The sequence below is a fragment of the Panthera leo genome, chromosome F2, assembly GCF_018350215.1.
Source record: "Panthera leo isolate Ple1 chromosome F2, P.leo_Ple1_pat1.1, whole genome shotgun sequence".
Lineage (NCBI taxonomy): Eukaryota > Metazoa > Chordata > Mammalia > Carnivora > Felidae > Panthera > Panthera leo.
The window spans coordinates 40,709,812-40,776,571 of record NC_056695.1 but is presented as its reverse complement, the minus strand read 5'-3'; the positions used below and the strand labels follow the sequence as shown (position 1 = coordinate 40,776,571).

At 43.7% G+C, this 66,760-nt stretch overlaps 2 long non-coding RNA genes across 2 annotated transcripts; one reads left to right on the top strand and one right to left on the bottom strand.

Annotated features, from left to right (window-relative positions):
* Nucleotides 1-16,130: 16,130 nt before the first annotated feature.
* On the bottom strand, nucleotides 16,131-18,810 carry LOC122211138. Its single transcript, XR_006198516.1, has 3 exons — nucleotides 18,524-18,810; nucleotides 18,047-18,147; nucleotides 16,131-16,608 (listed from the first exon to the last, which is right to left on the bottom strand). It is a non-coding gene; the product is annotated as an uncharacterized LOC122211138 (long non-coding RNA).
* A 5,778-nt stretch (nucleotides 18,811-24,588) lies between these two features.
* LOC122210793 lies at nucleotides 24,589-32,587 on the top strand. Its single transcript, XR_006198245.1, has 3 exons — nucleotides 24,589-24,813; nucleotides 25,510-25,743; nucleotides 30,197-32,587. It is a non-coding gene; the product is annotated as an uncharacterized LOC122210793 (long non-coding RNA).
* The last annotated feature ends 34,173 nt before the right edge of the window (nucleotides 32,588-66,760 follow it).

Genomic DNA, 66,760 nt, shown 5'->3' with positions numbered 1-66,760 from the left:
AGCAGGCTCCTGGGTCAGCGCAGAGCCCAACATGGGCTCCATCCTACGATCCTAGAATCATGACCTGGGGCAAAATCAAGAGTCAGCCCCTCGGCTGACTGAGCCACCCACACACCCCTTACTTTCTTTTACAAATTGTGTGTTCCTGGATACCTAGCCGCATACCATCAAAACCTTCCTCTGACCACCTGAACCCTTTCCTCCACCAGCCATCACTTCTCTCCAGGAGTCCGCTTAGACGTCAGGTCCTCCGGGAAATCTGTTGGATCCTCGTCTAGTTCTGAACCTCTAGGGCTCTATGCCCCTCCTCTGCGTTCCTGTATCTGCCCAGCAATCCTCCTTCACAGCACTCGTCATTCGTCTTATTTGCTTGAAGCCAGACACTGTCCTCGTCCTGACTTGTCTCTAAGCCCGGATCATAACACAATGCTTCATAAGTATATGTTGAGTCCACTTACAACTCCAAGAATCAAATTGAACTTGGCACCTCTCTCATGATGCACCTCACAAGCTAGGACTGAACAGAGTAGAGTCAGGTCAAGGCCAAAGTCATTCCACAAACATTTGTTGCGCGCCTGTTCTGAGACTGGGAATGAGTTAGGTACGGAAGAGCAAGCCGCACACGCAGCTAAGAATTCTCACCAACGGATGAGCCCTGATGGCCTTCTCCCTCCCGCAGGGAGTTCTTCCTCCTCCCAGGGCCTGGAGGTAACGCTTGTGAAAACCTAATGCCTGCATTGCACCCCCGCTCCCTCCTAGGTCTGTGTGGAGGACAGAAGGTGCACCGAGCAGCTGGCTTAAGAGAACACTCAGGTCTCTGCACTTCTCCCCACTGGTTCAGGTTTCGGCCTTGTCTCCTGAGAGGAGCATATGGGTCCCGTGTCCTGGCTCCATGCTTTAAAGCATGTCAGGGCCTTTCGTTCAGTTCCTCAATGATGGCATTAAATGCAAAGGAAAACCCCACCCAGCCATTCACAGATAAAGATGATGTCCTGACCCAGTTTAGATTTCTGTCTGGGGTGCCTGGGTGGCTCTGTCGGTTAAGTGTCTGACTTCGGCTCAGGTCACAATCTCACAGCTCGTGGGAGCCCCATGTGGGGCTCTGTGCCGACAGCTCGGAGCCTGGAGCCTGCTTCGGATTCTGTGTCTCCCTCTCTCTCTGCCCCTCCCCCACTTGCACACACACACACACACACACACACTCTCTCTCTCTCTCTCTCTCTTAAAAAGTAAATAAACATTAAAAAAAATTTAGACAGATATATGTCTAAGTTCTTGTTTGTTTGTTTGCTTTTTGGGTTTTTTTTTTTTTTGCCCCTTAGTATTCCTCAGGCACAGAAGAAAAATGTATCTCAGTTCTGGCAGGAGATCCAAATCTGTGTCCCGACGTATCTGGACTCCAAAAACAAAAAACAAAAAAAGGTCACATTATTTGTTTCCATTATTTGCATAACCTAAGAACTAGGCTTCCTTGGCCGGGAAAGAGCTCTGCAGAGAGGAAGGCCCCCTCAAAAGGGGACCAAGGATGGGACATTGATCCTTCATAGGGGCAGCTTGGCTTCCAGCCAGGCTTCACGTGTAGGCACGTCAGGGACAAAGATCCGTTGTGTCATGCTTTCACCAGCCAGGGCATGACACACGTACAAGGATGTAAACTGCAGCACAGTTGACTGTAATGAAAGACTGCACACAACTTCAATGTCCATTGTTATCAAGCCACTTAGATAAATGATGGTCTCCCCATACCATGGAGTGTCAGGCAGCCATTAAAAAGAATGTGCTAATGTGCAGTGATCTCTAAGGTATGTTGTCAGGAGAAAAGAGAAGAGACAGAACAGTGTTCGTAGCTTCAATCAGCGTAAAAAAAGAAGACCAATCTACTTATCTATCTACTCATGCATATACAGGAACGTGTATGGTCTTAAATACTTGCTGGCTTAAATGTTCTGGGCAAGGGAACTAGACATTCGAAGGTGAGGGGAAGACTTAACCTTCATGATATGTATTTCAAGGCACAAGCCTCCACCCACCTCCAGTATTCATGAAAGCTCCCGGAAGGTGGTCCTTCACCGTGGAACCCTTGATTGCATTGATACCCATAGGCAGGCAGCTCAGCAATGCTCCTCGTGCAGGCTTTGCCTTCTTCCCCGCCTCTGTCCTCGGTCCCCTCACCCCTATTCCCTGCCATTGCATTCTCTGATAAAGTGGTAGCCCATATGGCTTTGCCTCAGGCTCCGCCTTCTGCAGAACCCTGACGGAGACACCAAGAAATTCTTTTTCTTTTGTTTTGATAAAGTGCTGTTTGAGGAAGACAAATTGTTCTGAGACAATATATAGTCAGTGCAGGTAGGGTGCACTGAGGTTGACTTGCATGATGGATTTTTCAAAGGAGGCAAATTTAATACAGATTCAGTCGTAAGGGGATAATACAGATTTCGTCATAAATCTAGGGATATGACTTCACAGTAGCAAGTACTAGATATCATTGAAAATGGATTTTTTTTTTTTAAGGATCATTTTAAAAAAGCAATAGTGATGGGGTTAGTTTATAGATATCACAAATACACATTTAGAGGATGGGTGAAAAAAATAACTGTACTAAATATTTTTTTTAAGTTTATTTATGTATTTTGATTGAGAGAGAGAGAGAGAGAGCACATGTGCACAAGTTGGAGAGGGGCATAGAGAGGGAGAGAGAACCCCAAGCAGGCTCCACACTGTCAGCACAGAGCCCAATGCGGGGCTCAGACTCATGAACTGTGAGATCATGACTTGAACTGAAATCAAGAGTCAGATGCGTAATCAGCGGAGCCACCCAGGTGCCCCTCAACTGTACTAAATCTTATGGAAATGGATATTTGGAGCTTAGAGTAAACTTTCATTAATGGCATACTGTATGGATTAAAAAGCAATGTATCTCAAAGCAATATAGCTGGAAATCGGATCCATGTGCTTTGGAAAAGTCTTAGATGGCTCAACGGTGACTGTACTTGGGATAAAGACCTTGATGTCAGTGGGAACACGAAGAGTTTATGAAAGATTGTTTCCTGAATGTGAGATTGGGAATGTTTAAAAGCAGCGTTTCTGAATTACTAGAACTTTTATAATAAATGTGTCTGCATAATTAAATTAATAAATGTGTCTGCATAATTAAATTAATAAATGTAACAGACATCTGTGTATTGCATTTGCATTTCTAAAAGAGCGTATTCTCATTTTGGCCAAAATCTTTTTAACGATCTTCAACCTTTCAAAAATGGAGACTCACCTCTCTTCCAGTTTGCTGTCTATTCAGACACTTGTGGCTCGTAAGGGTTCGGCAGGAAGGAGGGAGTTAACAAACCCCAGACCCTTTGCCTTTCTCCTCCCTAATTAATAGCTCAGTTCTGCTTGCTCTTTGCTGCTCAGGTTCCACCAGGAGCTTGCTTGTTTTGCTTTGCTTTGTTTCCTCTAACAAGAGAGCCAGCCGTGGGTCTAGATCAGCGCCTGACTCTTCTTACCCTGATATGTCCTGGCTGGTTTTCTGCCATACAGCTGATAGGGTGGGCGGATCTAGTTTCTGTTGATGAAAATCATCTCAGTTTGCCCAAGAAAGAGTGCCTTTCAGGTTGCCCTGCAGGGGCCAAACACCTGCCAAACACAAGTCAGAGCCACACAGAGAAAGGGCGCAGGGAAGTATTTTCTTGTGAATGTTTTCTCCCTGTCATGGAGGCAATGGTGCTGAGTGGTGGCTAAAACCAGGTTGACGCTAATGTGGCTGCTTTGGGTAAATAGATCACTTGTCTTCGCTCTAATGAGGAAGGGATCTTAATAGGACAATAGGTCGATTCACAATTATTATTATCAGTATTAGCACTCCCACTCCTGGTCTTCTCCTACACCCTGGCTCCTCCACAGCTTGTCATCACAGACAGGACCTAGACATTGGTGCTACCGTGTTTTTAGGGGCCAGCAGGCAGAAATTTGCCATTTGGGTATCTCCTAACAACTGGAGAAGGAGAGCTGTTGATACGTGCGAGCACTGGGACCAAGCTCGCAAATGGTCTCTGGGTTCCTGATCACCCAACAGATGGGCCTAGGGCAAGGCTCTGAAGCCAGCACCAAAAGGGAATCAAAAAATGGCTTCTTATTAGCCAATCAAGCGACCAGTGACAGCAGAGTGATAAAGGGCTTGAGTGTGGGGAGTTAGACAGACCAGATAAGAATTTTAACTCCTCTATGTACTGGCCATGTAAACTTGGATATATTTATTAACCGTTTTCTTTCCATTCCTTTCATTCAAAATGGGATAATAATAAACCCTCTTCCTTTCCCCATAATGTTGGGAGGATTAAATAAGATAAATACGGAAAATTCTTGGCTTGTTGTCTGGCATCAAGTAGTCCAAAGATGTGTTATTATTAATGAGTATATTACAGCCATTCCCTTTAACTAGCATTTGATCATGTACTACCAATATGTCATTCAGTCCTTCTCTGACCTATCCTTGCTCTCAGTGCACTAAACACAGCATGACTATCCCTGACAAGTTCTTAGAAACTCCTCCCCGAATCACTGCCCATGAACAACAAGAAAAAGAAACACTAAGTCAGAGCTAAACATTGAATACTTCACATGGGCTTAGGGAATGAATTAATAGATTGAAATAGGCTGACAAGAGATTAGATAAGAAGCTCTTGAGAGAAAAACAAAGGATGTGGTAAAAATAGGCAGAGTTGTTTATTATTGTGGGTCGTTTTATAGTGATCTTGGTGGTAAGGAAATACTCAAGGAGGCAAGGAGAAAAGTAGGCCCAATTCTTGGACAAGTAGAACACTTGTCTTCATTACCCTCAGCAACACAGATATCATTCCGGAGACTGTAGCAATAAAGTATTCTAGAATCTGAGTGAGCCATTGCAAAATGAAATACTACCCAAACAGGATAGCAAAAGCGAGTACTGTGTTACTCCCTTGGACTCTATTCCCCAGCCACCAATTCCTCTCCCTAGAAGCAACCAGAGTGAACCGATTTCTTTTTTTCTTTTAATTTCATTTTTTATTTTTAAAATTTACATCCAAGTTAGTTAGCATATAGTGCAACAGTGATTTTAGGAGTAGATTCCTTAGTGCCCCTTACCCATTTAGCCCATCCCCCCCTCCCACAACCCCTCCAGTAACCCTCAGTTTGTTCTCCATATTTATGAGTCTCTTCTGTTTTGTCCCCCTCCCTGTTTTTATATTATTTTTGCTTCCCTTCCCTTATGTTCATCTGTTTTGTCTCTTAAAGTCCTCATATGAGTGAAGTCATATGATTTTTGTCTTTTACTGACTAATTTCACTTAGCATAATACCCTCCAGTTCCATGCACATAGTTGCAAATGGCAAGATTTCATTCTTTTTGATTGCCAAGCAATACTCTATTGTATATATGTACCATATCTTCTTTATCCATTCATCCGTCGATGGACATTTGGGCTCTTCCCATACTTTGGCTATTGTTGATAGTGCTGCTGTAAACATGGGGGTGAGAGTGAACCGATTTCTCATGGATCTTTTTGGTGACATTCTCTACATAATCAAGCAAAAGCTTTTACCTTTTTTTTTTTTTTAATCTTTATTTATTTTTGAGAGAGAGACAGAGTGCAGGTGGGGGAGGGGTGGAGAGAGAATGAGACACAGAATCCCAAGCAGGCTCCAGACTCTGAGCTGTCAACACAGAGCCCTATGCAGGGCTCGAACTCACTAACGGAACTCACGAACCGAACCATGAGATCATGACCTGAGCTGAAGTCGGATGCTTCACCAACTGAGCCACCCAGGTGCCCCTTACCTTTTTTAATTCAAATGGTAACAAAGCAGATGCATTGTTCTTCATTCTAGTATTCCATTTGACACTGTATTCTGATAATCACTGTAACGTGAATACACGAGAGCCTCCTCATTCCCTTCTCATTCCCGCAGTATTCCATCACATGCATATGCCGTAATTTACTTAAGAAATGCCCTGTTGGTGGATATTTAGGTTGTTCCTGGTCTTTTGTTGTTATAAAGAGTGCTGCAATAAATAACTTTAGACCCATAGCATTTCTCACCTGTAGAGACAGCATTTTACCAAGTGTATCAGGGCACCTGGGTGGCTCAGTTAAGTATCTGACTCTTGATTTCGGTTCAGGTCATGATCTCATGGTTTGTGGGTTCAAGCCCTGTGCTGGGCTCTGTGCTGACAATACAGAGCCTGCTTGGGATTCTCTCCCCTTCTCCTCCTCCCAACACCCCCCTCCCCCCCCCCCCACTGGTTTCAGCGCGTGCACACATGCGCTCTCTTTTTCTCTGTCTCGAAATAAATAAAATGTAAAAAGAAGTCTATCAGTATTTCTTCATCTTTTGCAAGCAGGAGTCACAGATACTGAGAGTCTTGTGGAAACGATGTTTCTATAAGTGATGTCCCTCTCAGATCCCTTTTACCAGGCCAGTTATAAGCCTCCAGCTACAGTGATTGTGGGCTGCTAACGGCGCATGGCTGCCCCTTTTTCCAGAGGTTTGGCATTCCTCTCACCCTCTGCAGCCCTGACTGACACAGGGGTACAAAACAAAGACCTACTCTATGATGCAGTTATCTGCCAGAGTGTCCCGCAAGGTCAGATGAAAGCTGGACATCAGCTGAGACTACATCTTCTCTTGGTTTTTTCCTGTGCTCTACCCTACTTTCCTTAATCCTTTTTCCCTGAGGTAATTCTCTCATGCTCTTGAATCCCTGTTTTAGGCTCTGCTTCAAAGGAACACTACTTAAGACAGCTTTTGTCCTCAGAAAAATGTACACACAGATAGCCAAGAAAACTTCACAGACAATTTCAGGGAGTTCAATTACTCTCTGAGTTCCAGATTGAAAAACTTTGGGTGGAATAGCACAGGGCTCTACCTCTAAAATCCTAAAACACCCCTGGTCTCACAAATAGAAATAGCCCCTCACATGTGGTATTACATCATATCCAACCATTTCTTCTGTACTTTAATTTATCTATTTCCTTTTTGGTAGAAGATGTCAACTTGATTAATTTCCTTTAGAGCTTCAAATATCTTAATCAATAGTTGGACTGTTCACAATCTGTGGGTAAGAAGTGGAAATTTTTACTCCAAAATAGGCTCCAGTTTGCAAATGCACATCCATGGAAAAGTGTTTTCACCTCTGGGAAATGGGGGAAATGAGAAATCTTTCCAAGTAGTTTGAATACCTGATATCCATTTGGGAGGAAATGTGGGGGCTATCTCCTCCATCTTTTTTTTTTTTAACCTTTATTCATTCTTGAGAGACAGAGAGAGACAGAGCATGAGCAGGGAAGGGGCAAAAAGAGGGAGACACAGAATCCAAAGCAGGCTCCAGGCTCCGAGCTGTCAGCATAGAGCCCGACGCGGGGCTCAAACTCAGGAGCCATGAGATCATGACCTAAGCCGAAGTCAGACGCTCAACCAACTAAGCCACCCAGGCGCCCCTATCTCCTCCATCTTTTGAACCTAGATCTCCAATTTTCTTAGAAGTTTATAGAGTTCTGGGGGACACGTTCTTCTGGAATTTACCAGTTTCTGTCACCCAGTTTTCGAAACCTCTAGGAAAACCTCTTCTTTAGTCATTGGTAAACTCAAATGCACAGATTCTTCCAGCTGGGCTTAGTGAATCAAATAGGTCATGAAGAATGACTTCAACAAAAATGGCGTCTAAATCCAGCAGTCCAAGTCTCCACAGACAATTATCAGAACCTCATTTTTTGGGCACTGCTACCTATGGGGAGAAGTGACAGATAGGGGGCTGAGTAATAATAATAACAACAATAACAGCAGCCACAGCATTCATAGCAGCTATTCTTCAATTCACCGAGCATTTGCTACTAGCACTATGCGAAGTGGGCATATTGTGCGAGCCAGCTTATATGCATCATCTGACTGAAATCTTCCCAACAACCCCATAAGATGTGGCTTACGTATGATGGGAATGAGGTACCAAAAGGTGTTCTTTTTCAACTTCAGCAATATTTATTTATATCAAATCAAGAATCTCCAAGAATTTCCTGATAAAAAGTAAACTGAAGCCCTATGATTGCCTACAGCAGGGGTGGGGTAGAATGGAAAAGAAATAAGAAGAGACGAAGTAGGGAGGACTGGCTGAAAATTAAAGTTGCCCACAAGTTTGCCACTAACCATGGAGAGGGCCTTGAGGTGGCTGGAGGTGGCTGACACAGGATCATCCTCATCTGTTGAATGGGATTTCTGAGGTGTGAATTAATCATAGCCTTCTTTCTTCTGCTCTCCAGATTCTGAATTCATTAAGAAGTAGGAGTTGTGTAGGGAGCAAGGTATCCACTTATTGATGGCTAAGGTGATTGGAGAGATGATTTGGACCCTTGGACAAATTAGTGGTTAAATCTGGGGTGGGGGGCATGGGAGAGCAGCATGGAGGACCAGGCCTGGCCTCACAGCTTGTGAGTTTATGAGCTTGAGAGATAGGAGCAGAGAAAGAGAGGCCTCTAACTCATTAACCTTCACCAAAATAGAACACGAACATCCAGGGACCAGTGGATGTCAAACTCTAGTCATCTCAGCAACCAGATGAATCACTCTGCCCACAGGAGGAGCATTGACAGGTTAGGAGAGGAAACCAGAAACATTATTCCAGAACTCTTTCCTCTGGGGGATAGAATGGATGTTCCCTCTCCTTTATAGAAATGTCAAGACAGGTTACTGAACCTCCTCTCTCAACCCTCCTGTTATCCCTATCCCCAGCATGAACCTCTGCCATAAAGCCCCATTTGCTAAATTTTAACTTGCTTTCCACTAAAGGATGCCACATATCATAGGAATATCAAGATCTAGACTTTAATAACAAATAGATAAAACAAGAACAGAAGCATAAAGAAACAAAATGCTTTAGGCAGATTCTTCACTACTGAAGAAAGAATAAACACACTTGGCATGATAGGACACTACGATGGATTTCTCCTGCTCACTTCACTTTTGCTCCCCCTTCTGGATTAAAAAAATTAAGCCCCTGAGGAGGAAGAGCATTTTCATAATGCTATGTCACATCTTGGGTCCTACGGGAAAAGGTCCAAATGTCAAATAAAAAAAAAAAAACCCAGGTAATGTCTGGAACACAATTGCTCTACTCATACTTGGTAAAAAAACTCTCCATTCCTTTTTGATATTTCCCCACGCAGAAATTGAGAGGCAATGAGCATTGTCTTTTACATGTTTGTAAAACAAAATGAAACAAGACAAAAAACACGTAAGACAAAGCATGGAAGTGGATTACCTCCCCAAACTAAAATTTGACCCTTTGGGAGAAAAGAATCTGGAATCTGAATGTTGCTGCTCAAATATGTATGTATGAAAATGGTATGTAAACATGTATAGAACATATAGCCCTTTATGGATGATAATGTTTTAAAGGAGAAAATCTAGATGACCTTGGGTATGGTGATGATTTTTTAGCTACAACACCGAAGGCACCATCCACGAAAGAAATAGCTGATAGGCTGAACTTCAGTGAGAAACACTGTTAAGAAAATGAAAAGATAAGCCATAGACTTGGAAAAAATATTTGCAAAAGACATAACTGATACAGGACTATTATTCAAAATATCCTAAGGACACTTAAAATTCAACAGTAAAAAAGTAACCAACATGATCTTAAAAATGGGCAAAAGATTTGAACACATATCTCACTACAGAAGTCTCTCAAAACAAAACAAAAAAAGCCAACAATAACAACAACAACATCTTTTAGGATGTCCAAAATCCAGGACACCGACAACACTAAATGCTAGCAAGGATGTGGAGCAACAGGAACGCTCATTCATCATCCATGGGAATGCAAAATGGTACAGCCACTTTGGAAGACGGTTTGATGGTTTCTTAAAAGAACTAAACATACTCTTACCATACAATCAAACAATCATCCTCCTTGGTATTTGCCCAAAGGAGCCAAACATTTATGTCTACACAAAAATCTGCACATAGATATTTCTAATAGCTTTATTCTTAATCTCCACAACTTGGAAGCAAATAAGATGTCCTTCAGTAAGTGAATAGTGTGTAAATAAAAGAAAACCAACCTGTGTGATTGGTGATGGGTGCATATTTGGCATTTTCTGCCTGGTCCTAAATTGGAAGCAGGGACAAAAATTAGGGAAACTGTCATTGTAAGTCCTAGCCACTTTGGGAAGATTGTTACAGAAGTTATGGTTTCACTCCGTAGATGGTCTTTGAAGATAGCTTCCCCAAGTCTATCATAGCAGGCTGGCTTCCTAGGTTATTTATTGTAGATATAGAGGTTGGCTTCTTGGGTAGGTTACAGTAGATTGTGGGCCAAAATTCTTTTTTTATATATGGTCTGGTCTGTTTTTATATATTTCCCATTTGTAGTCAGCTTCTCAATGGATTAACTGGTACATCTAAACAATGGGATGTTATTCAGCACTAAAAAGAAATGAACTGCCAAGCTATGAAAAGACATGGAGGAAACTCACGTGCATATTACTCAGTGAAAACAACCAGTCTGAGAAGGCCACATACTGTAAGATGTCAACTGGATGACATTCTGAAAAGGGCAAATCTATGGAGATAGTAAAAAATCATGGGGTGCCTGGGTAGCTCAGTTGGTTAAGCATCTGACTCTTGATTTCAGCTCAGGCCACAATCTCACGGTTCATGAGTTCGAGGCCTATGTCAAGTTCTGTGCTGACAGCACCAAGATTGCTTGTGATTCTCTCTCCCTCTCTCTGTCGCTCCCACCCCTTCTCCCAAATAAATAAATAAACATTAAAAAAATCAGTGGTTGCTGGGAGTTAGGGGTGTTAATTAAACAAGGAGCCATTAGACTAAGGTGGCTGTAATGCCACGATAGCCTAAGTAAGCAAAACAAAATCTAAGCCTGTAAATGCCTTAAGTTTATGAAATCAAAGCTTAAGGACAACCAATCACAAATAGCCAGCTATGGCTTTAAGCCATAGCCAATTAAATACTTTCCTTTCTTTGTTTTACACCTTCTCTGTGTAAGTCTGTCCCCTGGCTCCTGATTACTTTGCAATTTGCCAAGAGCGAACCCCAATGCCAACCATGGACTCTGGGTGATAACGATGTGTCCACGTAGGTTCATGGGTTGAAGGAAATGTACCACTCTGGCAAGGGATGATGGTAGTTGGGGAGGTTGTGCATGTGTGGGGGCAGGGGGTATATGGGAATTCTGCGGTTTCTGTTCAATTTTGATGCAAACTTAAAATTGATCTAGAGGGGTGCCTGGGTGGCTTAGTTGAGCATCTGACTCTTGATTTTGGCTCAGGTCATGATCTCACGGTTCGTGGGATCGAGCCCCCTGTCGGGCTGTGCGCTGAGCATGGATCCTGCTTGGGATTCTCTCTCTCCTTCTCTCTCTGCCCTTCCTCTGCTCACATTCACCCATGCGCATGCTCTCTCTATCTCTCAAAATAAAGAAATAAACCTTAAAAAGACTACTGTTGGATATAAAGTCTATTTGAAATGAATAAAATGTCTTAGAACTAGACAGTAGTGATAGTTGCACAATGCTGTGAAGGTACTAAATGCTACTGAATCACATTCTTTAAAATGGCTGATTTTATATTCTGTGAATTCCGCCTCACTTTTTTTTTTTCTTAAAAAGGACATATACTAGGGGCGCCTGGGTGGCTCAGTCGGTTAAGCGTCCGACTTCAGCTCAGGTCACGATCTCGCGGTCCTTGAGTTCGAGCCCCGCGTCGGGCTCTGGGCTGATGGCTCAGAGCCTGGAGCCTGCTTCAGATTCTGTGTCTCCCTCTCTCTCTCTGACCCTCCCCTGTTCATGCTCTGTCTCTCTCTGTCTCAAAATAAATAAAGGTTAAAAAAAAAAATTTTAAAAAAAGGACATATACTAAAAGCAAAACCTATAGTGAACATCCTACTTTTGCTGAAGCTGGTTCACTGCTGGGATTCAGACATGTCCAGGCCTGTCTGGAGACTCTGACCTGGCCTGCTTGAGGGACTGAGGCCCCACTTGGAAAAGGATCTTCTCCTACAGGCAAAGAAAGAAGGCAAACTTTGTCTGGTAAGTCAGGGGAAGGGTGATTCAAAGGTTACATCTGCTTGTGAACTCTACCTTTCGCCCATATAACCATGTGTCTCTTTGTTCTGGTGACCTACTGGGTGGGTGGCCTTTCTTTGGGCATCATGCACCGACTCTGCCTTGACAGTGGCATGTCCTATATACTACCTAATAGTGCTGGCAGTCCCAGGGGTTAAGGCCATTAACACATCCTGGTGGGGGGTGCCTCTCACCACTTATACCAGAATTGTGCTCTGGTTTTTCTCTACACCACCTCCAGCGGGCCCACAGCCTCTCCATGCCATACCATTTCTTCCAAACATGTTCATAAAACTTTCTGAAGTCTTTGGTAATAATGGAATTACATTATTAAGCAAAGAACATGGTTGGACCTGAGGCATCATTTTCCCTAAAGCCCTAGGTCAAATCTGCCCAAGACAGTTTCCTGACAGAGGCCTTCCTCTGGCTCTAGCCCATCACCGTGATGTTCCAGCCTGTTCTCTCAGAGCAGGGATCCATTGCCAATTTTCTCTCTCCCTAAAGTCTAGAAATGTCCCCACCTTTCCCCCTTCCCTTTCCTCCTGGACTGGCTGAAGAAAACCAAAAGTCAGTGATCACCAAATACAGGAGAAGCTAGAAGTAAAAACATAACATTCTTCCCAGAGAAGGAAATACTAAAAAACAATAACAACAATCAAACTCCAAAAAGAGCTCACCTTATTAGCAATTGGAGAAATACCAAACACCACCTCCATTTCATACCTATCAAGACTGGCAAACATAAGTGTCAAAATACCAGCTGTTGGCAAGTATATGGAAAAACAGGTGCTCTGTCATAGGCATGTTGGGAGAACTCAATGAAATCATGGGGGTAATCACCTGGCACAAAGCAAACAGTGTTGCTGGCCTCAATCTCCCTCTATTCCTTTTACTTTATAAGGCAGAGCAGATTAGCCTCTCTTTGAAGCAACAGGAACAGGAAGGTCTGGCCTTCATATATTCTCTTTGACAAAGCAAAATCTCCTTAGAATGGATCTGCCCCATCCCCTTGGGTAACCGGCATAAGATCAAGCCTGTAGCTCTTCCTGCCTCTGCTCTACCTTGTGGATCTTTGTGCTCCTATCCTGGGTCAGAGTCACCAAGGTGGGTGAAGGATTTCCAGCCCCTTCTGCAGAGCTGCTGGAGGCTTTCCTGGGCCTTGCCAGCTCCAGGGCTGGCATTCTTCATGCTAGGGGTCAGCAGTAGCACCTTTGGCCTTGGGCACAGCAGGGTCACCAATGAAAACTGGAAGATTTAGAGATTCTCCAACATAAACGGTGCTTCAGTGTCAATGTTGGAGACAGATGGCCACCCATACCTTGACACCGTGCCTGTGATGGCCTTTAGGTGTCTCCCAGGGTTGTGTCCCTGCAGGGAGCAGAATAGGAACAAGGACGTGCAGACCTCAGGCAGATGAGGTCTACACGTCTACAGGTCTACACAGAATTGGGGCCAATTCTGTAGAACTCACATAGAGCAGTGCTTCTCAAAAGGAGGTCTTCAAACCATCAGCATCAATATCAGTGGGAAATTTCTTTAAATGTGGAGGCTGAAGTCCTAACCTATGCCTCCTGAACCAGTATCTTTGAGGCAGGGACCCAAGAACCTGCATTTGAAGGAATTTCTCAGGTGACTGTGTTTCCCCACCCACGGAAACGCAGGAACTTCTCTGTGAAGACAGCTGTGTCTCTGACAACAGAAGGCTCTGTGGTCTCGGCTCAGCCTTCTCACTGATGATCAGGGAGCCCCATGCACCAATGTGGCTCAGGAACTGTTTTCAGGCACATTCAATCATCAAAACTCAAGCTTCTCGTGTCAAAATCCCTTTTAATGGGCTTTGCTTTGTAAAACGTCTTTGAGCAGTCCTTCAAGGCGGTGGGGGGGGGAGGGGGGGTGCGGGGTTCATATCCCTAAAGGGGCATCAACACCAATTTTCCTTAACTGTGATTTTGTGAAACATGAGATTTGGGATGTATCTTAACACAATTTAGTCCATTTTATCCTGGAAGTCACTCTTGTTGACTTGTCCCCTTCGCATATGTATCATATAGAGGAAGGGAGAGACCAGGGTCCTGTGCAGAGTTTCTGGCTCCTTCCCCCCACCCCAACCTCCTCCTTACATGGGGCTCTCACGGAGGTGGGCCCCAGGTCAGCTTGGCTTTTATAGTGGTACCTGGCTTTTCCCCACGGGTATTCTCTGTAGCTTCTTCTCTCATGTTCCTCCCTCAGCTTTTACCAAAGTGTCTCAAAAGGTACTAATGCAAAAGATAGACCCAAACCAGGATTTGACACATTGGCTGGAATCTCTTGTTACCCATGGTTTAGAAAGGTTGCCTGGTTACCAGGAAAGTCTGGCTTGAGCTCCGAGAAAATCAGTTTGACACTAAAAACTTAAAAATGCCAGGTGCACTTAAATGTTTAGACGGGCTTGGCAGATGAAACGTTCCAGAACTGGAAAACGATACAAGCAGGAAACCCACCCCAAACGCACAGACCTCTGCATTTACACTTTCCCTCAATTCTCCTCTTGCCTTCCCCCCAGCCCTTCACTTGTCTGTGGGTGGGCAACAAATCTGCCTCCTGCCAAACCTTCCTTCACCTGTCGTCAATGATGAAGCACGTCTCTTCAGTGCAAAAGAGGAAGGCGGAATCCAGATGGAGTCCCCTGTATTTCTATTTATAGAAAAGCATAGACAACGGTGTGTGGCAGTTTGTAAATACATACGGTGTGCCTCCCGCGCTAAACATGTTTTCCACCACAGATGGAAGTTTGAGCCAGTCTGCCTGGGGTGGGGCCGGAGAATTTGCATTTTTAACCAGTTTCCGGGTGGTGGTGCTGACTCTGCGGGACTAGGGACCGCACTTTGAGAACTACTGGTCAAAGCGATGATTCTCTCCACTGTGGCCGCACACTAGAAACGCCTGGCGTGCTTTGAAAAAATGCACAGGCCTACCTCAGAAGGACCAATGATTTCTAAGAGTCACATCAGCACTTTTTAATCAGTAGGTCTGTGGTTCTTAATCTTGGCTGCACATTTGATTACTTGGGGAGTTTAAAAAACCCTGGTGCCCAGGCTTCCCCCAACCTCAGACTTACCGCCAGGCATCAGTGGTTTTTCAAAACTCTGCAGGTGATTCCCACATGCACCCGAATTGCAGGACTTTTATCATGAAGCAGGCGCCTTAGCATTGGGAGGGGCTTGTGGGCCTCAGAGCAGACCCTAACAACCTCTGGAATGGTTTCTTTTTTTGTGTTTCTTCTCCTATTAAATGGGTTTTGAAATAGAGGCTCTAAATCCACTTGCGTTAATGCTGGAGGGGTGTGCTGGCATTTTAATATTCACAAAAGCAAAGAGGATCACCATACTCTTTCAAGGTCAGGGAAGCCACCACGTTGAAGGAGAAAAGTCCATGTGGTCTTGACCTGGCTATACCCTCCTTTGGAGGTGGGAGTGGAGGTTGACACTTTAATCAGAGTAGACTGTATGGCCTCCTCGGGAAGGAGACATTTGAGGGACGCTACATGTGAGGGTGCCTGTTGGTGGGAGATTAACCCAAGGTTTGAACCGGCCCCACCCCTGTGGCTACAAGCTGGGAGAGGGGGAACAGGATGCCCAGCACCAGCAGAAACGAAACTGGGAGGGTCTGGGGAGGCCCAGGTGGGTGCTCAGGACAACTGAGGCATGGGGATGGCCAGGGTGCTTCAGGACAAGTCAGAAGGGGACTCAACAGGGACTCAGAGAAGTTTGGAAAACACCATGTGGCTTAGGCCTAGTGCTGGATGTGCCTTTTTTGATGAGGGACCCAAAGGGCACACTTTACCTTCAAAGTAGGTGGTGTGGACTAAGCTACTTTCTGGAAGTATTCTTGACCACACACAGGCCCTTACACCCGAAAGGGACACTAAGATCATCACAAAGGATTCACAAAGGATCTTTGAGGGGTCCCATAGGAGACCAGATGGGAGGCAAGAACCATGGGAAAACCACGTAGCAGCTTGAGAGGACCTTTGACCTCTCTAGACATAAAATCACATTAGCAATGCACTTGCCATGCAGCCTCAAGACAATAAAAGACAATTTAATGCCCGCTCACTCCTGCCATGCGCTTTTGTAAGCACTTTACATTTGAACTCATTTATAGATACACTCATTCAATCCCAACCCCCACGCCCGTGATGTAGTTTTATCTCTCTCATTAACAAGCAAAGAAGCCTAGAGAGGCCAGGGAAATTGTCTTAGGTCAGAGTCCTAAGTGACTGAGCCAAGACTTGCATTCTGGCATCCGGGCTCCAAAGTCCACGCTCCGCCACGGTGCTGTTTCTGCTCCTGACAGCCCTGCCTCCCGTAGGCCTCCGGGTTGCTGCCGGTAAGCCTTCTAGAGTCCTCTTGGCCACCCAAGCAAGGTGCAAGGCTTCCCCATCCATGGTTCAACCAGAGTTCACTCCAGGGTGGCAAGACCCTCCTCTTCATCTCCAAGTATGTACTTCCCTCTTTGCTCCTACGAATGAGTGGAGAGTCTGCTTGTGATTCCGTATGATGGGGCGGGCAGAGGGAGCGGTGCCCATGCAGCACTAGCTCCTTTTGACCCCCTCCCAGAGAACTGGTACAAAACCTGTACCTTCCCTGTGCAGCCTGCCTTACAGGCCTCCTCCAGACCAAACTGGCAAGACCATGGTGGAGGGATTCTTTACTAAAAGGCCAGGTAGGTATCAGGGCAGAGACAGGATAAAGACGACCCTCTCTCCAGCTCAGATGTTCTTTACTTTGCCAAAGACGGTCCTTCCAGTTCCATCCCTCTGCAAAGAGAGAGACCCCCTGGGTGTCACCTCCCTCCCAACCTCACTTTCTCTCCAGAAGAGGACCGCTCCTTCCTTTACTCCTTCAAGTCCTTACTCTGGGCTTGCTGTCCCACTTAATTTACAAAAATAAATGAGGAGGATGAGGCTCTGATCTTGGGTTCTGGTAATTTGCCCTCAAATTGTCCATGGGCCCTCTAAGGTTCTCTGAGCTTTGCAGGTGGAGGCTGGGAGGTGAACTAGGACCCCTCCTCCAGATCAGCCTCCTATTAGAAAGAGCCATTCTGGGGGAGGGGAGTTGGGGAATAACCTTGCCAAGGAGAACACTAGTTAACCAGACAGCTTCAGATCAAAGGAGGTTATTGTTCCTCTTAGCAGACCCTATGCTTTGTAGAACAGCCTTTCCCCTCTAAGCTTGGCCATGGGCTTTGCTACTTGGGGTACACGAGACCCTACAATTACAATCCTCAGAAGTGTTTGTCTTTCCTGTTCCACTTGCAGCTGTTTACCTTGTATGTGAAGCCACACTCACTGTAAATGGTCCTTCATTTCAGGAGGAATGGTGCTGGACTCTGAACTTAAACCAAAGACCCTCCTTGGTTTGGTGCGAGCGGCACATGCCCTTCACACTGACATAAATTTACTGGAGCACCATGTAAATTTCAGTTTCAGAAACAGAGCCTGTGCTTAGGGGTAAACAAATATCGAAAACCAGATATTGAGTCTTTGCTCCTCATTTTATGTTTAAGAAAACTCACTCCAGGAACACCTGGGTAGCTCAGTTGGTTAAGCGTCCAACTCTTGATTTTGGCTCAAGTCATGATCTCATGGTCGTAAGATTGAGCCCTGGGTTAGACTGGGTTGACAAGGTGGAGCTTACTTGGGATTATCTCTCCCCCATCTCTGCTCCCCTCTTGCTCATGCTCACTGTCTCTCTTGTGTGCACTCTCTCTCTCTCCCTCTCTCTTTCTCTCAAAAGAAATAAATAAACTTATAAAAAGGAAAGGAAAGGAAAGGAGAGGAGAGAAGAGAAAAGAGAAAAGAAAAGGAAAAGAAAAGAAAAGAAAAGAAAAGAAAAGAAAAGAAAAGAAAACACAGTCCAAGAAGATGAGACTTCTCTGACAGGGTTTTTGAGCTCACCTTTACAGAAGAAGAATGAGCCTCATGTCTCCTGTGCAACAGTTTTTTCGGCTGTGATTCCTTCTGGAATAAAGTGCTGATCCCTCGCCTATTTCTTGTCCCTGTTGAGGACCTCACTCTGATCAGATTTCTTTCCTTTCTTATGGGATAGGTTAGGTGGGAAGTGTGGCATTAGTAAGATTTAACGTTACTGTTTCAAGGCTATATATAAAGGCACAGCCCCTGGAGTTTCAATCATTCCCCCTGCTGGGCTATTTCAAGGCCCGTGCCATGGATGTCTATACTCTACAAGGCAAAATTGGATCCTCTGGAATGTAGCTGTCGTTCTTTCTAGACTGCGGGGCAGTTTGTTTAAGATAGGGGGATGACAAATGGGCTGATGTGGAGTTGCTGGAGGCAAGACTGCGAGAGCAATTGCACAGCCTATACCTCTGCTGGCGCGGTGACATCATCCCTCCCTCCGTAAGCCCTGCTTACCACATTCCACAGAGAAATTTCCCTTCATTTGTTTTCTTTCTTCCTCTAGGTGATCCTATGCAGCTAATCCTTGCTCCAGGGAGCTGTGGAATTAGAGGGTGGGGTGGAGTGCGAGGCAGTAAAAGAAGAGAGGCTAAGAACTCAAACTGAGTCAAAGGCTACTCCAACCCTTAGTGACCTCATGATCCCAAGTCTCCATATTTGGATCTTTAAATGGGGTGAAAACAATGCCTCCTTCACATCATGATTATGACAGTTAAATAGGATAATGTTCTACAGTCCTGGGTCAACTTCTAGGTCCCATTATGTCGTCACTCCTCTTCAGCCAGTTTTCTGTCCCCAAACTCTCTACAGGCAGCCTCTGCCTTTGTCTAGGTCACCAATGGTCTTCATGTAGCATAATCCAGGGGACGCTCATCCAGGACCATCTTCCTTGGCCCGTGTGCCATGCTCAACACAGCTGTCTCTGTCTCCTCCTTGAAACGTTCTTCTCTCTCAGTGTCCCTGACATTCCTTCCCCTCCTTCCTCCTCCTTGGCTTCTCCTCAGCAGACTTGATCTGATCCTCCTGCTTCTCCCCTTTCCCCTCTCTCCAGGTGATTCCTTGTCTAGTCTTAAGGCTTTAAGTCCACCTGGAAGCCAATAATGCCCAAATAGTTATCACCAGCCTTGACCTCCTTGAGAAATCCCACACTTACATATCCAGCTTCCTACAGGACATCGCCACTTAGAGATGCCTAGTGGTCACTCCATATTCATATGGCCAAAACAAGACTCTTCAGTCGTGCTCTCCCTTCCCCTAAAAAGGCCTGCTTCCTAGGCATGCCTTTAGGAGTTATCTTAGATTGTTCTTTTTTTCTGCAACCCCTTCCTGCCATCATCATTTAATCCATGGCCTGTCCTGTCAACTGCATCTCAAAACTTACCCCAAATCCACCCCCTCTCTCCATCTCCCCTCCTACCACCTTAACCCAAACCCCTTTATCTTGTTTTGGAACTGCCATCATCACCTTACTCTTCTCCCTGCTCTTACTCGCATCCCCCCCTCCCCCCCGCCGCCATAATCACTCTCCTACCCTGGCAGGAGTGCCCCCTGACCTACCTCTATAACCTCACCTTGTACCTTCTCTTCCCATCCATTCTGCTGAGGCCACACTGACACTATTTCTCACACATGCTAAATTAATCCTCCCTTTAGAGCATTTGCTGTAGAGATTTCCTCTGTCTGAATGCCCTTTGACAGGATAGTCTCAGCCCCTCCCAAAAAAGCACTCAATATCTGAAGGCAAAGGGAACAGACATCTTAAAATTATTTGCCACTTTAGACCATCTACAGCCTGACTGTGTTTCTCCACCTGGGATGATTGGCAGCTGGATATAATCTCTGTCGAGAGAGAAACAGAGACTGAGGCAGACACCTTTCCTGTTGATAAGGTGATGTGATTCCAATCTGAGGAATTCTATGAGGTTATGTGGTTCATGATTCACGGTGACTCACATCCCACCCTGAGTTTGGTACAAATCCCTTCCTGGTACCAGTGGGAAACTTCTGTGAGTAATTAAATCAGTTGGACCCTGTTACTATATTACTGTCACATTACCTCTTGCTAAGATTTATTTCCCCTCCCTCAAAATGAAAAAAAAATCTAAATACAGTCTCCTAAACTCTTAAATTGACAATGGACAATACCTCTAGAGCAGACATCGTAAGGAAAAATATGAGGGTCATCAAGGCTGAATCCAATTCTCTTTTCTAAAATAGGACACAGAGGAAATGGGACAAAGGAATGATATGACAGGCCCAGTTGTTCTTCTGAAAGGGGTCAGTGCACACACCATTTTACCAGAGGTGATGGGTGAAGCCAGAGGGGCCTGTAAATGCCTTGATCACCATTAGACATCTTTGTCATTTGTCAGTGACCTTGGAAGCTCCCTTTTCTTGGGCCCGAGTGTACACGGTTGCACTTCAGGTTGGGCTGTTGGCAGCTGGGAGCATGCCCACCACATTGGGCATTTTCACAGAGCTGCACGTCTGCCCCGGGAAGTAAGAGACGCGGCATAGATCGCTCATCCGCTCCTCACAGACTCTGTGGCCACCACATTCCCCAGCCTGTAGGGAGCTCAGAGACCAAGAGAGAATAGGGAACACTTTGATAGAGGGCACATGTCCTCTTGATTAGCCAAGACATTCTGAGAAATTCCCCAGTGTTTGAGCCATGCCCTCCTGGCCACCCTATGTTATCTGTGGTCTACCTTATTGACCAAGGAGTCAACGGCTTTTGGTGCTTTTGGTGGTGAACAACACACTGCTCCCTGGCAGGATGTTCTGAGAATAAGCTAAAGTTCTAAAACAGCCACAGGAGTGAACCAGAATTTAGCACAACACTAGACTGTGGTCAGCAGTGGTACAAACCTGGATTTGCAACTACTATGCGAAACCCTCAAATGCGTGTTTTTACCTTTTATTCTGGATTTTTCTAAAGAACAGAAGCAATACGGAAGAAACAGACAAGAGTACAATGAGACTAATGCTCACAAGGTTTTCCATTTCAGCACCAGGCTGCCGATGACCTGTCACCTGATAGCAGCCGAGCTGGGCAATGGGGCTCAGAGAGGGCTCTGTTCAAGTCCAACTACCTCCCTCGTGTTGGTACCAGTCCTTGGCCTGCTCTTGCCTTTCTCGATGGGAAACTGACTGCCCCCCACTCCTGCCCCTGCCCCAGGAGAGCCCCTCTGCCAGCCCTGAACATTCCCTTCAGCCTCCTGAGGATGACCCTTGTCCATCAATCGTCAACAGCAACAGCTCCAGCTTATCTGTGCCTATTAGAGGTTTGGCACAACATGAACACGCTACCTACGTTCTCCTCTAGAGTCTAATGCTGAAACCAGCCCACTCAAATAGGGGTCACTGCCCCCACTCAACTGATGCAAAACAGGCAAGAAAGGTGAAGTAATTCTCCCAACTCATCCAAGGTGGGGGTCTTCCTGACCCCTAGCTCTTTGCTCTGTGCACTGCTCCACACTCCTTCCTTCTCCAGGTTTACTCCCTGCCTCTCCTCCCCACCCTCCTCTTCACGTCGTGCGGATTCAAACATCTTCTGTCCCAGAAAAAGCAAAGAGGAAGCCACAGCCTTAGCCTGATGGCTTCTTCTCTTCCTAGCCACTGTCTTATCACTCTCCTTCCCGTCATTTACTTATTTGTCTTTAATGAGATAGACTTTAATATATGCACTCATTTTGTGCTGACTTTGTGCTCTGGAGCATGAGGTTTTCAATTTCTCTGTGTTGTCAGTAGGAAATGATTCTCAGATTAATCCATGAAACAGAATCCTATGGAGGAACTTGTAAAAATACATATTCATGGGGCACCTGGGTGGCTCAGTCGGTTCAGCATATGATTCTTGGTTTCAGCTCAGGCCATGATTTCATGGTTTGTGAGTTTGAGCCCCACATCGGGCTCCGTGCTGACAGTGCAGAGCCTGCTTGGGAAACTCTCTCTCTGCCCCTCCTGTACTTGTGCGCTCTCTCTCTTTCAAAATAAATAAACTTAAAAAAATAAAAATACACATTCATATTTGTTACTCTAAACACAATTTTGTTTTTACCCTAACTCCTTCAAATCTTAAGAGCCATTTGTTAAGCTTTTCAGGCTTTGCTAATATCGTAAAGATGAGAGAGTCAGCAAGCTTCTGAAAATCTAGGTATGACTTAATAAAGGGAAATTCAGACTCTCAATCACAGGGCAAAAACACTTTGCAGATTCCAAATTTAAGCATTTTAAAGGCCCTGAAAATGTTAAATGTCATACTGTTATAGGCCAGGCAGAATTTGACAATCCTTTTCATTTTCATCATATGTGTGTAAGGTTAAGAGAAATTGTGAGCCATTTTTGGAAAATGAAGTAACACAGAGACATTGGGATACAAGAGTGACAAGAGAGTCCTTGAGAACTGAGAAGATGGAGTTACACCTCACCCCACCGTCTTCCAGCACTTCCTCAGGATCAGCGAGCTCTTTAGGTTCAGATGGGTAAGCAAGGATGATATCTGAGCTAAACCAGAGGCAGAAGGCCACAGAAGGCAAGGTCTGTGCTTCCTAATTCTGCCTCTGCTGTTAACCTCCTGCAGAACTCTGTGCATTATCTCATAGGAACATAAAAATAAAGGTTCAGCTGAGCTAACTACAAAGTGGTTTTAAATAATAAAAATAGTTACGAAGGAAAGCTAATACACATAGGGAGAGATTTGAAACATCATCTTAATGCTAAAAGAGACTTAGGTTGATCCTCTTGTTCAATCGAAGAAGAAACAGGCACAGAAAAGGTCCGGTGACTTGCCCAAGGTCACACAGTAAATTAGCGCTGGATTGCAGATTATAGCATAGGTCTCCTGATGCCATTCCAGGATACTTTGCTCCTTAGTACATGGCTTTCAACGTACATGGCACAGGTAAGTCAATGGTCAAGTCTAAAAATGGAAAATAAATGGATATGGTTGGAGAATAATTATGCTTATAAGCTCTTCTTATGAAAAGTGAAGACTGATTTTTTTTTCCTTTCCTTGATAAGGGTTGAACGGTCAGAAAATTAGTATAGATTTTAAGGCTTAAGTAATAGTACAAATAATAATAGACATTAAATAGTATGTTAATTAGTAATAATAGTAGTATTTAACAAAATGCGCTAAATATCACATGCCAGGCCCTGTGATTGCTACCTCGCTTTATCTTCATGACATCTCTATGCCTATGAGATTGGAACTACTGTATCATTTTAGCGAAGAGAAACCTGAATTTTATAAAGATTTTCCAATGAAATGGCGTATACTGTGGGTGATCAGACGCGCTTCATTTTGTAGCCTCACTTTTGTTGTTGTTGTTATTTTAATTTTTTTTTTTGAGAGAGAGAGAATGAGAGAGAGAGAGAGAGAGAATCTTAAGCTAAGCAGGTTCCATGCTCAGCACGGAGTCCGACATAGGGCTCAATCCCACAACCCAGGATCATGACCTGAGCCGAAAGCAAGAGTCAGATGCTCAACCAAGCCACCCAGGGGCCCCTATTTTGTAGCCTCACTTTAATGAACACTGATAGAAAGGAACTTAATCTGAGAAGCCAAAGGATTTAAAACCTGTCATAGCAGAGGGAGCCAAGGGACCCCTTTTTGAATGCTCCTTGCTAAGTTAAATACATATACAAACTCATTTAATCCTTCTCAGCAACCATAAAATCTAGTTACCAAGGCTTCATTGGGTCCATTTTACAGATGGGAAAACTGAGCAAAGAGAGATCAAGTAACCTGACAGGGGTGCAGCCAGGATTTGATCCTACCTCTGCTCACTTCTGAGTCCATGTTGTTGACCCTGCTCTACTTCCTCCTGATCCTCAGTTCTTCCATCTGTAAAGTGGGCATTAACTCTAATCACAAGGTTTGGGAGAGGATTCCACTGCATGGTGCTGGGTGAATGAAGGAGGCTTGTCAACTATTAGGTGCTATGAGAACACGATTATTTTGTGGAGATGAGAGGGAAAGAGAAACTTTGTTTGGAACAGTAGAATATAAATCTTGCATTTCCTTGGAACATTTGCTATTTTTTTTTTTTTTTTTTTTTTTGTAAATTCTGGGTGCTAAAGTTCTAGATGCCTCCTTGCAGTTTTCCTTCTGCATACATTATTAAAATATGCATGAAACCCCAAGATGCAAATTCAGCTTTCTTAGGAGAGCCATCACCAGCTAAAACACGTTGTCAGGTTGATGAAGAGGAGAGTTAAAAATCAAAATAGCAAGCCAGCTCCCAAAGGGTTGTTCGCGTTGACCTTGGGATTCTGAAAGAATGTAATTAAAGCAGGCCCCGTGCAAGGTTCCCACCAGATTTATGGACAGAAACTTGAATACCTCAGCAGGTCTGCCTGTTTAATTGCTCCATTGTCAGTGACCTCCACGGTGGAAAACGTGAGTCAGATGGCTGGGGGGGGGGGGGGGGGGGGGGGGGGGGGGTTGTGGGTGTGAGGGTGGGGGCGGGGGGCGGGGGTGGGGGCGCTGTGAGTGTCCACAGAAGCTGCCACCGCCCAGGAAGTGAGACGCCTCTCTTGCCCAGGGGCACTGGGACACCTTTGTGGCCATCGAAGTAACAGCTCTTCAATTGAGTTAAAAGGTCAGGCGTGAGGGAAGAAGACCTGGCCGCCCACAGATATCTTTTTCATGCACTGAATGTCCCTGTGCTCATCGCTTTAAATGGATATTTCCTGTCTCAGTTTTGACCACCGGTTCTTCCCCCACTAACATATAGACGCAGGTACGTGCTTAATCTCCAAACTAAAACAGTACCCAGACAGAACTCTGGGACATTTGTTGTTTAAAAAAACATCCATTTCTTAGAACGAGTACTGCTCAAAGCCAACAGTGACTTAATGTCTTAAAACTGCCCCAGTGAGAGGGTCCCAAGTTCAGCCTACGCGGCATTCACGTGGTGGCAAACGGAAAGCCTCCGACTCCAGCCCAGATTGTCCCAGTACAGGTGGTATGTTTTAATTCGGAGGCGTGACCCTCAGCTTGGTTAGTACCGAACCCTATTTTTTCTGTTTTTCTAATTTTCAAGATTTGTTCCAAATAATGCTTACATGGTAACCAATATAAATAAATAGACACCCGGCTGAAAGACTTCCCACAGGGAAAACGAAAATAAGGGCTGGCTTGTCCCTGTGAAATGGTTTCGTATATGTACCTAAATGAGGCCCCAGGGCTCATACTTACATAGGTACACAGGTCTCGCCCACAACTAAATCCACCTAACCCATCCAAGTGAGTTCACAGTAAGGCTAAGACCCTCACTGTAAAGAAGAGGGGCGTAGGGGAACACTCAGGCCAGCCCCCTCCCATCTCCCTGGACGCCAGCTTCCTTAGCTTTGACCAAGCCCCATGTATGCGGGTGGGTATCTTAAATCCTTCCGTAGATCTTTAGTTACAAGTGGTGATTGGTTTTCTCCTTCAGCCAATTGGCAGAGAGAGTCAGGGGGGCTCAAACGGGAGCATCGGAAAAAGAATCACACGTGGCGATGGATGAGCAGTAATTCCATTTCCAGGCATCCTCACGAAAGAATTGAATACAGGGGCTCAGACACGTGCTTGTACGCGAACGATCACAGCAGCACTCACCACAACAGATGAAAGGCGGAAACACCCCGATGCCCATCAATCAGTGAACAGATAAACACAATGTGATTATGTACGTATACATCCATATAATGGTACACTACACAGCCTTAAAGAGGGGTGAAGTTTGACACACGCTACATCATGGATGAACGTCAAAGACATTATGCTTAGTGAAAGAAGCCAGAGACAAAAGGTTGCACGATGTTTGATTCTCTTTATAGGAAATATCCAGAATGGGTAGCTCCATAGAGACAGAAAGCAGATTAGCGGTAGCTGGGGGCTGGGAAGAGGGTGTAACTGTTTAATGGGGACAGGATTTCCTTCAGAGGAGATGAAAACGTTTGAGAACCAGATAAAGGTTGATGGTTGCACAACATGTGAATTACTAAAAGCCACTGAACTGTACAGTATTAACTTTATGTTATGAAAATTTTACCTCTTTTATTAAGAAGAACAAAATGGCCAGGGAACAAGATACAGACCCCATCACAGAAGAAGACCCTTTGCTACTTACTCACTGTCCTTTCTCCAGCCCCTGGGTCTCTCTGCAAAGGGCCTCCCCTCACCAAAGATGTCCCTGAGTGGCAGGGGGTGTGAGAAATCTCCACCCCATAGGCTCATCCAGCCCATCGGCTGCCTTCCAGCAGCTGCCCTGCCCCCTCCCCCCCAGCCAGGCACTCATCCTTCACCGCTGAGGACGGCTTCTGCCCTCAGCTGCTCTTCTCAGGGAGGATTTGCCGTTGCCCATCAGATGGCAGGTGCCGAAGCCCCTGGGGATGCTGCCTTTACACCAGGGCCACATGCTATCTGGTTTGCCTCAGCACCTGCCGAGGGGCCCCAAGAGTTAAAGGGCATATGGGGATTTTAATGCGTCCGTCTTGTTGCCAGAAGTTTCTGACCTACATATCCAGGTGGTTTTCCTAAAACAAGAAAGCACTTTCAGAGTCAAGATAAGGAAAATTAGGTTGTTGTCTTTGCCTGGGTGTCCCAGAGAGCAGAGCCTGAGACAAATGCATGGGTGCAGTTAGTTTATTTGGTCCCAGGGAGGAGTGAAGAAGGGCAATGTGGACCGAGGAACAAGGACAGAAGGAGTGCCAACATAAGGGTGCATTATCAAGCTGGCTCCCGCTGTAGGTGACTGCTGCTTGATCTCACCTGCTGCACTTTCTGAGGACCCTCATGCAAAGCATCGTCTCAGAACTACTGGTCCTGATTACAAAAGGGGGAGGCGCTTGTCCATTGACTCCCCCACCCCGTTTTGATCAAGGGTGTTCCTGTAGTGCTCGCATTATTGAGTTGCCCATGCATGAGATGCCCAGAAGGTTCCTGAGGGTGTGTCACACGCTGGAATCAGCGAAGCCCCAGGCAGGAAAGAGAAGTGCGCTTGCTGCAGCCGTCTGCAGGGAACCGTGTCTGGAACCTGTCTGGGCAAACAGCAGCTGGAGCAGATGTGAGCCTAAGAGGACTCGCCTTGGCACAAGGCATAAGTGCCATCGGGGTATTATGAGTGTCGGACTGAAAGAAACACACATCTGAAATGCTCACTACAGCTTCTGCGAATGGCTGAAGTATTCTGGCATGTGTTTCTGCGGTCCCCATTCACAATCACCAACGAGTAAGCCATCCCCAAATCAGCTCTGGCTTGAACTTCACTCAACCTTCAGTTCTGGATGGAGCACCTTCTTGTGACCCACAGGACTCTAGGAGCCGGGGCACTAGCCGTGACTAAGACCACAACATCCTTGCTCTTCAGAGGTTTATATTCCAGTGGACTGAGACATACAATATAAAGTTTAGAATAAATAAATAAGAAAACTTTCAGATGGGGTAAGCACAGGAAATTGAAATGGGGTGATAGGATGGGGTTGAAGGACAACAGCTTATCTTGGTGCCTTTAAAGGTTAGGCAGGTGGGTGGTTTGGCTTCTGGTTCCTGTCTCCAATAGCTCTGTGACTCGGTCGCGTTTTCTTTAAAATCCATTTTGATTGCTTAGTCAGACACAATAGCACAATTTTAAGGTCTAATGTTTTAAACACAATTTCCTGATTCATAAGATTCTATGACACATACCAATATCAATGGTGTCTTCTTTGGAAACACGGGAGAGTCATTTTCTATTCACTGCTCTCCCTTGTATATCTCTCTCTCACACACACACACACACACACACAACACATGTGTCATATGTCCCAGTCTACTTCCTGCTTTTTCTCACATCCACTCTCCCTTCCAGTCTTCTCCACCCCTACAGCACATGCGGTCCAGGCTGCTCCACCTTTTGTCCAGGCTCTGTCAGTGACCTTCTGATGACTGTCCAAGCTTTGCTTTGCTTTGCGGCCTCATTTCCTGGTGTCTCGAAAACGTTTCCTCTTTGTAATTTTTACCCCCTGGTTCTGGTTATGCCCTTTAGAGACCCGGTGAATAAATGTAGGCATTCGACCACACAACTCTCCTCCCGATGATTAAATAGGACAACACTCCCTCTTTGTCTTCTCTCCGGCCTGCACTTCCCCCATTCCTTACCTTTCTCATTGCATCCTGGCAACCCATAGTTTGATTTATTGTTTTTAAGATGTGTTCAAAACTGAACATAGTATTTCAAGTGTGATCTGAACAAAGCACAGTCGTTCTATTTCTTCCTTTGAACTAAAACTGTTTGTAAAAATAGATTTTTAAGACTGCAGTGCTGAGTTTTGACAAATCAATATACCTGTGTAGTCAGCCTGATCGAGATCTAGAACATTCCCATCACTCCAGAAAGTTTTCTCATACCCTTTCTCAGCCCAAACCTGACACCAATAGCAACCCTTACTCTAATTTTTATTATCATAGATTTGTGTTGCTTATATCAGAATTTCATATACATAGCATCATGTAGAATGTACTCTTTTGTGATTGGCTGCTTTCAGTCAAAATAATGTTTCTGAGACTCATCCATGTTATATGTGACAGCAGTCCTTTCTTTTCTATTGCTGAGTAGTATTCCATTGAATGGATGCACCACAATTTGTTTATCTATTCTCTTACTGATGGACATTTGAACTGTTTTCAGTTTGGGGCTATAACAAATAAGCTTCCAGAAACAAGTAGTTTTATAGAGTTTTGTTTTCATTTGTCTGGGGTAAATGCCCAAGAGTGGAATTTCTGGATCATAATGCAAGTATCTAAATTTATAAGAAATTGACAAATAATTTTCCAAAATGGCTGTGCCAGCAATGTATGTATGAGTCTAGTTCTTTGCTCCACATTCTTGTCAACATTTAGTATTAGCAGTTTTGTTTTTTCCTTTTAGCCATTCTCATGGATGTGAAATCATTGTGATTTTAGTCTGAATTAATTTAATGAACTTGATCGTATTTCCTGTACTTATTAGTCTTTTCCAAATCTTCCTCTGTGAAGTGCCTGGTCAAGTCTTTTGCCTATTTTTTTATTGGGTTGTTTATCTTTATATTTTCCTTACTCAATTATAGGAATTATTTACTTATTTTTATTTTTTAATTTTTAAAAGTTTATTTATTTATTTTGAGGGAGAGAGTGAGAGGGAGAGAGCATGTGTGAATGAGGGAGGGGCAGAGAGAGAGAGGGAGAGAGAGAATCCCAGGGAGTTCCCTGCTGTCAGCCCTATGTGGGGCTCAAACTCACGAAACTGTGAAATCATGACCTGAGCTGAAACCAAGAGTCAGATGCTTAACCAACTGAGCCACCCAGACACCCCATGATTATTTTTTCTTAAGTCCAATATAATTTCTTTTATAATTTAGTGCTTTTTTTTTTTTTTTTTTTTGTCTTGAGAAATCTTTGCCTACCACATAGTGCAAAGATATTCTTTCAGGTTTCCTTCTAGAAGCCTTATATTTTCAGCTTTTATGTTCAGAGATATCTGTGATCGCTGTTGGATTAATTTTTGCATATAGTTTGAGGTAAGGGTTAAGGTTTGCTTTTTTCCATGCACTAATCTAGCTTTTGAGCACCAATTTGTCTTAGCAATTTTCTTTTTTCCTATTGAATTACCTTGCGTGTTGATCATTTCCTGTTAGACGAGGAGCTCCTCCAAACCCATGTCTCTCTCTCCACCACCATTTAAAAAATAAATTTTGTACCCTTTGATTTATTTCACATGGCCTTTAGCCTTTACTGAATGAACACTGCATGTCAGGTATGAGATGAAGAGCTAGATCCAGAGAATTTTTGTCCTGGGGGAATTTCCTTCTGTTAGGAGGAGTTAACCGAGAGGTGAATGACTTCCATTCCATTTTTGAGGAAGGTACGTGCAGGGAGGCAACCTATCATAGTCATTAGAAACCATCAGTTTTGGGTTTAGCACATATGACTTAAAATCCAGGCTCCAACGTATCTTAGCTGCTAAGGTAGACCATGAGCAGGCCACTCAACTTTTTGAGGGATCTGTTTCCTCAGAGTTGTTGAAGTATTACATGATGCAAAGTATAGAATGCTTATTCCATTTGTCTGGTACTCAGTTAAGTGCTAATTAATTGGGTGCTATTTTTATCCCATGGACTCAGGGAAGGCATCCTGGAGGAAGTGATTACTCAGCTGAGCCTTGAGGAATGTTGAAAGCTGTCCAGATGAAGAAATGCAGGAAAAGCATTGCAGGCTGAAGGTTTGGGAAGTGGAGGCATAAATCAGCATGGTATAAATGGGGATATCATCAAAGCTTAAATTGTGAAGAAGAGCCTGGCTAAAAACATGGGGAGAAGTCAGGTCATGGAGAGACTTATATGGCAGTATTTTTCAGTCAACACAAGTTGTGAGCGACTAGGGGAAGTGTCAGCTGCCTCCTGGTTCCCCCAAGCTCTAAGTCAATTCTCGAAAGTCGCATTCAGTCCCCACCTAAACACTTGAACAGGAAACTCACCCTGAGAACTGGAGGGGTGGGTGGTGGGGATGCATCATGGAGACTCCGACAGGCCAAACAGCATAATACTCTCCCTTTCAAAGCCTCAGGCATCCTGTCACATAGTACAAGAGACAGGTGTCTGAGAATTTCCGGATGAAGCCTGATATCCACATCCTAATTCCGTCCAACAGCATGGCCACCTTGAGAACAGAGCCTGAGCCCGTGCCCCAATGGCTAGGCTGGGCTTGTTGGCTCTCACTAGTACCCATCGCAAAGAGAGAGCCTGTCCCTCTCATCTGTCCTCTTATGGGCAGGGATTCTACCAGGAATGGATCCATCTCCCCAAACTCTGCTGTCTTCCAGCTACTTGTTTGCTTTGAGCTACCATTTTTAGGCACTTGCTACATATTAAGCCCATTGCTAAACTCTTGTCATGCATTCACTCCATTACTTTAAGCTTCTCAGCAACTCTCCAAATAGGTTTTATTGTTTCAATTTGCAGATGAAGAAAATGAAGCTTAAAAACATGAAATAACTTGCTGATAGTCACAGAAATCCTGAATGTCAGGTCCGAAATGGGAGCCATCATCTCAGCACCTGCACATTACTTCCTCCTGTTTCCCGAGTAGCCCCTGAGGGAGGGGTCCCCCTACCCGCTGCTCCAACAGCTTGATGGAACATCAGCCTGGGTCACCTCTGTGCCTTTTGGGCACAATTTAGGCTGCCCTTCCGGGACTGCCTTCTCAGCTGAGTCACTTTAGGGGGTGCTGGGTCTTGGCAGTGTGGCAGCTACACCTTGTCCTTGCTGACACGGTGGCAGTGCTCTCCTAGCCTACTGTCAACCTGAATTGAATGCTTTATTAGCCCCATTCGCAAATTCAATAACTTAGGTTGAGAGAGGACAAGAACACATAACACCAAATCACAGCGTCAAGACTCAAAAACCTCCCAAACCAGCCACATCCCACAGGCTGTATTGTCTTTCTCGATGGTCAGTCCCATGGCCAGGAAGCATTCTGTCAGAGGCATAAGGACTATCTGAGAGAAGAGCTGTACCAGCCCCTTCAAACTACCAGTTTACAATTCTGCTGGATGACTGGGAATGTAAGATAAACTGTAAAAAGAGAAAAAACAATGTAAAAAGGCCCTTCGTGCTAACAACATAAGTCATAGCCCGTCTACTTCTTACTCTCTTCTTATCAAGGAAAGATAGAACAGTGGAGGGATGAGTGGCCAAGGTGTGGATTCAGCCTCAAATGATCCAAAACAAAGATAAATGTCCGGAAAATGTGGAGCCCTGATTCATATTCTTACAGGCAAGAATTATCCTGCCAAGCCACCAGCTTTTCTCTTTACCTGATCAGGATGAAAGCCCATTTGCAAGGTGAGATCATCTTGGAAAAGAAATGGAGCCACGTGAAGCCTTGCAGATCCACAAGAGTCTGGTTCGCTGGGAGTGAACCAGATAGAATCTGACTATTGCTGCTGTGCCCAATTTGCTGAATTCATAAAGCAAAAAATCAAAATCTAGCCTTTCTTCCATGTCTAGCCATCTGTTTCTGTGAGTCTGCCCACATGCCCTGGACCTCTGGAGGGCAGAGTTCCAGGCCACTGTTCTGCTATTTTGACAGCTTTGCAGCTGTGACCCACGTACTGGAAAGAGTTGTGTGCAGTGCCTTGGTCTTGGAACTTTACACATTTTTGACGTGATTAGGTATTTACAACTGGAAGTGCAGCCAGAGTCCAGTGTTTCCAGGGATGATGCGTATAACCCAGAGGTTCTAATGTGGCTGCTCCTGGCTTTGGCTGGGATCACGTAAGTTCTTAGGAGTTTACCCACAGGTCATGAACATGAGATTATAAAACAGCCACACTGGGACCTTCATCCAGATGGATAAGTTGTATAAAACTTTCTCCACCACAGTTTTAGAAGGTGGTTTTGTAGAAGGCATTCATAAACATTTTGCAAAAGTCATTAGCAGTGACATGGTAGAACAGACACGTCCTTGGTATTTCCTACATTACACGTATTTGCATAACAGCAAAAAAAAGATGGAGGGGCACTTGGGTGGCTCAGTTCGTTGAGCGACTGAGGCTTAGGTCATGATCCCAGGGTCATGGGATTGAGCCCGGAGTCGGGCTCTGAGCTGAGTGTGGATCCTGCTTAAGATTCTCTTTCTCTCTCCTCTGCCCCTCTCCTTCACTTGCACACGTGCTCTCTCTCTCTCTCAAAAAAAAAAAAAAAAAAAAAAAGATGGAAATTACCCAAGGATAAAAATACAGTTGATTAAATAAAAAGCCTTTCAAACCATAAGAGACTTTTAAATACAGAGAACAAACGGAGGGTGGATGGGGGGAGGTAGCAAGAGGGGAAATGGGTGATGGGCAGTGAGGAGGGCACTTGTTGGGATGAGCACTGGGTGTTGTATGTAAGCGATGAACCATGGGAATTTACCCCAAAAACCAAGAGCACACTTTACACCGTTTATGTTAACCAATTTGCCAATAAATTATATTAAATAAATAAACAAAAAGCCTTTAACCTTTATTCATTGACTTCCCAATCATTTCTTCATCACCTGTTATGTGCCAGGAACTCTTGTTTGCTAAAGACAAAAATAATAATAATAATAATAAACACTCCCCCTCGTTTCAAGGGGGCTCATATTTGATGGGAGAAATAAACATATGTACAAATAATTATTCATGATTATGCAGAAGGTGATTTGGGAGCACAGAGGAAGAATGGATTAGCTGGGAGGCTAAGGGTGGGCATCACAATTGAGGAGGCGTTTGAACTGGGTCTGGAGAAAGGCACATAGGAGTTTTTCAGACAGAAGGGTTAAAGTGGGGTTCCAGACAGAGAAATTCTGGTCAGAGGAATTCCTTGAGGAGAGGAACGGTAAGTTTGGGAAAATGGTAAGTCATATGATATACTTTAGTACTGAATTTTGAGCAGTTGCTGTGAGAAAAACTAAAAACTCTCTGCAAATTACATACATACACTCCAATGCTAAAATGATCAGTCCGAAGTGAATCTAGATGAAACAGCACGGGTCATGGAAATAGGGTCCCAGATAGACTAGGAACAACTACAACAAAAAGGACGACCTGAACTCAAATAGTATGACATCTGGTTCCAGTGACTCCTGGTTTCCCCTAAATCCTGGTGGGAAATAAGTGGATATTAGAGTGATATTATATACCATACAAGAAGACTATTAGGGTACATATATAATTCCAAAATGCAGGTTCAGCCATTCTCAGGAAATCCTTTTGTTATGCTTATAATTGCCTAAAGTAAATATGCCCTTCAGGTACTGATAAGGAGAAACACAAGAAATGGATGGAACTTACTGATATTTGCCCAGTGGAGAGAGTAGAGAGGTCCTTGTAGAATAGTGTCTGCAGAAGCTCTAGCACAGAGTAAGCACTCAATAAATGCTAGCTCAATCGTGACAAAAGATTATATAAAAATAACAAGTGAAGGGGCTAAGCGTCTGACTTTGGCTCAGATCATGATCTCATGGTTCATGGGTTGTTCAAGCCCCATGTCAGACTCTGTGCTGACAGCTCGGAGCCTGGAGCCCGCTTCGGATTCTGTGTCTCCCTCTCTCTCTGCCCCTCCCCTGCTCGCTCTCTCTCTCTCTCTCTCAATAATAAATAAACATTAAAAAAATAATGAGTGGAAATTCACAAGGCGTCCTAAGAAAGCTTTGAGCTTGTTATCTGGAGTTTCAAAGTGGTAAAAGTCAATTAAGGAAAATTGAAAATTGAGGTCAGCATGCACATGCACATCATAACCCATCTATACTACGTGTGTGGCACCAGAATCCCAAACTGAGAAATGAAATGAAGAAGTGGTATAGAACACTGAAAACCCTAGGGCTTTAGAAGGTGCAAATGTCAAATTGCTCTACAGAGATGATTCACAACCCCCAGGTCATAGGGTCTCTCAGGAGAGGAAAACAAAACACACAACCTTTCTAGGGATGAGTTCATAATCAAGGATTGCAAACCACATGAAAAGACAAACTACCATAAAGGAGAATTAGGAGGCGTAAGAGTTGGAAATAACAGAATGCTCTAAAAATGATTTGAGGACAATTTGAGGACAAGTGTTTGAGGACGATGCAAACAAACACTTCTAGAACTTCTCTCCATGTACTAAATTTAATTGAAAACTGTTACGAACAATAAAAGGTAACTCCATCTGCAAATTCTTAATGGCCTCTTTTATGCTTCAATCTTGATTTGTGGATTGACTCAGATATCAAAGTCAAAATGTAATTTGATCCCAATCTGGTCAAAACCTACACCAATCTGGTCAACACCAGTCTTTAAAAGGTTATCTTGGAAAAAAGCAGAGAGGTGGAAAATGCCAAAACAGTCAAGTTAAAACAGGCATCTCATTTCCCTGGCAATTAAGCCAATGCTGAAATGGTCATAAATAATTTTATCTATTCATATTTCAGCTACTGCTTCCATTTGGCTTAAGTGTAAATTTTTAGTCATTTATTTTGTTAAAAGCCTCAACAAAGACTCCAAAAACAAGGGTTTTTTTTGTATCTCACTGTTTCATTAGAACAACATTCCAAAAAAGCTTCTCCTGGTTTATTTTTACCTATAGAATTTTTAAATCTATAACTGCTAAATTTTAGTGGGTTGAAGGACCGGAAAATGGCACTGATGCAAGAACCCCAAATTCCTGTGTGTCCTTCCAGAACCCTCTTGGGGGAGTAGTCGCTGAACTTAAGGTTCTTATGCATGAACAAAATTTCAGGGAGTAAAATGAATGAGATATTGAGGCAGTGACATAGAATTGCCATCTTATGATTTGCTAGATAAGGACAGTCCACATAAATATTTACTACTGCCTTAATCTCATTTTTAAAGGACTATTTGATACCAAAATAAGGAAGAAGATAATTTCAGAAAAAAAAGATGTTCCTCACATTTTCATGTAAATAGCTTTATTAAAAATAGATTACAGCATCCTTATTTTCCCCCATTTTGCCACAAATTAGCAAAATATTGGTCATGGTTTCAGAGTGTGAGATAATAGAAAATATGTATATATTGGTCTCTGTCCCCAGTTACTGGCACAGAGCTCCTGAGCCCTTGTAATATCCTCAGTGATAAAAACACTAGGAGCATCTCTTGTTCTGATATTTGGTCTCTGCCTTTGGTTCCTGATATAGGGCTTCTTTTGTTCTGAGGTGACTCTGCCTGGCCTCCTGAATGGAGGCTGGTCACCAGAAAGACCAAGCCATGATTAGAAGTCTGGAATGTTCAGCTCCACATTGTCTTGAGAGGGAAGAGGAGCTGAAAATGGAGATAATGATTGATCATGCCTATGCCATGAAACCTCCATAAACATTCAAATAATCTGGAGTTTGGAGAGCTTCCAGGTTGGTGAACCACATACTGGAAGAGTGGCACACCCAACTCTACAGGGACAGAAGCTTTTGTGCTCAGGACTCCCCCAGACATTGCTGTATGTATCTCTCCATCTGGCTGTTCATCTGTATCCTTTATCATATCCCTTAATCAACTAGCAAACATAAGTGTTTCTCTGAGTTCTGTGAGCTGCTCCAGCGAATTGATTGAACCCAAGGAGGGGGGGGTCATGGGAACCTCTAATTTGTAGCCAATCAGTCAGAAGCACAGGTGACAATCTGGACTTGAGGTTGGCATCTGAACTGGGGTGGAGGCAATCTTGGGGGACTGAGCCCTTAAGCTGCAGGACCGGACAGTATCTCCAGGTATGTAGGGTCACAATTGAGTTAAATTGTAGGACATCCCGTTACTGTCCTGGAGAATTGCTTGGTGTGGGAAAAAAAATCCCACCCATTTGGTGACCAGAAGTGTCAGAAATGAAGTGTAGGAAGTAAGGAGCAAAGGAGAAAGTAAAGGAGGAAGTGAGGAGTAAAGGAGAAAGACAGGAGGTAGCCTGAACTGTAGAACTCTCCAGGACACTGATTCAGTGATCCCCAACTTTGGGGATGCAGGGCATGTGTCCTCTTATTTCAAAGCAGGGGATCCAGAACTCTAGAATCCCTATCAACTTAGATACAACATTAATTCAACATTAATAATAGGCAGATTTTATACCTCTTGACCTACCATTATAACTAGTCTGACTATAAAATCATTGGAGTTTAGAGGGTCCTTTATGGTTTCCAAAGCATTTATATATGCATTCTCTCCTTCAGTCTAAGGAAGAAAGAAAGGACCCTAATGTAAGAAGTTTTATTTATTTATTTCTATCTTGCAGTTGAAGAAACTGGAAGTTGAAGCTGTCATTCATTTGCTCATATAGTCAATAAATATTTATGTGTCTCCAGGCCCTGTAGCAGTATTCTAATCCCCAATGACATTAAGATGAATAAAAAGTCAACCAACTGCTTACGATTATATGGGTAGTTAGTGACAGAGCTCGACTGGAGCCCAGGTATTTTGATTGCAAGTATTGTGCTCTCTCTAGCAAGCCATGATGCCCACGTCTCTCTCTCTTCATTGTGTTTAGTTCTCTTTTCCACAGACAACCCTCCTGCTTGCCCACATACCATCTGAGCTCCCTGACTTTGGGCAGAGCTCCCTGACCTTGGCCGTGGCATTCCGGACAGGTTCTCATATTCACACCAATATCCTCTAGATGTTTGTTCAACATTTATTTAGGGTGGCTGAGCTCTGGAATGGGGTTGGATGGGTATGAAGAACAAAGAGGGCCATGCCCAATTAGCAAAATAAAGGCCCTGCAGCTAAATAGGAAGTTTAACAGAACATGAAGATAATCATTACATCGTTACTTGAACATAAACATGCGTACAATCTCTCCTCCCTACCCCAAGAAGCTTATCATAATATTTCTTCCAAACATACATAGTTCTTTCCCTGAGAGGAGATCCAATGAATACAGTTTTCTCCAGTTCTTTATATTCCAGTAATACCTTGTTTAACACCCTGGTCACCCACCCCCTCATCTTCCCTTGCACTCACTTCTTCATGAAACAGCCTCTGTTCAACACTTTGCCAAGACATATTCTCATTATGCACCACCCAATTCGAGGCCTGTTCTTTCCAAGAGTCTACTTTGATGCACCCAGAACATTTCACCTTCCCAACTTGATCTCCACACATTTCTCCATCTGGAGCCCATATAATCCAGGATTACAGCTAAAGCTGCATCCACCAGTATGTGATTGGTCTGACAGGTCTCCTGGTCACATGGGTGCAACACTTTTGAATATCGCCTTTACATATATTGCCACGTAGTCCTTTTCATTTGTAAAATCTTTGTAGGTCCTCTTCTTTCATATATCAGCCAGGTTGAGATATGTTAGAGTTCAGAGGCTTTTTCTGAATAGATATAGAACTGATAAAGGACATTTTTAACTTTTTATGTTCCTGGCCCCTGCTCCTGAGCTCCCGGGGAAGCTATACTCTAACATTTACCAAGGTCAAAATGCCTTGGCAAAATCTCAAAGTGTGGGCTCTGTTTCTTCCCTGAGCACACATTGTACATCTGCTTCGTTGAAGAAAATTACCAAAAGGAATTACCAAAAGGAGCAGTCTGAACACAAAAGGTAAGAAAAAGTAAGAAACTTCCCTGGTTCCCAGGAGATTAAAGTCATACAGCCTTGCATATACTCCAAATTTAAGATAAGGTCTGCAACTTTCTGAAATGTCTTTGTCAAATGTTCTATGTTCTTTGTAACTTTTATATAAATTATGTAAAAGCTGCATATGACCAGATGTTCGTTTACAGGAGCACTCTCTTCTTCGTGAAGACTGTATATCCCGGGTGGCTGTCCTAACTTGGGCTTGAATAAAATCTCTTTCTTGCCTTTAGAGATTCTGAAATTGTGTTCAATTTGTGTCAACAGATACATAGATATGCATATTTGTAATATGTCCAATGCAGTGCCGAGTGATGGATCATTATGCATTTGCTCATGATGCTTTTAGAACTAAGAGGAAAACAGAAATAGTAGCTTCGACTCTTCACTTCCAACTACCCCCCCCCCCCCACTCTCTCTAATGGGATGTTTAAATGCTGAATTTTTTTCTGAAAATAGAAAACACTTGATGCCAGTGGTGCCACTGCCTGAGTGGCTCAGTTGGTTAAACTTCTGACTCTTGGCTTCAGCTCAGGTCATGATCTCATGGTTCATGAGTTCCAGGTCCATGTGGGGCTCTGTGCTGCTGGTGCAGAGCCTGCTTGGGATTCTCTCTCTCTCTCTCTCTCTCTCTCTCTTTCTCCCTCTCTCTCAAAATAAATAAATAAATAAACTTAAAAAAAAAAAGAATATAATTGGTGCCATATCAGAATATATTTAAGGGAAGATATTTGGTATACCTTGAAAGGTGCCAGTTCATGGGGCTTGTAGATGGCTCAGTCGGTTGAGTGTCTGACCTCGGCCCAGGTCATGATCTTGCGGTTTGTGAGTTCGAGCCCCACATCGGGCTCTGTGCTGACAGCTCAGAGCCTGGAGCCTGCTTCGGATTCTGTGTCTCCCTCTCTCTCTGTCCCTGCCCCACTTGTGCTCTGTCTGTCTGTCTCTCTCTCTGTCTCTCTCTGTCTCTCTCTCAAAAATAAGAATAAACATTTAAAAAATTAAAAAAAGAAAGGTGCCAGTTCAACAGAGAATATTTGAAAAATCTGTTGCTAACTTCATGCAAGATGGCCCTTCTATACATGAAAGTGCTCAGCTGCAAATACCTGGCAGGTGAAAGCCTGTCGAATGAACATGACTCCTCTTTCAATGGCAGTGCAAGCTTCTCTGTGAAGGAATCATACAGTCCTTTCACAATTTACTGCACTGTGGCCTTCTATAACTTTTATCAGAGGCACTAAGAGAAAGTACTTAGTGGTGACCCATCACAAGCCCAGGGAATGCCATTGTGAAGCCCTGCAGAATGCCAGACACATCAACTTGGTCATCAAGTACATGTGACTTGAGCTGATATGAGCTGTCATGCAAGTTCCTAGACTTCACTGTCACAGTGTATAGATAACACTCTCAAGATAGTCCTAGCTCTTGTGAAATCTGCAGGCTTTATCATCAAAACTACTTTGCACAAATTAGACAGCCAACGAATACCTGTTGAATAAAACTGAAGAATGGAATTGATTCTTTGTAGCCCAGGGAGCGGTTGCTACAAACCTCACATTTAAATGATAATGAAATTTAATGCTGAGAATTATACTTTCTAATCCTAACCCTGATCTTGGGGTAAGAGATTTTATGGCAAACACTCGGGTCCTCTGGGTTGTCCATAACCTATGCTTCTCATTGTCTTTCCACTTTGCTTATTTCAAGATAGAATTAAAGCCTATCAGTAGGTGAATTCCAGGAAGGAAGTTAATGTGGAGAAAAGTGTTCTCCAAAGCAGCCGTTCTAAGAAACGTATTAACTGTTTCTTGCATGAAAGCCGTATTTGATTTCTTGTTCAGTCCCTCCATCCCGTTAATTCCTTCTCTTTTCCTACTTGAATAATAGTTAGCAAAAGTTAAGATATTAAAATCCCTTCTCCCCTGACCCCCACTCAAATAACAGGAATCCTGAATCATAGCACTCTAAGGCCCACGGGGAGAAGTGGGTGCTTCCTGCAGAAAGAGCAACCAGAAGAGGCACAGGATCCTGAGTGAAACACTGTATCTGTCTCCTAGGGAATCCTCAAGGGCCACTGAAATCATGCACAGATGCACGGAGACAGCCGGTGACCCACAGCTGTAGACAGCACCTTGGAACACACATTTTTGTGGCTTGGGTGAGCAGGAAACACCAGACATAGGAGAGGGTTGCAGAAGGGTGGGTGAAAGAGCACTAGAGCTGAACTTGATCTTCCTCCTTGCTCCAAAGAACGAGGAGACCCTAATGCTCCAGAGATTTGTTTGCACCGAGAAGATCTTATTTCGAATTGCAATTACCTGTGGGATGATTAAGACTACAGTACTGGAGATTGCGTTAAACTCAATTAAGTCCTCTGCAATCAGAGTCATTATTCTGGGGCAGGGATGAAAAAAAAAAAAAAGATGTATATTCTAGTTAAAAAGGGATGAAAAAGAAAATGATCTAGGGCAGTGTTTCCCAAGTCTGCTGCATAAGAATCAGAAGAGCTTGTTGAAAACACAGATTCTTTTCTCCTTCTCCCTACCTCATACCCATTCTGAATCAAGAAAGTCTGGGGTGGTGACTAGGAATCAATATTTTTAAAAGCTCCTTGGGCCATCTGATGTTGCCAGCCCAGGTATGAGCTCTGGGGAAGAACAGGTCTTGGAGGCTGGTTTGTTGCCCTGATCTTCAGCTTGACTGACATTGAACTTGATGTTGCACTGGGCTGATTGGGACTGATCTGCTTGCAGACCTCACAGGAAACTTATGGATAAACTAAAATGCCTGCTCATTAGTTACAAGGAGAGTAATCCTTCTCAGAGGTCAAAATGCCCACGTCTGCCATGCAGAACACCGGCATGACACCTGGACGCTTTTAATCAGATGGTCGCTTGCTATTGGTCTGTGAAATCAGATCAAAGAGATGCTCCCAATTGCATTTTCATGCGGGCCACAGGAAGTGCGGGAAATAACTCTTCTATGCCCCAGACTAGATCTCCTCAACCTTGACCAGAGCTGGAGAAACACTGCCAAATTCTCTCTCTCACACATTTTTTCTAGAGCCTATGAAGGCAATCATTCTCTTGTTTTTTGTTTTTTGTTTTATGTTTATTCTCCTTTCAAATGGGATACTATTTTACTAAATTTCCATTTTCTTCCTTGAAATTACATTCCATTTGTGTGTCCCTGGCCACCTATGCCACACTCCGTGTGTCCACATCACCAATATCTTGGTGACTGCTTACATGCATAAGCTTATTTTCTATCCCTGTGTACTGACCTGATGGTCAACCTCATGAACTTATATTCCAGCCGGAATAGATTTATAATAAATATATCTTAAGAACCAAAAAAAAATTAGATAGTGTGAGTGCTTTGAAGAAGCTGAACGACAGCAAGAAGTAGATGTGATTTGAGCTGGGAGTTGATTAAGGAAGTCTTCTCTGCAGATGTGACATTTATGTTGAGAGCTAGAACCTCATAATTGCACTCTCAAGCAATGTTTATTTCCAAGGTCACGCAGAGGCATGTCTCCATCGTAAATACTAGCATTGTTTTACTAAAAGAGCCAGTAGATGGTTTTGTAAAATTTGTTATGAGCAGCTAATGGGGAAAATACTCCTCCAGATAGTTGGAAAACTCTTCCACTGTTACACATGAGAAACCCTGGATAAAATATAATAAATATTTTTAAATATGCTATTTTTAAGTGAAATCCATTTCTAGTGAAGAAGTGAGCTCACAAAAAAGTAAGAGAAATCACCAGATTTTGAGAAATCAAAAGTAACGAGGGAAATGAAACTCAGTGAGGTCAACAGGAGACCTGAAAGTTTAGCGGCTGCCGGGAAGGGGTTTGGATACGAATCCCTGTGTAGGAACAGGAGATAAAGCCGTAAGCCCTAGAGACAGGAAGTTGGAACTGAAGCCACAACAGGATGCCAAGATGAAGGATTTACAAATAGGGATTTTTAAAATGGAAAGATAGATAGATATCTCTGAGGACTTATAGCCACGTCACTATCTGATGTTCAAATTCATGTCATGGGCAAGATGTAGGAAACTCTAAGTTCAGATAATAGCATAAAAAGTAGTGCTTAGCTGTGGTGCTTTTGGAGTGACTTACAAAAGCAAATGCAAAATCTTTCTAGAAGAACATCCCGTTAGCAATGTCTCTGTAGGGATTCCCAGAGATTAAATGCCAGTGAAGGCAAGTTCATAATCTAAAACTGTAAAACATATGAGGAAACAATACTATGAAAAAGAGTCACCAAAAGTTATGTGTATAGTACAGAAGGTAGAATTAGAACTGTAAATACTGTAATTCTTGAACAGAAATGATTTTTAAAAAGAATTTAAAGGATTAAATTTATAAAAGAAGGTCTTACATGGAAAAAGTACAAGTGTCACTGAAAAAAGATCAGGCAGACCTTGAAAACTGAAGCCAAACAGAACTTTTAGAAATGAAAAATATGGCAATAAAAGCTAAAACTTATTGGGGGTGAAAATATGTACATATCACATATCTAATAAGGGACTTGTATCTGTAATACATGAAGAACTCTCTAAATAAGCAATTGAGACACACAATTTGGATGGATCTTAAAGGCATTACACTGAATGAAAAAAAGCCAATCTCAAAGGGTTACAAATTGGAGAAAACTCTCAAAATGACAAAAGTATAGAGAGGGAGAACAGATCAGTGGTTATCCAGAGTTAAGACAAGGTGTAAGCAGCGTGACGGTAAAAAGGCAGCGGGAGAGTGTTCTATTGTGTTGATGGAAGAGTTCTGCATGTTAATTGCGGCACTGGTTATATGAATCTACACTGGTGATAAAAGTCATAGAATAAAGACAAAGACTTCTATAATCGTAGTGTAGTTGAAAATATTGTACAAATCAATTTTTTGGCTTCAATAATGCACTGTAATTAGGTCACCATTGGGGCAAGCCAAAAGTGGGTATACATGAACTCTCTGTACTATTTTTGCAATTTATTATGATTCTATATTTAAAAACAAAACTTTTTTCAAAAATTTAAAACTGTGGAATACATATATTTTTAAAAACTGAATGGGCATGTGAAAAATAGATAAGTCGCTGACAAAAAGAGAATTAGTGAACTAGGAGACTGATCTGAGGAAATCATCCTAAGTCAGTCCAGAAAGATGAAGGGATGACAAATACAAAAACATTAAAAGACATGAAGGACAAAAGGAGATGCCCCACACAAACCTAATTGGAGTCACAGAAAGAAAACATTGAGAAAATGGAGGAAAGGGAATATTTGAATAGATAATGGTAGAGAATTTTACAAAATTGATGAAAGATACAAATCTGTAGATTCAAGAAACACAACCATTTGCAAACACTATAAATAACATTAAACCCACCCTCACACATTTTAGTGAAACTATAGAATACCAAAGAAAGAAATTGTTTAAAGAACAACAGGCACGATTTTATCTATTGCTAATCACAATTTTCTTCTCATTGAAAAACCAATTGCCTGATGTTTCTCTTGTACTTACATTTGAAGTCTGCTATCTAAATACACTGGTAGCTAAGAATGTCTACAGCTTATTACTTCAGGGAAAACATTTAAAACACTCTGTACTGTGTAAACTTTAGTGCAATCTCAGGAATATGAGCTGAGTAAATATGACAGGCACATGATCCTGGCTGGCCAAGAACCCATAAGTCTGCCTTAGTTTTGCTCAGCTTGTTTTTGCTCTGTAAACAGCGAATAAATCAAACCCACCCTTCCTCCCAGCCTGGTCTGTGGTAACGGTTCCTGCTTGACCTAATGACAGCTCAGTACAAACACCCTTCAGTTAATGTGTTGAGTGTTCAGGGGGTACAAGTTTGGCCCCACACACCCCTTCTACCTGAGCTACCAGTCTCTGGCTTTGAACTGGGAAAATTGAACCAAGATAGAGAATAATGTAGTTCTTTTTTCTTCTTCTTTATCTCTTATGCCAAATAGGCATGGAGATTCTTCTCTGTGAATAAGGCAATTTCAGTCAAAATTTCAACCCTGGGGTTGATTTATAAAATAGAGCAAAGGGCTGAGCATGGACATTCTGTTTCTAACTCTTCTGGAAATTTTAGCATTGTTTTTATCCATCTCCAAAATGGTGCAAAAAAACAAAACACTATCATACGGCTTATCTCAGAAGAAATGCAGTGTCACAGCCCTACACTCCACAGACATACATCTCGCCATTCGATTCTACTGCAACTTAAGCTGGAGGGGAAATGAAAACTAATTATTCATTCATTCATTTATCTGTACACATTTTTTTTTTAATTTGTCAAGCCAGATAATAAAAAAACAATCGTTGAGTACGAACTGGGACAGTGTGGAAGGATCTTCCATCATTTCCTGTTTGAATTCTTGGTAGATGAGTGAGGGGTGAGGGGACATTTTCTTTGGAGTTGTCCAATACTAGGGATGCATACGTGGGGCAGGTTCCTATAGAAAAGGAGTCATGAAACAAACCTACTTACAATCTCCTCATTTGGGGGATTTCTAGGACTCTCCCCCACTGGACACTCTCTTTGTTCTTCACACTGTCTATGGCTCTGGTAGGCTCTGACAAATGTATTTCTACAAACAGCAGTTAGACAGGAGTAGATTATGAGCTTCCCAGTTCTAGGAGTATGAATAACTAGAATGAGCTGTGCGGGGAAAGGTGGTATCATCTCTTTCCACGTCAGGATCCTTAGGCACATGGATGGGAAAGGTTGCCACACCATCCTCTTGGATCTGGAATGGAAGTTCTGCCCTGTTCCCTGAAGACTCGCACAAGTAGGGCATGTAGATGTCATGCAAAGATGATTCAGTCTCCGGCCGGAGGCCATCTTGATGCCTTGCTGGGCAAGTTTTTAATACAGAGAGATTTCAGCCAAAACTCACTGTAGAGAGATAGACGCAAGATTTTTGCTTAATTTTTACACTTCTTGGCCTCAACTCTGTTTTCTCATCTCTTACCATTTGCCTACTCTGTCTCTCTTCTCTCTCCCCCTCTCTTGAGCTCTTTGTTCTTTCCTCATTTACTTGAAGTGCTGAAATCCTTTCAAAAATTGCTGTTAAATAAAAACAATGAAGAAATGGAAACTTGCTGCCGTACTCAGGCTAGGAAATGACTGGAAATTCTGACCATATCAAATAAATATACATGTGTTTTACCATCACTGTGCATTATACCAGTAAACCACAGCTGGCTAACATCACACCTACTTTTGAAAAGTAAACATTGTGGCAATAAATGTTCCAAGATGAAATGGAAGTATTTTCGTCCCTTAAATTTCCCACTCAAGTGATAGGTATAGAGTTGGCATTTCAGTTGTTCCAGATAGTAAATTATTTCACCAGGTTACATCCTTCACTTACACAAACCTCCAGCCTCTGTCTGCTTCCATACTCCCCACAGCTGTTACTTAATTTTTTGCTGCATAATTACTGTTTATTCAAAATCTTTCATTTGTTAGAGGAGTTACCACAGAGCTCTCACATTCAGCTTTGAAAATGTGATGACTCAGGTTTTGTTCTTTGTGCTAAATGTTGCAGGCAGCTTTTAGTCTTAACCAAAATATTTGCACAATGCTAATTACGTTTCTGTGGACCATCAAAATAAAGTCTGTAGAAGAATAAATGAAAAATGTGCATCAAACTTCATGACTGCAATTTCAAATCTTTCAGAAAAGGATCTTAAAATTGGATGAAGCACAAACACGGGCACCTTCTTGCTTATCAACAGTAATAGAAAAACCAGCTGAGAAGTACTGAATGTTCCCCTTGGGCCAGGCCTGTTCTGGGCACCTTCCATACTTAATCTTTAAGTACTATCTAATATTTAAGTGCCTATGAGATAGGTAGTATTATCAGCCCATTTTACAGATGAAAAAACCAAGGCACAGAGTTTAAATCACTTGCCCAAGGCCCCTCAGCTAGTAAGTAATAGGGTCTGCATTTAAATGCAGGCATTCTGATTCCAGAGTCCACGCTTGAACCACTACTCAACATTCTACTCATGAAAGCTATTTTTCCACATTAATATATATATATTTTTTTCTAAATGTTCATTTATTTATTATTTTTTTAATGTTTACTTATTCTTGAGAGAGGGAGACAGACAGACAGAGCATGAGAGGGGGAGGGGCAGAGAGAGAGAGAGAGGGACCCAGAATGTGAAGCAAGCTCCAGGCTCTGAGCTGTCAGCACAGAGCCTGATGCGGGGCTCGAACTCACGGACCACGAGATCATGACCGAGCTGAAGTCGGACGTTCAACTGACTGAGCCACCCAGGTGCTCCAATGTTTATTTTTGAGGTAGAGAGAGAGAAAGCATGGCCACTCAAGGCGGGGAGGGGCAGAGAAAGGGAGACAGATGATCTGAAGGGGGCTCCACGAGACAGCAGAGAGCCTGATGTGGGGCTTGAAGTCACGAACCGTGAGATCATGACCTGAGCCGAAGTCAGATGCTTAACCGACTGAGCCACCCAGGTGTCTCCCTCCCACATTAGTATATATTTTGAAGGAAGCTCCCCTGCCCTGTGCCTGGTCCCCCGTTCAACTCATCAACCCCTCATGCCCTCCCCACTCACGCCCTTCACCTTCGCAGTTAACGGGAGAAGCCCTGTAGGGCATCCAGCTCCCGAATAGTTGCCTTCCTTATTAGAGTTTATTTCAAAGATCTGGTCTCTGTCTTCTAGAAGTTTATAATCCAAGTTAAACAATATGAAGAGGCATATAATTTATAATCCAAGAAAACTATATAAAGAGGAGTATAAAAAGAACATATAGGCAAGAGGGAGGGGCATTAAAACGTAGAGTGTGTACCAAGTTTGACCAGTAAAGCAATGAGATTTGTGACATGTAATGGATAAACCCCTCTGAAGGCAATTCCAAGGCCAGATTCCAGCAGGGTTTCTGCCAACCTGTGGTGCAGCAGTGAAATGACTGCCCACACTAACAACGTTTGCGTAAAAGTAGCTCGCTATTTTACACCTGCACCTTGGATACCAAATGGCTTTCACCTCTTTCCAGTCAATTTAGCTGGCTCTCCCAATATCTTCTTCTTTCATGTCCCCTCCTTCCTTCCTCCTCTTCCCAGGGAGTCGTTTAGCAGCTCCTTGTGGTGCGCTTGTCTTAGAAGACCCTGTTCCCGGCCCTCCAGGGGCTACCAGGAGCTAAAGGCAAGGTCCTCCTTCTCAAGGAGCTTACAGGCCACAAGATCAGCTTTTAAAAATACAAGCTTGATCCTCCCCACATTTAAAACCATCCAATGGCTTTCCATTGCTCTTAGGATAAAGAACAAAATTGACCCGAGGGCCTCCCTAAAGCCCCGAGTGGACAGCTTTGCCTCCTCCCAGTCATGTCCCGCGCACTCCCTGCTCTGTTCACGTCTCTCCAACCTTTTATCAGCTCCTTGAATGTGCCAAACCGGGCTCTCAGTTTTAGGATCTGATGGTACCCTCTTTTGCCATTCAGAGCCCCCATCATGATTCATAGGTGCACTCCTGTGACGATCGAGTAGTGTTGACCTCCCTCACTGGACTGTAAATTACAGGAGTGTGGGGAGGAGGTTAGAGGTCCCCAAAGAAATAAGACAAATGTCAGCTGAAATCAGATTCTGAAGAGTTGCCAAGGTGCCAGACTGAGGCATTAGGACATTACTTTGTATGCTCTGGGGAGAGACTGATGGGTTTTGAGCAAGGAGGCAAAGTGATCAGCGGTGCGTTTTAGGAACCGAGGTGAGCCTGGTAGCAAGAAGTGAGAAGGGGTGGAGAGAGACAGAGCAGGGGCCCACGTAGAGGCTGTTGCTATAGTCTGCGTAAGAGGTATGAGCCTGCACAAGGGTGACGGGAAAGACAAGGACAGCAGATTCAGGAGACTTGGTCAAATCGACAGCATTTGATCATTGCTTGAATGTGAAAACTGAGGGACAGGGAAGGCCCACAAAGATTCCCAGTTTTCCAGTTGGCATGGCTGGGAATGTAAGTGGCATCATGAATAGAAATAGAAAGGTGAGGTGAGGAGTCCCCTCTGAGAAGATGACAGAATCAATTCTGGAAATTGTTCAGCTGCAGGCCAGCTGGATGTCGGATCCATGGGACCGGAGCAAGAAGAAAGGTCACGGCCGGTGAAGAGGATGTGGGTGACATGTGCACTGAAATGGTCCTCATGAACAGGAAGAGGAGAAGGGCGAGGTGGGCACTGAGCTGGAATGCAGGAAGAAAGAAAGAACACTCAGAGAGAGCGGGTGGAACCAGGAAAGCCAGGACAGAGGGGCTCTTGCAGGAGGTCAAGACCACTGACATAAGTGCTCTGCCAAGAGCTGGGAGAGGATCTTGCGTGAAAAAGGCCAGCTGAGATCACCAGTTATGGGAGGTCCCCGAGAGAGCTGTTTCAGTGAGTAGAATTTTGAGGGTAAAACCCACATTCCAGGCATTTTATCCAGACAGAGGCCATCAGGGATTCTACTGCCTCTGCTGCTGGCCTTGATTTAATTAAATTGGGCAAACACCAGTATTTACTTGACCGCTGGCCAAGAATCAGGTGCTTTATGCTATTTAAATTATTTTTCACCACCGTCTTGTGAAGAAGATATCTTCACTCATTTCAGTATTTTAGTATCCATTATCATATAATTTACAGTTTGAAGTGGAGCTCAGAGAAGTACTGTAACTTGCCTAAGGACACACAGCAAATAAAGCCACGAGACTGTAAGTTCCACAAGGGCGAGAACCGCAAGTTTAACTTACCATCATGTATGCCCCGATAGCAATAGTTGGCATATAAGGTAGAATGATTTTTTAGATGAATGAATGAATGAATGAAAGAACTAGTGACATTTACCATCAAAATTAGGTCTAACTAGTGACATTTAGCATCAAAGCCCATAAGCCTTCCATATATACAAACGCGATTAATCCAACAGAAGGAGTTCTCCTACTGTCAACTTCTTTAAAAAGTCTCTTGAGAAACAAAAGTGAGGAAGGTGACTTTGTGAGAGTTATTATTTCTGAGTAAAAGTATGTGATTATAACTTGACTTTGCAAATTACCCAGCTGATAATTCATTCAAATAATCAAGTCAATTAAAGCTAAATTCATCCCACATGTGTCAAAGCTTACAGCCAAGTATACATGTATGGAATTTAGGAAACATATTTTGGAAAGGAAGGGCCCCTCAACCATTCCAAGAGTCAATCATGGGCCCAACTGTTTCAAATTATAGAAGACAACTTTTCATATGTTTTTTAGAGAAAACTGTTCTCCTAAAGTGGCATTCCTTCATATGTATTTCAGAAGACAAATTCATGGGAAATAGTGGTCACATATTTGAAACTAATTATTGGAAGTTGAAAGGAAAGTGATTCAGGTTTAACTTCTATGGGATATAATTTTTTAGTTTTTTGGAAAACATTAGGAAGGAGCATTTCCTAATAAGGACGATTTGAACTACAATAATCTATTTGTTCCTGTTATGGGAAGTTGCTATCATACTGGTTTTTTCTTCTTCCACTTAGTCCAAACCCAGCTGGGAGGCTGGGTGGTCCATTGAAAAGCATTGTAGGCAGAAGCATATTTCAGGTCTGCCTCTAATTAAATGCAAGTCTGGATAATCCACTAGACTTTCTAAATGTCAGTTTTCCCATCTGTATTGTGGGACTAGAAGTACCTGGTCTACCTAATTTACAGAATTGTTTTAAAGATCAAAGCAGGCAATATAAATTCAAAATTGATAAGAAACGTCAAAACGCTACACAAATGCAGTGTTATCGTCATTACCTCTTCCTTAAAAGATGTTTCCAATCCATTCCCCCTAAACAGAAGAACGATCTTCAAGTAATTGCGTTGCTGTTGGGTTTTCTCTGTGTCATCATCTTACTGAAACATGAAATCGAATGACTCTTTAGAAATTCCCCAGGCAAGGCTGCCTTTAAGCACTCTGGAAAGAAAATTGTCCTGGCTCATCTTACAAAGCTCTAGAGTTACAGATGTCTGCTTCTTGGGAGCTTCCAGATAGTCCTGAAGTTTTGATTTCCCTTGAAACTTCCTCTGTAGATCTGAAGTCACGATTGTCCAATCCTGAGGTGGAAATTCCCATTGGTATCTTTCCCAAAGGAAAATTCAAGGAAGCCAATGCCAGGATTAGCTTCGGGGAGAATCTTTCAAACCAGGAAGCCCTCTGAAACCTGGAGTTTGGTCTGTTGCATCTTTCAGAGGGATGAGCTTAGACTGCCGTGTTCTTTTTGTGGGCCTCGTACGGGCTATGGTTGGAAAGAGGCCTGACTCCCAGGAAGTAATTTGCCTTCTTACTGACTGAGCACTGAGACTGCCTTTGTTTCTGTTGTCAGCTGGAATTTCAGCCTGAGCTAAAGTGGATAATGTTCTCTGATCACAGCCTCCCCAGTCAGGACATCGCTTGAATAACTCTGAGTGCAAGCTCAGATGCTTAGAAGGTGAGTAGGAGAGAGAAGGCATAGCACAGACAGCTACTTCCTGGGAGAAGTCCATAGCGTTGGGTCCCAGCTTCACATCTGAGAATTACCTGGATTACTGGAACAGAGGGCAGTGGGGATGTTGGCCAACAAAAATAATAGTCACCATATATTTGTTCAACACTTTTTGTGAGCCAGGAACTTTAAATATATTATCACATTTGATCTTCTTAACAGTTAATTCTCCTGGGTAGACGTCTTGGTACCTCTTTTACAAACAAGAAAGCTGATGCAAAATGTCCCATTTACACAGAGTATTTATTGAGCATCTATTACTTTCCAGGCACTGAGAATATAGCAACAAATATGGCACATTATTGTTGAAGAACTAGTGGCCAGAGGAGGTCAAATAACTTGCCCAGTACATTGTCACTGACAGGATTTAGGAGCCAGAATTTAAATATAGATCCGTGAGGCTCAAAGTCTTCTTATCCTGCTTCCAAGACCACAATGGCTTTAAGTCATTCATTTGTTCGTTCATCCAATGAACGGTAAAGTATTCAGCACCTACTGTGCGCCGTGCCCGGAATGGAGTGGACAAAATGATGAGTCAAACCAGGCAGAGCTGGTTCTCATTTTCTTGGAGCTTCAGCCCTGCCTCCTCATAAGGGAAGAGCGGCGTTTCCCCTCCCCAGGAGCTATAGCCCTACCACCAATTTTAGGCGGCCCTCCAAGGCCCTCGTTCGCTCCAGTTATGTCAGGCACAGCAATGGGGATATTCCTAGCTGATTTTTATTTCCATTTATGGACAAAAAAAATTTCTTTGTTAAAGTGCCGATTCTGGACGGATGAGATCATTTATAAATAAGAGGCATATAAGTAAATAAATAAAATAGAAGGAAGAGATTTCCTGTGGGTTCCAAAGCCAGTACCTCTCGAGGTCCCGCCTCTGGTTCTCCGTGACCCAGATCCTCAAGGACTAGAGGTACAGAAAGGGCTGGTTTGGTCCTGGGGCTGCGTCAGAGCCTCCGCAGGACCTGCACACTTCACTGTGCCGTCAGCGGCTCACGCGTTCCTCAGGCTGGAATCGTATTTCTCTGACCGCGATCCCAGGACTGCGTGTGGCGGGCGCGTATCTTTGATCAGCGTGCGCTTGAAGCACTGACTCCCGCCGCCAGCGGGAAGCCCAGCTCCCTGCGCAAACGTCCCCCGCTGCCCGCTGAAATCGGAGGGGTTCGCAGCCCCCCAGCTCCATCTGTTGACTATTTCAGGCAACTGCCCTCTCCTCTCCAAGAGCCCTCTTTGGTGTCCCAGAGGCTCCGATTCCTTTTGTTCCACTTCCCTGTAGCTTTTTGGCTTCAGGATTAATTTTAGGCCTGAATTATGTATGCCTAACCTTTGCATTGCACACAATGTAATTTCCTACTTGTCCTCAATGTTCAGAAAGGAAACTATCAATGCCATTATTTCTTATTCATATTAAAGAGGTTCAGGCTCCTGATAGGAAAACTGCAGCCACTTCTTCTGGATGCTTCTTGAATGTAAGGCCGGGTGTCCTATCTCCCGGTTTTATCCACCTTTCTGGTGTCCCCTCAAAGCTCATGGGCACATACCCTTCCACCCCCGTTATGGCTAGATGTCTCAGTCTCGACGGTTTGCCTCTGGATGTCTCACCACCGCACCGAAATGTTCTCTTCCGTTTACCTAGCTCTTTCTTAGAATTTTCTCAGTTCTTTGCACATCACATCTCAAGCCAGTTAAGTATTTTGATGCACAGATGAGTGGAATCTACCCACCTTTGGCACTGTTATTCTGCCACAAACAGGTATCACTGATGAAGATGAAATTTTTCTTAAACCGCTTTCAGGTAGAATTTCACCTTGATAGATTGGCTTGCCGGATTTAGGCTTGATAACATAAGGAAGGATTCTTAGCCTATTTCCTGGCAAAAATCCCCAAATTTAATAAATGTTTATTTCCTTCCTTCCTTTCTTGGAAGAAGTCATTCAGTCTGTCTTAGAGGGTGTTTATTCTTAGATATGCGGTAGCCTGTACCTGAATTAGAGGAATCAGAGTTCTGCTCAGAGTCATCTGCACCTTTCCGAAGAACCGTTCTGAGAATCCAACATGGCAGAATTTGTGACATCATAGAATCCTGGAGCTAACGTGGCTCTTAGAGATAATCTCTACTGACACTGAAACAATCTGACAGGCCTTAAATAGATTAGTAAATTTAGAAAGAAAGCAGACAAAAACATGGTGGTCATTACTGGGAGACGCCATCTTGGCTTCTTCGCAATCACTGTCTCCAGTATGTTGACTGTAGTGGCTCACTGTGCTACGTCTCCCAAGAAATGATCTGCTTTCCTTGGGTTCACCTGCTTTAGTATGTGTTTGTTGCTTTAAAAACATAGCCACTGGGGCGCCTGGGTGGCTCAGTCGGTTAAGCGTCCGACTTCGGCTCAGGTCACGATCTCGCGGCCGGTGAGTTCGAGCCCCGCATCGGGCTCTGTGCTGACAGCCCGGAGCCTGTTTCAGATTCTGTGTCTCCCTCTCTCTCTGACCCTCCCCCGTTCATGCTCTGTCTCTCTCTGTCTCAAAAATAAATAAACGTTAAAAAACATAGCCACTGATTTAGGTTGATCCTTGAAGAGACACTGAAGATCTTTGTGAGATGCTTTTCAATTAGGACAACTTCCTTCAGAAGTGACAGGGTGTCTAAACATGGGGGTCCGAAAAGCATATGGGCTGACCTGGGGCAAAGAGCACGGGCTTTGAGTCAGGCACACCTGGGTTTGTGTTCAGAGTCTGGCATTTTCTGGTTGTGAGACATGGTGACAGGAAAGTCAGTAATGTCTCTGACATCTGCCTTCCTCATCTGCAAAATGGGGAAATTAGTACCTATCAGTGGAGATTGCTGGAGAAGTTAAATTACCGTATGTATGCAACGTGCCTGGCACATAATAAGCAGCAGGTACTATTCGTTTATATTCGTTGTTGCACATTTGAACATCACTGTACCAAACAGGATCAAAAGATGTGTTATTGATTACCTATTACGTCTCTGAGAGTGGGAAAGGATCAGCAGGAAGTTCTGCTAACAACATTTAAACTGCAAATTTTGGGGCGCCTGGGTGGCTCAGTCGGTTAAGAGGCTGACTTCGGCTCAGGTCATGATCTCGTGGTCCATGAGTTCGAGCCCCGCGTTGGGCTCTGTGCTGACAGCTCGGAGCCTGGAGCCTGTTTCAGATTCTGTGTCTCCCTCTCTCTCTGACCCTCCCCCATTCATGCTCTGTCTCTCTCTGTCTCAAAAATAAATAAACGTTTTTAAAAAATTTTAAAAAATAAATAAACTGCAAATTTTTTTCACGGTAGTCCATATCCGTTGGCAGAAATGGATGTCCTAATAAATAAAATAAAGAAGGCAAAAGAATGGCAATTTTATATTGTCTAAAATGATTGAATCCTACTTCTGTTGTGTAACTAGATATGCCTTGCCTTGCTCTGTAGTGTATCTGTGCAATATTTTCTCTTTTAATTTTCGATAATTTTTGAGTACTTATCCTGTACAGTAAAACCTTGGGTTACAAGTAACTTGTTCTGTGAGTGTTCCACAAGACTAGCAAACATTTCTACTAAATTTTAACTAGATAAACAGGTGATGTCTTGCAATGTAAGTAGCACGTGATGCTGAACGTCATATGATCACAACTGAGACAATGGTTTCTCTCTCTCTCTTTGTCGCGGGATTGGGGTGATCATCTCCCATGCTCAGATGCTCAGTCTCAGGCTGTGGTGTTTGGCAGAAATCAGTGATTTTTCAGAATGTTGGAAGGTGCCCACAGCTGGCACCAGTGTATTTTTTGTCACTTCAAAGCACCTATGGACAGTCCTTTGCCTTTCCACACAAGAGTAAGCCTAGGAAGGCTTTGCTTCATTCTGGGTCAAGCTGCTTGCAGATAGATATAGACCCTTTTGTCTGCTGCCTTATTGCCAGTTACATTAAATACAGTATATGATAAGAGTTTATGAATACTCGCTTGTAGTCAACATCCATGTGAGCATATACAATGGCCTCCATGCAGAAAAAGGTTGAAAAGAAAGGTGGTAAAAAGAAGGAGATGATTATGGTGGAAGTTAAGAAGGAAATCACCGAGAAGTACAACCGAGGTATTCGAGTCGCCAAAATTGCAAGATTTTATAACAAGTCTACGTCTGCATCTCATCTGCGGAGGAGGAGGAGAAAAGGGCGGAGGAATCCCTCACTTCAAATGAGATTAGGGAGACGTGTAAAATGTGGGGAACAGTGCAAAATTTTGTAGAAAAGCACCACCCGAATAAGTCTGTAGCAGTGCGAGCGACGAATCTAACGACAATGCAATGTCACATTTCCGCGAAATCCTCAAAAGGAGACAAAAGCAAGTGTCATGGGATGGGTTCCTTGTTAAAGTTGCATGAAAAGAAAAAGATTCCATTGAACCAATAGGTAGCAGTGATTCCGTTAGTGATAGTGAAAGTCGTCCTACACAATAACCCTCCTCTTTCTGTCTCCCTCACACCAGCCACGAAGGTTTTCAAAGATAAGTGCAGGTTAATTTGTTTATTTTTCTTTGTATTTTTCTTTTTTATTATTTCATATTCTATTACAGTATTGTAATCATTTTTACATGAATATTTGTGGGTTGTGGAACGAATCATCTGCGTTTCCATGATTTCTTATGGAAATTCTCTTTGATACACTAGTGCTTTACAAGCACGTTTCCAGAACTAATTAAGCTCACAAACCAAGGTTTTACTATATTTAATTAGGTGCTTTCCCTATATTTTTCTCATTTAACACTCCCAATGATCCTGTAAAAGGACTGTCATTATTCCAATATGATAGGTGAAGCTTAGTGAAATTAAGTGACTTGCCTTTCACTTAGTGAAATTAAGTGACGACACGGGTTTGCCAAAAAACAAAGTCATGTTACAGGATTCCTGTTCATTGCTAATTGTAAATATGGAGTGAATGAAGGAATGAATGAGTGAGTGAGCATACTATAGTCCAGGCACACGGTACAAGATCACAGATCTTGGTGGTCATAAGCTTGACATTTAAAGTCATGTGGCACTTCCTCTCTCCTGGAAATATTGACAAGCATCTCATGAGGATTGAACTTCCACCATCATTAAAGGCACAGAAAAGCTTATGGTTCTGGAAAATTCTGACTTCTGTAGGAAGTAAAGGCAATGATGATGTTGTCAGCAATCTTTCTTAAAGTTATTGTAACATGACTTGTTTTTTGGTGCCTAGAAAGCTGTCACTGTGATGCTAGAATATCTTGTCTTGTTTATGTTTGTCTAGCAGTGGCTGTTTTGGAAACACATTGGAAAATCCCTTCTCCTTGTCCCCATCTGTCTTTCTTTTCTTTTCTGTCTTTTTTTTTTTTTTTCTTAATATTAACGAAAACCAGAAGGGGATTTCAAGAGAACAGCAAAACCAAACATGGCTATGCAGCATTCACGGGAATTTGCTTTAGAAACTCACATTTCAAATGCTAAATTAACTCCAGGCTTATGAGAGAGAAAAAGAGAATCTTCTTAGAACTAGGGGGGAGAAAACAGGGAAATCAATCAATGTGCATTTCTTTTGATGTTCCTTTGCATGAAAACAGAACAGGATGTGAGGCACAGGGAAATTGGGACTTTTTGAGCCAGAGCAGGCAAGGGCTTGAAAAATCTGGTTTTGACCTATGAGTCATTTGATGCACAGATGCCAAATCTGGAGCCTATGTTGGTTGCTGCCCATCTCCTTGGCCTTCATCTCCTGAGCAGCTGAGCTGGGCCAAGGCAGATGACAAGCAGAAATTGGTTTATCAGCCACCCCGAGGTTGGGTGTTGTGCTCCTCCTGAAACTAATTGTGCTTAGGTGCTGGGACTGTTTGCAAGCATTTCTAATTGTTGGCAGCATTGTTTATGGTGATTTTTAAAAAACAGCTTATTAAGGAAGAACTCCAAGTTGCTTCAAATTCCTGTAAGATATGTGTATATATACATATGTTTGTGTGTATATATATGTATGTGTGTGCATGAGTGCGTGTGTCTATAACTTTTCTTCTTCAGCGGACTGAAAAGATAGAAATAGAAGCATGCAAGGCAAACGTGGTCGCTTAGCTTCATAGACCAATCACGCAGCATCTCAGCTCAGAGCTGAGAGTGGCATGGTTTTCATTTGGATTTCTAAGCCTGTGTTCAGCATTTATTTCTTTGTAAATACATATAAACAAAGTCTCTAGGCAACCATCATGAAATAAAGGCAACTTGTTCTGAAAAGCAGAATAATTACTTTCATTCTAGTTTTCTTTTTTGCTACTTAGAAAATGTCTCCCACTCTATACCCACCAACTACCCCACACGTTCCTCCATAAAAACAAAAGGAGTTTATAGGTTTTTTTCAACACCAAAGAGGGGGAAATTTCTTGAGCCTCAATATATTCAGCACCAGAGGCAAATGGCTTTACAAAATTCTATCAGATAGCACCCTAAATCGGTGGATCTTTCCAACTAAAATATAAATCAAAGAATGCAGGAGTTTTCATTGGCCTCTGGCATCATCTGGCTCAGCCCAGGCTGCTTTCATCGCTGCATGGTTGCCTAGCAACCTGTCACCAGTCAGCCCCACTCCTGGGGCTCGGTTCCTTACACTGGTCCTCACAGGTTTTTCTTTTTTATATTTGTTGAGCCTGCCATAGCAGCATCTGAACAATGCAATGCCCGCAAGAACAGCTTAGAAGTTGTGCAGGACAGGGGGTGCCTGGCTGGCTCAGTTGGTAGAGCATGTGACTCTTGGTCTCTGGGTCATGAGTTCAAGCCCCATTGGGTATGGAGCCTACTTTAAAAAAAAAAGTTGTTCAGGATAATATCATGACAGTCCTTGAACCTCAAGGTGAGGAGTCTCTCCCTCATTTGGGGAGTGGTGGGGAGCCACTGCTATTTTGAAGTACAGCAGTGACAAGATCTGTACTAGCTCCTGCTTAGGAGGTTGTGAGATAACAGACCATAGTGATTAACATGGGAATGGAAAGCCATGGCTCAGGAAAGCCATTTGACTTCAGTCGAAGCAGGGTCAGGTGTCATAAGAACACACGTTAGGGCACAAGCTTTTGAACCTGAGTTTACCTAGACCGCAAAGCCGGTGTTTTTTTCTTTATACCATTTTGTCTCATGCCTAGTCCTGCAATGTGGCACTCAAGAGGCAAAAAAAAAAAAAAAAAAAAAAACGCAAAAAACAAAAAACAAAAACCCAGACATGTTTGTATCTCTACACATTGCCCGTAATCATCTAGTGAAGCCATCTGTGACATTTTTTAAAGCCCAATGCCATAGAAAACGGGAGATACGCTCATTTTACAAATGTTCTCCATTCTTCTCCAGATGGTAGCTCTTCTGCCTGCTCCAGCTTTACAAGCAAAACATCTACTTTCAGCGTGGAAAGAATCATCGGACAGGCTCTTTGCAGCCTGCCACTTAAAGGGAGTGGTAGCGACCTTGGCAACTTGAGGCAGAAATCCTCACTGAGGATCAGGGGTAGCAATGGGGAGAGGGGCTCTGAAGGGCAGGCATCCACCCCCGAACTCTTAAAGGACAGCAGCTGACTCAGAAGTTGAAGCAGGTGTGTGGCTGGAGATGTGATCATTGCAGAAGCTCGTGAAACCTTCTCTCTAGAACATTCTTACGAGCATGCCTTGGCTCCAGCAATAGCCTGTTGATTACACTTTCCAGATTCACAGAAGACAGATACTGCTTGGCATAGCCCAGGTCAAGGGACAATCCCCAAATGACCCACCCAAGGAGGGGGCCAGGGTCACATAGGTCAGCTAGGACCATAGAAGTTAGAGGAGAGCGGGTAGTGGTGAGTCAAGCCATCAACCCAAGTGATGTCCACTGTAGCGTGATGGTCGGCCCTGGAGGTGGTGGCGAGATACTGCAGGCAGGGCCACAAGAGAACCAAGATCATGGCAGGTATTTGTGGGCAAACGTGCGACACAACCCTGGGACCCAGAGGGATGATGGATGGGAGAGCTAGTGCAGTGAAAATGAAGAGTAACAGTTACCGGCCACTCAGCCTGCCTGTGCGTAGCTCCGTCCTAAGCTCTTACTCCCTTATGCTAACTCACCGAATCCTCACCAGTGCCTACACAGCACGCACCGCTGCACTGTTCGAGCGAGGAAGCCAAAAGAGGAGAGACTGGGCAACTTCCCCAAGGGACGCGCAGGGGAGGGTGGCCTCTTGGCTTTCAACCCAGATGCTTCGACTCCAGGGGCCGTGTGCCTTACCAGTACTTTACTCAGCAAATGGGGCAATGAAATATGAGCTGTTCTTCTCACATGGGCCCCCTGTGCAGCCACAGATTACAGTCAGGGCTGTTGGGGCACTTTGTTTTGTGTTCTGTTGTTGTTTCAGATCAGCCTTCTTCGCCATTTGACAAAATGCATCCAAGGGGTAGTTTAAGACTTAGGATTACTTAGAAATACTCCAGGCTTCAGGCTCCACATATATCCTTACATATGAATTTGTCCACACCCTGGTGGCTATGACGGCCTATTATAGCCCTATGATGGCAACAACAATTATGCCCCAAACATGCAGTCTGTTCCAAGTATGAACACTAAACTGTGTGGTCCTGGTGTGGGACGAGTCCAAAGGGTGCCCAAGTCTGGATGTGTGTCTTTGCATAATCACTCTGTCCTTTCTAGAGGATGGCATGGTATACACCTGTTGGGGGTTTCACGTTTATTTAGAAGCTGCCACTATTGTCGCTTTGAGTTCTTCCTGTGGCCCTCTTTTCCTTGAACTGCACCGTAAGCCATGCTCATGTACATCCTCGAGGCGCGTTCCTGAGCCAACAACTATGGATTTTTCTACATGCATCCAGAATCCGGAACGGGGCCGGAGGGTGAAGCAGCCGCTTGTGCAGGTAGGTTTTTAAACAGACCAACCACCAGAGGGCGCGATGCAAGACCGTTTTCGGGGGAAGGGAGCAATTTCTGCCTTCACAGTCCCCAAGGGAGTCAAAAAAAAACTAAGGTCTTCAGCCGGGAAGGAATATGGTCTGGGGCTACATTTCTGTCATGAAGAAGATTTGCCATGTACTTCCTGCCTGTTTGGCTAATTATATTTTCTCAGCTCCCCTTAATTATGCAGACCAGATGCTTTATGACTAGAAATAAACACAAAAAGAGAAAGAGCATCAAAGATAAATCGTCTATGACGAGGAGCCATAAATTGGAAGAAACTAACAAATTAAGTAGTCTAGTCACTGCCACACTTGGCTTGCCACAGTCCATCTTCTCAATTCAATTAGTTTTAGTACTGAGTGTAATGGTAAGCATTTTTAAAAATTGGGGCCAGAGTCTTTTACTTGTTTTCTTTTCTTCCCTTTTTTCTTTTTTGAATAGGCAGTAAAGTAAAACGTCAAATGCTAATTTCCAAATCCTGTAATGGAAAACTTCATCAACTAGGGAGTGTAGTACAGAAAATCCTCTGGTAGTGCTTTTTTTTTTTTTTTTTTTTGGTAGGGCTCATTTTTTAAGTTAATTTTTAGCTATACAAGTAATACCTAAATACATTCTCCTTATGAAAAAGAGACATTACAGGTACGGTTCGAGGCCCCTTTGAACATCACCACAGTTCTCTTAGCCCCCTCCATCTTCTCAGAGATCATCATGATTTCCTATTAGTGTGTTTTCTTCCAGACTTTTCTTTAATTAATTAGGTAGGTGAGGGTATACTCTGTCTGAAGGGCACATTTCTGTTATACTCGTCTGAACATCCAGGCCTAGGTCAGGCCTTATGAGACACTGTTAAGAGCGCTGGACTTAGATTTGATAGGCCTACATTTAAACCTCAGCTCTGTTCTGTTCTGTGTCCGACTCCCAGCATGCCGCATAAGTGCTCTGCAAATGGGGCTAGCAAAACCTCCGTCAGACATTTGTTCATTCATTTATTCTGCAGTATTTACTGAATTCCTCTAAGTTCTAGGCACCTGGGCAAAGCTCTAGGCTAAGGTGGCTTGCAAAGACATAAGCAGACAATTACAACACAGTACGATAAGGAACACGTCACGGAAGTGCCAGGTGCTCTGGGATCGTAGCACTCAGGGGTCAGGGACAGCTTCCTGCAGGAGGTAATGCGAAGCTGCAATCTGAGGGATTAGAAGGAATTGATGGGGGGGGGGGGCATCTGGGTGGCTCAGTTGGTGGAGCGTCGGACTCTTGGGTTTTGGCTCAGGTCACGATCTCCCGGTTTCACGAGTTCAAGCCTCTTGTTGGGCTCCGTGGTGGAAGCTCAGAGCCTGCGTGGGATTCTCTGTTCCTCTCTCTCTGCCCCTCCCCCACTCGCACTGTCTCTGTCACTCTCAAAATAAATAAATAAACTTTAAAAAGGGGGGGGGGATTGAGCGAGCAAATAGGGATTTGGGAGTAGGTCAATGTGTGGGGGTTTGAGGGAGTAGTAGTTTTCAAGGCAGAGAAAATGTTATATCCAAAGGTCCACTTGCTAAAATGAATAAAATACATTTTTGAGTTCAATAAGCTAAAGTGTTGAGTAGAAAATTTGAAGGGGGTGTAACTAGAGATGAGGTGAGAGAGCTTGGCAGAAGCCGTCATATACCATGTGAGGGAGTCGGGACTGGATCCCGCGGACAGTGGGGAGCCACTCAATTTAGCGGGGTCCATGCTGTGTTTAGATTTTCCCTGGACACGGTTAAGTGCTAATAATATTAGCTATGGTCCCCATACTATATTTCTTTAGCCAATATAGCCTGCACCTTCATCAATAGCGATTGCTATCCAAGAGCCAATTTCCAAGAGAAGAAGAAAGAAAAGGCTGGCTGCGGGGGGCCATGTGACAGTTGCCAGCCGTCATTAAAATCAATGCTCCTTCACCCGAACTCTCCATCCCAGTCATTCCTGTGTAGTTCAACTGTGACTTTCATCTTTTTTCTTTCCTACCATCAGAGACCTGAGAAATGAGTTCAGGAGAAAAGACAGAGAAATCTACCCAGAAGCCCAGACTCCAGACACTCAGGTCATCACTGGTCCTGTCCTGTCACATGCATTTCTGCTGTTCAGGTAACCCCCCTGGAAGTCACGCGAGCAGGAAGACCAGGCGAGAGAGGCCAGGCTCCACGAAGCTTGTACGTGATGCCCGGAGCCTTGCTGCTTTCAGAGTCTGTTTCAGCACATGAGCAGGAAGTCAGAGGGGAAAAAGGACTCCAGTTTTTACTGTGTGTTCTTGACGAGGCCACTCCTAAGTTTCCCTCATTACATCTTCCTTTCCCCATCTTACATTTTACGTCTTGATTGTTGAAGTGGAGTGAGGATGGGAGAGCGTGAAGACGTCACCATTTTTTCTAGCTCAAACATTTAATGATTCCTGCATTTGGTGAACCAGCCCCAAAAGAGCCCCAGAGGAGCCAATGTCTCTTCGATTCCCTCTGGGAAAATCACTGCCTCCGTAGGGTGTTAGAGAGCACACTGCACCGGTCCCAGCCAGACGTCTACCTGGGGATGAAGCCACACAAGCAACCAGCAAGAAAGCAGAGATAAAGTGAAAGGGACCTTTTGAAATATTGAGGCACTTTTCCCCCTCATTGTTAAAATCAGACCACACTTACCATGCTGGGGAAGGAAGACGTAACTCTGTGAGAACAGTTCCATTCTTGAGTTTGCATTCCAAGTGTCTTGGCTTCAAATGCAAGAACAAAGCAATAGAGGTGGGAGTTGGGGTAGATTTCTTTGGATTCTAAAAGCCTCGCTTTAAATATCTGGTGCCAAACTCGAAGGATTCTTAGCCTAGAACAGGGGTCAGCAAACTTTCTCCAAAAGAGGCCAAATAGTCCTTGTCTCGACTATTCAACCCTGCTGTTGTAACAGGTAGCTCACAGACAGTGTGTAAACAAATGGGTGTGGTCTTGTTCCAATACAACTTTATTTATAAAAAGGGCTCTCGCCAGATTTGTCACACAAACCATAGTTTGCCAACTCTGCCCTAGAGTGTATTTGGGAAACCAGAGACCGAGGAAGAATAAGATCCTTTTGTGGTCTGGGAAGAAAGTCTTTGACGGGATTGGAAAAGGAAAGCAAGAAAATTTAAATTTTAGTGTCGTGTTCATCTCTTGGCTGTCATGTCTGTATTGAACTTGGGTGGAAGGGGGAGTTGGTAATAAATCCTGGATAGTCTTAAGATTTGGGAACAGAGGGTCTTGGTTGGAGCCAAGTGGATACTTGGTCAGCAGCGGAAACCCACCCAGTTCCCAAAGCAGTCCCCAAGACCGGCCTCTCCAAGAGAATGGACAAGGGACATCAATTTGGGGTGCCCAGGGAGAAGAGTCTGTGGAGGACCGATGCATCTTCCCTAACACCATCAGTGTGTTTAGTTTGTGCAGCTGTCATTGCTTCAAAGTGGGCATTGACATTGTGGGGACAGAGGTGGAGAAGTCCTGAGTGTATGGGCCTAGGGTTTCTAACATATTTCTTTTCATTGCTGCTTCTTATTCTCAGAGTAAGTGATCATCCAGTATCTGACACAGTGCTTGCGTGTAGTCGTTTGAATTAATTAATTGGTGAATGAATATCTCTACCATTTCCTCTTGGTTCAGTTACTTGCTCCTCTCGTCATTGTCCCATAATAATGACCATGCCGCATTGTAATTATGTGTTGAGCTGTTTGTCTCCCCTGATGAACTCACGAGAAAGGACTGTGTCTTCTTTGTTTTTATAGCTTCAAGTTTATGTAAATAGATAAAACGTAAAATGAATTTCCAAGCTGGAGCACAGGGGGATGATGTGGTTTGCTCAGGGCTGAGCGAGTCACAGCAGGCAGGAGAGAGGGTTTGTCTTCTGCCCGCCGCGTGGTGCTGTGTTTTCCCGGCACTGTCTCACACCCCTTTTAAACACCTAGACCACAAACTGAACCCTTGAAGACATCTTCTTAGATGGAATATTATAGCACTTTAAGGTATTTTTGTTTTCATTCCACCCCAGTTTATTTCCACAAAGAGACTCTCAAAGTGTGGGCTGGTGAATTAACGTGGAACTTTGCACAGAAAGGGCACGACGGACACGAATTGGTTGGAGACAAAGAACCTGCTCCATCACCGGGAAGAGGGAGCGACTCTTTCCTGCTCAGAGAAGACACTACAAACCCTGAAAAGGGCAGGGCAGTTTTCACATGACAGTGAGGTGCACACACCAAAAAGGCAGCAACAGCACAGATAGTGTAGAAAATGTAGAAAAAGACAAAAACTCAACCTTCACCGAAAGTTACGACAGTTTCTGTTGAGAGTGTAGCATCCACCTACCTCCAGCATCTGAAGACAGTTTCCACCAACTATAATGGTGGTGAAACTAGATGGATGGCTTACCTGTATTAGTTTTCTAACGCTGCTGTAACAAGTTACCACACACCTAATGGCTTAAACCAACACAAACTTATTATCTTATTCAGAAGTCTTAAAGTCAAGGTGTTGGCAGGGTTGAGCTCCTTCTGGAGGCTCTAGGGGAGAATCCATTTCTGTGCCTTTTCCTGCTTCTAGAGGCTTCCTGGGCATTATCTCATGTCCCCTTCCTCAAATCACTAACTTCTGTTTCTGCCATCACATTTCTCTCTCTCTCTCTCTCTCTCTCTCTCTCACACACACACACTCTGACCTTCTCACCCCCCCCCCCCCATAAGGACTTTTGTCATTACAATGGGACCACCTGAATGATCTAGAATAATCTCCCGATCTCAAGGTCATTAACTTAATCGCAACAGCAAGTTCCTTTTGCCTTGGGTGGGGGGAGTGGGGGGGGCATTCATTATTTAGTCCACAATACTATCCACGGAATGATGCCAAAAGCAGAGTGAGTCTGCCACAGGACAACTTCCCTTGATCTGCTTGACCCTGGACGAGAAACTCAAGGCCTGGACCAACCCCCCAAAATGGGCAGCTGGAGTGCTTTTCATTCTTTCCTCTCCCCTGGCCCCACCTTGTTCTACACTTGCTCAGAGACTGTCAGAACACAATTAGAAAAAAAGGGGGGTTGGCACTGGGGGGCTGGCAGAGGCATACCCCATGCTGGGAAATGTGTTTCCTACAAGTGAAGTGCTATGGGCGGGGCTGGTAACAAGAGAGCCCTGGTAGAAGTGCGTTGTGGGAGGTGTAGACTGGTATATTCTGGTTCTGTCAGAGTAGCTAAGAGCCGAGTAGTGGAGAAGTGGAGGCAGGCTGATGCTGCCTGCCTCTGGCAAGGAGAACCACTTGGGATTAATGACAGCTTGTCAGAGAACTCTGCACACCCCCTGCCATCCAAGGAGCTGGAAAGGGCTTTCATCTCTCCTTCCTTGGTCTAGGAGTTCACATATACTGTGCAGAGGGATCTTTTCACATCCGAGCCACAACTGAGAGCTAAATTCAAGTTCTATCCTTTGGCATTGTTAGGTCCAAGAAAAACAAGGAATAAGGATTACCACTTCTGGTATGGAAGCTAAGGTAATTAGACCACTCTATCCACTGAGGACAAGTCAAAGAGCTGGATAAGTTTGTTTGTTTGTTTGTTTGTTTTTAAAGAATCAAAGAACAAACAGGGTGGGGAGCAATTGCTAGGTTCAAATCTAGGAGAGGATAAGAACCCAGAGAGGTAAGCCCAGAACTCAAAGCTGCCTTTGTCCCAAGAGTATTTGCTGATCCAGAAGAAACAGCTGAAAACCAAGCTGATGGATTCCCGGTTCAAGAAGACAAAAGTCAAAACCTAGAACCCAGAAAAAAATATGTCCTGTGTTAAAACATCCTTTCTTTAAGCTGGGATCCTAACAGGGCCATAGACTCAGACTAACGTGAACTGGAAGAAAACCTTTCAGTGACCCACAGCCTCGTTTTACCATGCCCAGGTGGTTGAGGAAAACTCAAGACTTAAATTTAGGTGAAGGGAGCCCTGGACTTAGTAATACCCCTAGGCACCCAGCAAAAATAAATGAAAATTCTCCCAGGATGGATATGTCTTCATCCTAGGGGTCCTCATTATTACTACAGTTTTCCAAATACAATGATCAGCACATAGTGAAAGATAACCAGACACCCTCAGAGCCTGGAAACTGTAAGTTAAAAAGAGTGGAAAGACCAGACAACATAAACAGACACACAAAGACCTAACAATTGAATTATTATATGCAAACTATAAAACAACTCTTCTTATTACATATTTATAGAAATAAAACACAGGCAGAAAAAAAATTTAGCAGGGACCTAGAAATTACATTTAAAAAGTGATGGGGCAGGGGTGCCTGGGTGGCTCAGTCAGTTAAGCGTCGGACTTTGGCTCAGGTCATGATCTCATGGTTCATGAGTTCGAGCCCCGCGTCGGGCTCTGTGCTGACAGAGCCTGGAGCCTGCTTCGGATTCTGTGTCTCCCTCTCTCTCTGCTCCTCCCTTGCTCACACACTGTCTCTCTCTCAAAAATAAATAAAGATTAAAAAAAAAAAATAAGTGATGGGGCAGAATTGAAAAAGAACCAGATACAATTTCTAGAGTTAAAAACTGCGGTAAGCAGCACGAACAGCTCAGTGGAAAGATTCAGTAGTAAATTATACATGGCTGAAGAGAAAATCCACAGAGTGGAAGAAACTGTTGGAATGCAGCACAGAGAAACAAAGGTGGAAAACAGAAAAGAGAATTAAGAGACTGAGGATCCAATGGAGGTCTAACAGGTTTTTTTTTTTTTTTTTTTTTTTTTTTTTGAAGTTCCACAGGGGAGAGGGAAAAGAACAGGGCAGAGGCACTATTTGAAGAAATGATTGCGATAAGGCTGGCAGCAGGATCCCTGAACATCCCATCAGCTAGGTTCCCAGCACACTCCCAAGTTAGGGACCCCGTGAGCCCAGAGTGCAAGGAGATCCTCTAGGGGGCGGTGTTGTCTAGTGTCAAACAGGTCTGAGCGTTTCAGACATGTAAAAGCCCAAATGCTCAACACTGGTGGGAGAATAGGCAGTTATCTCCCTTGGCTGACAAGTAAAGAGTGTTCCAACCTGAGAGAGTCGCATATGCAGAGACTGGAAGGTGAAGAGAAGGGAAGGGACGGGACTAAGGAGGGGCGGGAGGAGGATAGGAATGACTCCTAAAATTATGAATGAGTTC